The 72089-nt window shown below is 40.4% G+C and overlaps 2 protein-coding genes across 2 annotated transcripts in view; one reads left to right on the top strand and one right to left on the bottom strand.

Moving 5' to 3' along the window:
* The window catches only part of vat1 (vesicle amine transport 1), a 32431-nt gene extending 6576 nt beyond the window's left edge, over positions 1 to 25855 (bottom strand). The window contains exons 1-5 of the mRNA XM_003442141.4: positions 25202 to 25855; positions 18674 to 18881; positions 7202 to 7372; positions 5990 to 6079; positions 4035 to 4276 (exon numbers count right to left, since the gene is read on the bottom strand). Coding sequence (XP_003442189.1) covers positions 4035 to 4276; positions 5990 to 6079; positions 7202 to 7372; positions 18674 to 18881; positions 25202 to 25627 — 1137 coding nt within the window. The 5' untranslated portion in view covers positions 25628 to 25855. The remainder of the gene's footprint in view (positions 1 to 4034; positions 4277 to 5989; positions 6080 to 7201; positions 7373 to 18673; positions 18882 to 25201) is intronic.
* Positions 25856 to 36598: 10743 nt separating this feature from the next.
* Positions 36599 to 67704, top strand: rnd2 (Rho family GTPase 2). Its single transcript, XM_003442017.5, has 5 exons — positions 36599 to 36959; positions 37439 to 37526; positions 61001 to 61110; positions 64266 to 64400; positions 66580 to 67704. Exons 1-5 carry the CDS (start codon positions 36858 to 36860, stop codon positions 66847 to 66849), a joined length of 705 nt encoding a protein of 234 aa, XP_003442065.1. The 5' UTR covers positions 36599 to 36857; the 3' UTR covers positions 66850 to 67704.
* The last annotated feature ends 4385 nt before the right edge of the window (positions 67705 to 72089 follow it).

The raw sequence follows: 72089 nt of genomic DNA, 5'->3' as shown, positions 1-72089 counted from the left end.
TAAACATTCATTAGCTTCATAATAACTGACGGCTCTACTACAGCTCAGCTTGGAAATATAGTGCAAGGAAACTTTCCACTAAAAATACATTTTGCAGTAAAACTTCCAAAGTATTGTGTAATTCAGATTGCTGAAGCTTTAAGCCTAAACTTAAGAACTGATTTTCTTTCCTAAGACCAAGGATTGAGGATTTTATGCTCCATCACTTTAAGTAAAATTGCTTTTAAGAAGAGATTTCTTTGCTGGCTAGAATGAACAGGATTATAGTGACCAAAACATGTGGTACTGTAGAATTTGGCATCTCATTCTTATTGTAAGATAGGCCTGGAAAAATGTTACACCATCCTATCGAGGTGCTTATTGGGTTAAAATGATTAGAAAAAAGAAGAAGTATGAAGTGGCGAATCTGATATTTATGAGATTTTCTTTCCAAAAACTAAACATTTCACGTTGAGGACAGATGAGATTACAACCCCCAGGCTCCCTCCTCATATTGATGGATGGGCGATGTTGGTCCTACTGCTCCTTCATCATAATGATGAGTGGAGAATCCCAGCCAGACCGGCCCCACCCTCCTCTTGACCACTGGGCTCTGTCCACTGTCTGTTCCCGTCTCCATCACATCTCCCTCCCTCCTTCCTGCAATCCCGCTATTTGCGCGAGGCAGGCAGACCACCTAACGACCAATGCCACGGCAACAGAGCCATCTCCTAGCAACGTAAAGCCTGGCTGAAACGTGGCCCTGACGACTCAGACACATGGGAAAGGGAGAGGAGGAGGCGGAGGGAGCAACTGGTATCCCACAAATGAAGAACAGGCAATGAAAGAAAGGGAGGGGCGAGTCCAGGAATTATAAGAATCATCTTAGATGTGAATGAAAGTCACAGACTGCCTCCTTTTAACGACTGCACCGACTTCACTCTCCAAGATCTGCCAGCCTCTCTCGCTCCCAGGCATCTTGATAAGGGTGTGCTATTTGTGGCTACTTACATGACCATTATCTTCTTGGAAATCGGTGCAGACGTAGATAATGAATCCTGAGGAACTACAGGAAGGGAAGGAACAGTCTAATTTACAAAAAACATGGTCCTAGCATGTTCATTGATTACTGGAGGAAAAACAAAGAGTGACAGTGGGGGGATGGGATGTGATGAATGGGGTCAAGATGTGGCATTTCAACCGAGGTCATAAAAATCGATCAACTATCTGTCACGGTCTGCTGTGTCATTAGTTTTTCCAGGTCTCTTTTTTTTTCAGTCAACTCCTCTTATTTGTAAGTTACAGTTGTGTATGTGTCCATTTTATTTTGTGCCTTTATTATTTTTTCCAATATTTTTATGGTTTGCTTTGCCTTTTTCCCCTCACCTGTTGATTGCCATCCTGTTCTACTTTTTGTACTTTTAGTCCTGTTTTACTTAGTCTTTGTAACTTTTCCCTCCCCATTTCTGTCCGCGACTCCCCTTTTTTTCTCCTCCTGTTAGGAATTTTTTTTTTTTTTTATCCAATAAGACAAAGTTTTCTCAGTTCAATTATTTATTTATTTTTTGCTGCAAAATGAGACTGTGAAGCACATAAGTGTTGCACATAACTGTGCTACACCTCCAAGCTCTGGACAATTTTAACTTGTATGACTGAGCCATTAGTTTGCTGAGCTGATTCAATGTAAATTTACTCGGGTTACATGATTACAGGATGGTGGCGCATGAGATGAGCCCTCTTGTTCATCGTTTTCCCAGAGTATTTTTATTTATCTAATAAAATAAATGGACTCCCCGTATCTCCACGTAATTGCCACATAAAATATCAGGATACTAAGCTGTATCGATTTCTTTGCCCCAAACCTTAACTTTAGTGGTCTTCTTCCTCCATCTGTAAATTAATTAACTTAATTATATACTCTGCAATGCATCTTCTGCCTTGGTGCCTGCATTTGAAAAGTACACTAAAACATAACCCTATTACCCCAGCTTTTACTTCTACAAGCAGAAGTGTGACTGGCTATGGTTACATCTTCTGACTGAAGATTTCGGGTCAGCTGTTTACATGGAATGTGATTTAATATGGTCTGAGTTTTACATGCACGGATGCACATACACTAAACTGGGACAGTGTAACATGCATAAGAGTAATAAACAGAGTCATTTTCACTCAAACTGCAGCCCTGAATTTTTACAGGCATTACCCAAGAAAGAACATTGGACAGTTGGATTGGGCATTAATCGGTATTTGACCTGCCAGCTCCCTGGTCCTGTGATATTCCACTGTGTCATTGTAAGACAGCATAGCCAAAAGTAGAGTAAATGTACAGCAAGCGAGTGGTTGTCAAATTTCCTGCAGGCATATTACCAGAAGCAGGAAGGTGTCCGAAGCAGACCATAATCTGCTGCATGCCGAGTACGAGTAATGATCCAACTGGTTTGTCCCAGCATTAAGTTCTTGTGAAAGTTCTTATCTCTTTGATGGGTGTTGGAGCAGCTCTCTGATCTGAAGCAGTTTCCATTATTATCGTCTTTAAAATCAAACTCCACGTAGAGCCAATTCAGCTCAAACCACCATTTTTTCAAAAGTGTAAAAAGTGTTTACCACCTTTGTTAAAAAAAAAGAAAAAAAAAAAAGGAGTCATTTATGTGGTATAATTTTTTCTAATTCTGATCAGTTTCTGAAAAGGTCCCACCCTATGCATCCATTTTAAATTTCAGTCAGTTTCAGCTCTTTCATATTTCTTTGTATGGAGCTTTTAAACCTTTCAGAATCATTAGGCTCCATGTAAATCTAACCCATGTTTGCAGACATCGTCCAAAAACTTGCTCCAAGCCAGACAGAGATTATACCTTCTCTTCTGTGTATTTCCACTCTCCTTCCATGTCTCTTTCTCATACATCAGGGCCCCTCCCTAAGACAGAGGCACACGCTGACTAAAGGATGTCACCATAGCAACAAGAGAGAAAGAGCAAAAAAGATACACTGTGAGGAGGGAGAAGGAGAGAATACAGCGAGACAGAGAGAGACAGAGAGGGAGTCAATAACCTAAAGACAGAGAAAAAGAATCTGATAGAAAGAGCAGACAGATGGAGAGGCAGAGAAAGAGCGTCAGATGGCGGAGAAAGGCAGCGGGTGTTTCTCTCCGGTCCCAGTCACACAGCCAAAATACTGACCAGCTCTGACTTTGACAACAGAAGATGTCAGCCTCTGACTCTCTCTCTCTCCGTCTATCTGTGTTTTTCACACCATCTCTATTCATATCTGTTAGCAGCATTAATTTTGTCAGCAACAATCTGAGTCTGTCTGTCTGACTGAGACAGAGCGCTTCTTCTGCACAAACTTTGGCTGTTGAATGGGAGGCTTATTGAATCAGGGCCACACCCAGCTTCTGCAGATCCTACCACCAAATGCATGAACAGACGCAGGCCCACCTGGCATTCACATCCATTTTAAGAAAGAGGGGGGGTTGTAAATGTGAGTCAATAAGCATGTAATAGAGGTGTAAATGCACCCGTGTTGTGATAAATCATCTGGTCTTACAAAAAAAAAAAAAAGATAGACATAAAGGACATGAAATGGAAACTGTTTAGTGTCAAATTTAGCTAAAAAGGAAAACTACTGTACAGGTCTTGTAAAATACAGAAAATCTTCTACTCATAATGTAAGTTTTGAAAAAAATTAGATGAATTTCTGCTAAATTGTAAAAATTAGCGGAAATTCATCTAAAATATAATTTAGATTAACAAATGAACTAAATAAATACAAGCCATTACATTTATACTAAATTAATGTAATGTCAAAAATTCTAAGGCTACACTGTAATAGTCCCTGCAATGACCTATTCTAATCAACTATACTGACCAATCTTAGCAAAATTTCAAAAAACAAACAAACAAAAAAACAACGATATAATCTCATAGTATTTAACCCATCATAGCCTCTACTTATAAATTTATTTTATGTGAGAATAAAGAACGTAATCCACCCAGACATAATCCACATGAGACTAATAGTAATTACTGACATAAATAGGCAAGCACAGAGACACAAACCTGCTCAAGATGCCAAGTAGAGTCAATGCGGGGTTTGATTTTGCCCTCCTTGTAGAAATCCAGAATGGTATTCATTGCCTCGGTGATGAGCTCTGTCTCCCCATCTAGGTAGCCAAGGTGGAAACCACACACCGACTTGTTTCCCTGGATCAGGCTGAGTGTGTGGATGGAGAACTGGTGATACCAGTTCTTTGCCACAGCAAGCAGGTTCTTCTTTTGTCCTGCCAGCATGTTAGCCGCTCCTGGCAGAAAAAGTAAGAGCTTAAATCGCTTATCACTGGAATAAAAAGCTTAAGAAAGACTTAACTAGAAACTAACTTAGAGTGAGCCAGCTACACACCTGCAGTCAAAGGTTTTGTGACTACCTTGAAATGATGAAACACAGACTACTCAAAACTATGTGTGTTGGCTCCTACCATTGAACTGTTATTGAGGCTGGCAAATTTATGTCTATAGACATTAAGATATATCATATGCAGAGTTATAAATAGATGGGGAAGGAACTAGGAACCTTTATACTGTACTCTTTTGTTAGACCGCACCCATTTTCAAACTACACCTCAGTTTTGATCTCAACTACTCATCCTCAGTGGTGAGGATTAATATTCATTTTTCCACAGACAGAAACATGCATGCACACCTGCCAAAATATTCTAAATCTTCTTTGTGGTAGTAATAATACAGTAAGTTTCTCCAGGACAAAATTTTGCCATGAGATTCAATTATGACATTACCCAATCCCCCACCAACTTTCTCAGTTTTTCTCATTTGCAACAGCTTTACCCACTTTATTCTCACCTGATAACCTATTTTCGTCTTAGTGGTGAAATACCCACTGTATTAATGTATTAAAAAATGAGCAGAAATTTGGACGACAGATAATTTTTTCAAGTAATTTACACAAAAAGATGACAAATGTTTCTTTTTAACTGGTCCTTTAATGTTGAAATTTGCCGTTTTGGCTGTTTTGGCACTGTAAATTGAATATTTCTGTCAAGCGTCAAGTGCTGCACCTTGTTAGATTGAGTTTGTTGTTTCCCTTCTGTCTCCCCTCAGTCCTCAAACTCTCACCTACACCTTCCACCCTAAAAAAACTCTTTAGCACTTCAGCTGTCACTGTCAACACATCCCTATTCCCCCTCATCCTGCGTTCATGTAGCCTATGGATTCACTGTGTGTGCTTCTCTCAAGGGAAACAGGGGACACAAAGCATGCTCTGACAGAAAGAGGGACCCAGTCTGCTACATTCAGACACATTCCAGGTTTCTTGTGCATAAAACACTCATTGTTCGGCTATGCATACTTCTGATAAGCTGGAAAAGAAGCTGAGGGACCAGGATGGTGGGGTGGAGCTGGAGGGTTTTGTGGGGGTGACATGGATGAATGGGCGAGGGTGGAGGGCACCATGCTGGGTAGTAGGTTTCTGAGCAACATGCAAAGGGAGCACCCTGTTCTCCATGGATGCCGACCCCACCCACTGTATGTATACTGGTTCGAGTTTGGCATCTCAACACAGCTAGTGTCAAGGGCTTCCCACGAATGATACGCAGCATGCTGATGACATGGGCCTCTATTCTGCCCACCACTCTACTAGTCTGCTACAAATTAAAGGTTTGACATCATCGGTCTTATATTGGGTATATTGTCTTTTGTTGATGTGCTTTATTTCAAGCTGTAGAGTTGTAGTTAAAAAAATGATGTAGTAATTTGAAGCCTTAGCATTTCCTACTAATGCTAAATGACACTATAATAAGGTCACCAACAATTATAATTGTCAACATACTGGTTTAGACCTTAAGTTTTAGAAAAAAAAAAAAAAAGGTGGTCACTTAATCGTATAGTTAAAAAATTACAGGCCAAATTATTGACCTGTTCTTCCAAAGCAATGTTGTGGATGGTTGTCTCATGAAAATTACCAACTGACTCTCAAGCATTGGCATTGTTTTTCTACTTACCATAGGTAATAAGTTTGCCCATAGGCTTCAGCAGGTTGTAGGCCTTATGGGTATCTGATCCTCCAAGAGGGTCCAGTATTATGTCCAGCCCTAGGGCAGAAGAGAGAAGAAAGGGACAGTCATCACTGGTGTGAATTCAGCGAGAACAGCCTGCCAAGTCTCCTCAGCAGCCACCTCTGCATGGCAGAGTTCACTGGGAGTAGCAAGTGTGGCCAAGTTGCACCATGTTTACACAAAGACGAGCCCATATATTCCAAGAGACGTAAGGAGAAGAGTCGAGTAAGGGCCTGCTTGTTTGATGTTCTTTCATTCTTGCCACTGATCAGACCAGAGGGATAAAATGACTTTCTGTTGCTGTCCATTCCTTGGAGGATAGAATAATAACCTACCCTCTGAACAGATGGTAAAGGATGGCAATCTAACTATGAAGGTTTCTTTGTGGCTTATTAATGGTGAACTATATAAGCTCAGGCCTAATGATGCTCCTTTCCGCCAGAGGGGACTCCTCAAATTGGGCTACCCCTCCTTGCTCTATTAAACCCCGCTTTTATTGATTGTGGGAGGCTCACAGCAGGACTCCGCCTTGACCACAGCACACATAAATTGACAGGCAGCCAAAGACACAGAGGGAAAGGTAGAGAGCAGGACTGCACATTGATTCAGGCTTCTAATTAGATACATTGTGTCCAAAGTGTCAGTTCTTGCTATCTGTCTCTGTAATGCCTGTCTGTCTTACTCTATGTTACAAAGAACAGAGACGGCCTGAAGAGGGGACTATGAAATGAGCCACCAGCATAATAACAGTCTCCATCCTGCTAGGATCACAGCAGTAGTTGGAAGGAGAAACAGGAACTGAACATTGTTTCATTTTACTGAAAAGCTGAATTCTTTTGTGCTCATCTTGGCGAGTCCATCTACATAAAACTGTTTGGATACATTGTTGGTGGCAGTGAGAATCCAAACAGTCACTGTTTAGTGAAATGAGTTTGCTGGGTAGGGAAAATGACTCCCTGCATGCTATCCGTCTAGTGCACATTGCAGGCAGCTCTGTTGAGAAAGACAATGTGGTTTAAAATGTATCATCTCAGTGTTTGTAGTCACACAGTATTGGTTCTTGCCAGGGGAAAATATCAATCTGAACTATTTGAAATATGAAACAGTCTCAATATGAATTTAGGCAGCTCTAACAGTGCAGATGGCTAATTTTCTTACCTTTTGGACTGATCTTGCGGACTTCCTCCACATAGTCCTTGGTGCGATAGTCAATGGCATGCGTAACTCCACCCTGGGTGATGGTCTCATGTTTACTGGCTGAAGCAGTGCCAAACACAGTCACGTCCTTCACCGTCTTGCACAGCTGAGTAGCTGCAATCCCCACACCACCTGAAGGAAGACAAGAGTTAATTTGATATGTGAAATCATGAACTGCAAAAAACACGATTTGTAATGAATTCTAGTGCAAACTCTATTTGGCATGGATTTATACCCAACGTAATCTTTCAAGGCGACACCCTGAACAAAACATACCTCAACACAAGCATCTAGGAATTTCCATTCTACACATACTTTTGGCAGGTAAATGTGATTTTAATTATTAATTCTCCCAAACAAGCAAGTCAATATCAGTGTGAATGTGTTTTGCTCAGGGGTATGTAAGGAGCGCATTAAACACAATCACATTAACCCAACTGGCCTGGGGTGAATAGACACCCACACACATCCAAGTCTGGAGAAAGTAGCCACTGTAGCTCAAATGACATCTAATTTCTGGTTCTCTTATTTGAAACAACCAGCCAAAAATTCCATACTCAAAAAAAAAAAAAAAAAAAGTAGCTCAAGTCTTCTTTTTTTCCCCCCATTTGGAAAATGACAGTTGAATAACACTGCATTACAAATAACATAGTTCCTTATGATCATGTCAGCTGCAAACAAAAAGGGCTCCACTGTCCAAGACTTTAAAGACAGATTGGATGTTTTGGATGTCTGTGTTTTTGTCTGCTGTATTCGAAAGTGTGTACATAGTTGTGGCAAAAGCCTCTGCCAGTGTTTGCAAAGGCAGCCAGCGCAAGAAGTAATAGGTTACTGATAAGCAGTGGGTTGTTTGAAATAGGGCCTGACTTGAGGACTTGAACTGAAAGGCATCCATAAAGGTCATTCATGCCTGACCAAGTAAAGAGTACATCTTATCTGAATCAGAGAGTAAAGCAAAACATGTATTTAAATAACATAAACTTTTAATTGCATAGTTGGGCTGCCTGCCTGCTAGAAAAGTTTGGAGTAGATGAATAATTTGCATGTTTACATAGACACCTACACTTAAATATTTAGTTGACTATGCAAGATCAAGAGCAAGATCATCTTAAAGACAGGAAGACAGAGACATGTGTGAGAAGGCCAGTTCACATTTGATTGCCCTTGTGCAAAAGATTAGACTTGCGGAATTGATTGTTGTCAATAAGTTATTATCTTTACATACAATGATAAAACGCGCAGTAGCAAAGTGTTTTTGAGCATGCTGTGAGATGTGTTGTTTTCTATGCTTTTGGTAATGTTGGAATTTTTGTTTCTTTTGTGATGCACAGAGCAAATATTGTGCATCAGATGACACTGATGCACCTCTGGTCCCTTCATATAAACGTAAAAATTATTCTGAGCCAGTGAACCAGTCTTTTCAGAGCAACGTCTCAGCAGTTCCTCTCTGCGGATGCACTATTGCATAAAAACAGCAATAAATAAATAAATAAATAAATAAACTGAACCAAGATCTAATGATAGGATTAGGCCCCATTCTCTTACCAGCATGAAAAATAAAATGGTTTGTTTTTACTCCCGTGTTAAAAATAAATGAAAGTTTTGTAACAAAAATGGTTTATAGAGGAGAAAGAACTAGAAAATAAAAGCCTAATTTTTTAAAATTCAACTGCTTCACAAGCCTTATTTTCAATGTGACGACAAGAAATTCTTTTTATTTTGTGATTTTAATTTGACAGCCTTAGACCAGGAGAGGTGAATCAATCACTCTGCATTGCTGTTAACAAGCCTACTGACACCAGCATTATTGGAGGGTATGAAAATCGAAGCTTTTGCTGCTGGACATGAAACAAAAATGAAAGTGAACAATAAACTGGCTTTTTGATATACTGTCATCAAAGTCATTCAAGGAGCGTCTTTTAAAGAAAAAAAAAGGTAGTTACAGCGAACGGCATATTTAAATTCACAATAATTCCTTTAGTCAGTTCAAAAGACTTAAAACAAACACTGCATGGCTCACAGCAATGATTCTGATCTCATTTTGTGTTAGATTTGAATCTTTCACAGGATTCAAAAAGGGTCACAAAACTTGTAAAGACAAATCCAAATCATTTTAATTTGACTCCTTCACAAACCTTCATTTCAGTGTAAAGAAAGAAATGTATTCTGTGTTGTTTTGCTGATGTAAGAGCCTGAGTCCAGGAGAGATGAATCAACCGCTCTTCGTTACTATAATCACACCTGCTGACACCGAGGGTACAACTGATGAGAAAACAAAATCAAGGCTGTTGCTGTTGGATGCGAGTGCCGTCACGGCTGCGTTATAACAGCACCGTCTCTCCTTGTCCTCAGTGAGAAACCAAGTTTGCGTTGCCAAGGAAACCTCGGCCAAATTGCCGACAATGACTGAGCAGAGGGAGCCATTTTGTTTCAATGACTGCTCTTGCTTTGGGCAAGTTTGTCATTAGTTCATACCGGCTCATACCTTATGTTATAATTAATATGTGATAACAAACAGTTCATCACAAAGCTGCATGCATGTTTTCACACATTCAAACAGCACAAACATGCCTGCGTGACTTGAGTTTTTGCACTAGTGCACACGCGATAGTTTGTGTGAGGTAGAGGGGAAGGCAGACAAAGTGAGAAATGGTTGAATATGCATTGTCTGTCATGTGGGAGGTTTAAGAGCTGTTTTTAGTCAATGGCTTTGTCACATAGTAGCAACCCACAAGTGTTAAAAAGTGTCTAACATGATGATGCATCCATTTTCCCTGCATACTTGCAGCCATGCACTCGCATTAATGTTTAACCAATGCTACTGTCGTAAACATAGTAATTTCCCCTTCTGTTGCAGTATTACATAGTGAGGGAAAAAATGTAACAATAAGTGTCTGTTCTAATCTTATTGTATACCCATATTTTGATAATGAGAGACGAAAAAATTAGTTCATACTGGCTGGTTTTCAGTCAAAGAAACATTGTGGCCAATGAGGAGAACGGTACCTGTTTCTGAATCCCATGAGAACAAACTCCTGATCCTCCATCACAAGACTCCTGAGCTGTGCCAAGAACCCCTTACTGCACCCCATCTCGATTCGCAAATACACACACACACAGACACACACATCGATACATGCACAGATCACAAAGGAGAGAGGAGCGGGCCATAGCTTTGAACGGCTCTTAAAGGCTGCTGGTATCTGCTAATCTTCACAAATATGCCAAGATTAAAATATTAACCTCTTATTAACCTAGTGCTTTTCCTTGTGTTCCTGAATTATAAGTCCTCCCTTTATATCTATTTCTTTTAACCATAATAATGTCTCTTGGGAGGAGCAGAGTGTGAATTCATGTTAATTTAGAACCAGCCACAAACACTTATCCATTTGCTCAGGGAAGCAAAAAGCAGCTTAAGTACATTTTTGTTGCTAATTACATTTCTTCTCCTGAAGATTCAATTGAATTGTTTACACTCTGCGATTAGGAAATGTCAAAAAGCATCCACCTATCTGTTGTGTTCTTCCTTCTCGCCCTCTCGCTCTCTCCTTCTCCGGAGAAGCTGGATACACAGTGGGGTTTTTGTCTTTCCCTGAATCCGTACATTCTAACATTCTGGCACAAATTGCACTTGGCTTCCACAATATGAGTTAGGAGTGAAGAGGAATTTTCCCCAAAACACAGTGGAATCCAAACTGACACTGAGGCCACTATTATTGCTCCACACCCGGAGTTCACCAGCAGGGGAGGGTGGGGACATGAGAAATATTTTTCAGATTTATAAAAATAAATAAAATGTCCGCGTCGAGCGTCAGTCAACTTTAAAGCCATATCCTTCTCAGCGTTTTGTGTTACTTGCCCAAGTGAAGATGATCTTACACGTCACGGTGTTACTCAATTGTATGAGTCAGTCTGTGATTTCAGGTGTTAGTATGGGGACGGATGGAGGCCGTACGGTTACTGTCAACACCAGAAGATGACTAGTCCCTGGTCCTCGTTTCTTTTTCTGGGATTTCTTCACAGAAGGACTCATGTCCTCCTTAACCTATCATTAGTGGCTAACAAAGAATGAAATACAGGCATCTCTTGTTACCCAGACTCACCATGGCAGGGTTACAATCTCAACAAGTTGAACCAAATAAACTTATTGAGATTCTTGCTATTCTTTTCAGCTCTATAACGGACTTCAGATACGAATCCTGTAATGACAAAAGGAGCTGTGGCTGGCTGTTGTTAATGTGTACTTTTGAGGTATTATACTACATTATGCAACCTCTGTGTTTTTCTGGAATGACTGTTCTAGTGTGTGTACATGCACTGTGGACTTGAAGAGCAGTTTAATGTGCTCTCTCTAATGTTGAAATTCTGTGTTTCATACAGGAAATCCACTTTTAGTTACTGTGAGTGACAAAAACCCCCAAAAACATCCCTTGCACATATGTGATGGTGGCCCCTGTAATTTCCTGAGTAATGATTCTCACATAGCACTAACATAAAAACAGTCACAGCACAGACTGAATAATAATATGCATGTAAAGGTATTGACATAACCTTCTTTTCTTGTCGCAAAATGAAACACAAGCTGGTGCGCACTTATTCTGTTTTGCCGCACAGATACAGATACAATCACACAAACAGGTGTCCTGAAAAAGGTTTCACATACACCTGTGACTGTATGTGGTGGTTGGGATGAGGGTAGATGGGGTCATTTGTCAACGGCTACAGCAATGAGAGCACGAACAAGCGATGTGATTGGCGGGTAAGGTTGGAGGTTGCCCTGGTTTCTCTTTCCTATCTGTGCAGCTGATCTGCCTGCCGGCAATGCCAGGCCCAGGGAACGCAGAGACGGTTCAACCACGCAGCCCAGATTCCCGCTTAGTGGTCAGAGTGAATTAGCATTTGCTAAACTAGGGTACGACCTCCTGTGCACACAGACTGGAAAGAAGAGAAAGGGAAATCGTTTATAAAGACAGACTTTTATAATCACTCCAAGGAGCAACAAATCTATGAGAGCCAGAGATGTAAGTACGCATGAGCTAATGCTTAAACAGCAAGGGACTTTGTTAGCTGGTAAATAATTAATCTGAACAATAATCTGTGAGGGAGTCCTGGGAGGAAAAACAAAATTACACTGAAATAAGAATCTGTCTTGGAATCATCCAACCTCCCAAAAAAAACAAACATATTTTGCCAGTCCCATCTGCAGTCAACTGTGCACTGGTGGCTTACACATATGCCTTAGGCATTGCCTGAAGGTTTGACAGCAGTCATGAAGATCTATACCAGGATATGGTTCTCATTTACCAAACCCGAGAGATCCAGCCACCTGTTTCACTCACTAAGCATTCAGAGATCACTGACAGTACACTTGCAATACTGAGGTGCATATAGACCCCCCCCCCCCCCGCCCAAAAAAAAGGAAAAGTCGTAATTATTTCAGATACTCAAGTTCCCCAAGTCCTTTCAATGTGCTATGTAGAGAACTGTCCGACAGCTGCTTCTAAAGCAGGACAAGTATGAAAGCAATTAAAAATAACATACCTTCACATTAGTTGTTTGCAGAGGCATGAGGAATTCAAGGGTAAAAAAATGGTCTAAGAAACTTTCAGTTGTTTCATTATTGCTTTCACAATTCACACGGAGCAATGGAGATTAAAAGAATGCTTTCAAGCTGAAATTTACATGAGTAGAAATTACTTCCAGGACCATCAGCTCTACAGATTACCGTTAACAAGGATTTAACTCCTCAGCTGTGACTGCTGTCCCCCATCACAGTCAAGACTGTATTTCACCAACACGCAACAGCTGGAAGCCTCTCACTTCAACTCTTGCCAGCTAATCCTCTGTGTAACCCTGGCGTAAGGCTATCCTATACACTCCAGGAAGATGCAGCTGCAGCAGCCACCATAATTGGTCGCTGAGAAAAATAAAATCCAAAACACGAACCTCAAACTTTATGAGACGAGATAATTGATAACATATGATGGAGACCAAAGCACCTTACAGTGCTATTAGTGTGCAGAGTATTTTTTTTAAGCAGTGAAAGATTGAGCTGGAAATCCAGGCATTCATGGGGGACATGGCTGAAGCACAGAAGCAAGATCCTCCCCTACAGCACCACCTAACTGTTATTATGCATTCCACATCTCCAACACAATGCGTGACACCTAATGCTGGACCGCAGTCAGTCATAAATAAAACAGAGGTAGACGTCATATTTGGAAGCAGTGGAGCCCCATATGTATGCAGGAATGTGTAATGTGGGTGTGGTGGGGGGGCGACGACTGGCCAGGGTTCATAAACATTAGGGCCAGTTCAGGGAGAGGTCAGAGGAAAGGCAGTTGGCTGGGTACAGTGAAAAACCCACGAGATACATCCTAATGCCGCTAAACTTCGTCCCCACCCAAGCCCTCTGGGGAAAACAAAAGGGGAAACGTGCATACGTTCCCCGATGACGAAGACTAGAGCACGGATATGGAGAGGTCAAGCAGAGGGAGCAGAGGTTACGGAGTGGCGGAGGGGGGTGGTGGTGGGGGAGGAGGACAACGGAGGATGCAGATGTGAAACGCAGTGGAGTAGAGAGGCACGATGGGAGGAAATACAAAAAGCCATTGTTTGGAGAGAAAGGACAGGAGCGGACCCACGAGAGAAGCAGCTGAGGACTATTCACTAGAGTTTACTTACATGCACATAAAGGCCTGACTGACAGACAGAATCACCAGGCAGGCATTCCTATCTGGTCACCTGATCCTGATGGGTTAAGGTCACCATACATTTGAGGAAATGTTGCTCTTCATGTTGATGTGACATTACCCGAAAACATGGAGACACAAAAGCATCCATCCCTGAAGACGCTCACAACAGAGTTCAGCAGGTTATTCCCATGAACATCTGTCACTGCTTTCCATTAGCAAGAGTGTTAAAAATTTATCACCACCATTAATGCAGCTTTTCTCAAACTGAGGTTGAAAATGACCTGGGAAAAATTGGAGTAAAACTAATGAATAAATTTTTTTTATAGGGAAAATAGAGTCCAAAATATAATAAAATAAGTGAAAGCCTTCATTCCACTGAAATACTTGTTGAATCCTTTTTTATTTCTACAGAATGATAAAACTTTTTGGCGTGTATGGTGTGAACTTTTTTCCAGTGAGACCTGGCAAAATTTTTTTAGGAGCCACTGATTTGAAGCAACCAGCTGCGAAAGGTTATGTTATTATTTCTGACATTAACCTTTACTTCAGTTTCATATGATCTTAAAATCTTGAAATTTGGCAGCATGGTGGCACGGTGGTTAGCACAGCAAGAAGGTCCTGAGTTCAGTTCCACCATCATCCTGGGGTCTTTCTGTGTGGAGTTAGCATGTTCTCCCCATGTTCACGTGGGTTCTCTCTGGTTACTCCAGCTTCCTCCCACAGTCCAAAGACATGCAATTAGTGGGGATAAGTTAATTGGAAACTCTAAATTGACCATAGATGTGAATGTGAGTGCAAATGGTTGTCTTTCTCTGCGTGTCAGCCCTGCGACAGACTGGCGACCTGTCCAGGGTGTGCCCTGCCTCTCGTCCCAAGATAGCTGGGATAGGCTCCAGCCCCCCGCGACCCTGAAAAGGATAAGCGGCTGAGAATGGATGGATTCTGTGAAATTTCACATGCACAGTTTAACAATTAGACTGACCCTCATGTCATTATAATAAACATATAGTGATTTAGAATAGTATAAAAAATTCCTCCATCCAAAAGTATACAAACTTACCGACCAGTATTTCTTCAGCTTATTCATTAAGTCTTAAAATAAAGTTGAACAATTACAAGTTAACCATTTAAGAGCCAGATTATTTCTTGAAAGGAACCAATACTTTTTTAAAAATGACTTAATTTTCTCTATATTGTAAATCCATTCTAGAAGAGGAGATCTCTCTTCTGTTGGTCTTCCAGGATTCTGCTACTTGTCCCCTGACCTAAAGATTTTTTTTGCATTTTATTCTTCTTATCCAAACTATGATATACATCAATGTTAGTAACCTTTATTAAAGAAAAACTCCAAAATCTGTCAAAAATGATATGATTAGATGTTCATTATTAGGAATTATTGTTTAACTAAAAGTTTTAGGACCTTCAGGGACGTTTTAAATATAATTTAATTCATCATTTTCCAAAGCAATTAAATTAGTGGATTAGATTCTTATAAGAAAAAAAGAAAAAACAGTCAGAGGATGAACCCTCAAGGATTTACTAGAAAGACATGAAGGTGAGGAATGAAGAAAATTACTCAAACAGAGAGTCTATGTGGTAAAAAGCTGTCGATCTTGGCCTTCAATAAAAAGAAAAAATAACCAGTTTATATGGTAGTTACCACTGTACTTTTTCACTGGGGTTGAAAAACCAATCACTGCCTGTGCTACTCCTGGGTTATGTGGCCCAGTTAATCTCATCTTAAAGCTCACTATATTATCTTTGCTCAACATAAACAAATGTTGCAAGAATGTGGTGTTGTGCAGACATGTCTTACACACAAGATCACTGTTGTTTGTTTGGGTGCACTTCCACATGCGCCCAGCAATTGCAAAATTTTGAGACAGTCTAATGAGTCTAATGTAAATCCCTTTGCCTATTTATGCTAGTCAAATGGGTGAAGCTGTGAGAAAGGTTTAGCTGTAACTCACTATTGTGTCATAACTTCATAGGATAAAAGATGCTTGTAACTTGGAAGATCAAGTAATTGACTCTTGCAGATCAAGTAATTATACCTGTGGAAATAGGTGATAACAAACACCAACACTAACAAATGATGTTAAAAAAGATAAATCTTCTCAAAGTTACTACAAATAATAAGAATGCCTTGCTGAGTATGAACAACATGGAAAGTCCAACTAAGAGTCATAACCCCTGCCCCCTCCATGTCAAAGTGAAACCAGAGATATTTGAGTTGTGATGTGCTCAGAACTCAGTCATGTGATGTGCTTAATCATGGACTGCAAAAAGGGGTCACAGGTAAACATAGCTTCAGTGTTAGCCAAAAAGGGGAAGAATCGCCTCAGATCACTTTACTATAAAGCTAAAAGCAATGCCTGTGTTAGCAGTTAAGTTGTTTATTATCTAAAAATAAAGTGTTAATTGTTTTGTCTATAAACATGTTAGAAAGTACTGAAAATTTCCCATGATCACCAAATCACTTTCTTTTTCCTGTCAGAAATTATAGAAATTTCATTTACAATAACATGAATGACATAAAAGCAACAAGTCTTTACATGCGAATTAAACTTTCACTTAGTAAATGGCTTTAGACTAATATGTACTGGCACTGGTTTATGAAATATTTTTTTGGTTGGTTATTTTTTTTTTATTTTACTTTTCATACCGCTGTTTATTTTTTATATATTTATTAAAAATAGTTCATAAAGCTTGTCTCTCTTACTCTGGGCCAGAAATTTCAGCTTCTGCAACACTTACATACAGCAAATTGTTCAGTTTCATTGCTGTTTGAGTGGAAGAGCACAGTGGTGCAGTGGTTTGCACGGTTACCTCACATCAAGAAGGTCCTGTGTTTGAATCCATAAGCCTGCTGGCTTGTGGCCTTTTGCATGGAGTTTGTGCGTTCTCCCTGTGTCTGCGCGAGTTCTCTTGGTTACTCCGGTTTCCGTCGGCGGTCCAAAGACAAGCATGTTAGGTCTCAGTTTGAAATAACCAGTTGCATTGGAATGGTGGAATACATTTTGCAAGGAACATAAGCACCCCTGGCTTCAATCTCCTTCATGTTATTGAAAAACAGACTTGAAAGAACGGCACAGATAGGCCTGTAGACAGTCACAGCCTTACCCCACCCCCATCTCTCTTTGACCCTGTCACAGCAGATACCTTTGATCACACTAATCAGAGAACATCAGGAACAATTTTGACAGACTCAGGGTGGGACCCACACACACACACACACACACACACACACACACACACACACACACACACAGGCCGATGATGATGGGTGATGATGTTGCACGCAGGATGCACGCAGCTGTCACGCTCTAACACCTTATTCAGTAAAGGCACTACTAATATACACACTGCTAGCTTTTAGAGTGGTGCTAAAGGATGTACAGTATTTGCAATGATTATTTACACATGCAAGGAATGACAGAGCGCTGGCAAGACTGTTCAGCAAATGTTTTTGTCATAGCCTCAGTAATGTGCTTTTACAATCCTGATGTCCGGACAGCTGGTGAGCCAAGATTGGCAGCCTGCCCTGAGAAACCAGAGATGCCGCATCAACCAAACCAGCAGGGAAATGTGTCTTACACCACACCACACAGCATTCCTCTCATCGACAACACACTCTGCACAGGAACCCTTGGGCTATACAGTTTTTGTATTCACAGGGATGAAGTGCATCAACTAGATGATATGATTAATGCAAACATTTGGGATTCCTCTGTAGACCACCAGTTCCACAACTATGAGCATGTTAGCTGTCATTCATCTCGGGGCATATCGCAGTTTAGCTTACAAATTCATTCTTTTTTCAGTGTTAATGTCAAGGGATGCATTCACCTGGCAGTCAGCATCCCAAAAGTTTCAGGTTTCTTAGCAATCCTCACCCACAAACTGCTCCCAAAGCTGAGGGATCCCTTTCTTGCTCCCGCTACACAATTAAAAGTGGGAATAAGACAAAAAGTGAGAAATGTGCAGTGGTAGACGGCAGAAAAGGCGAAGGGAGAATGAGAGAGCGTCTTATTTTGGCTAATGTTCTTCAATTCTCTCCAGCTGGCCTGATTGTGTAAACAGAGCAGAATGAAATGCTCTCAAGCTTTGTGGATCACACCCCAAAACAGGTGCTTTTACTCCCTCAATCCCCATCTCTCTCCCTCCCACCCACTTGCTCTGAACGTTGACCGTTTACACTCCAGGTGGCAGGTGCTCTTGTATTAGTGGAGTCCTAGAGAGAGTAAAACACTGAGCCATATCTCATACAGATGAAGTCTGGGACCTTTTCCATTGGCTATAATTCATAAAGAAAAAAAAATGCATAAACAGGGCACGCAGAGAAGGAGAAAGTCAAGAAGTGAAAACGCCAAAGGGTGTTTTCTTTAGTCTGTAATACCAGCTTTGTATCTTTGATTTGTGTTCTTCTGATGAACTGTAAAATGGTCTCTTTAACGCTATTAAAGAGGTTGATATAAACACAGTTCAGTACACAATCACAGAGATGGTGCAAACTAAGATGAAACTGACAAATAGCTGTAGGATTACATTTATTTACATATGACCTTTTCGGAATGCAGGCAATTATTCAAAGCTGCAAGCACAGTGGTTGAAGTAACAAGCCCTTTTATCAATGTATCTCAACCTATGCCTGGCAGAAAACAAGGAGTCTGTGTGTTCCACATGTGCATAAAAATTTCTCTATATTTTTGAAAACTGGTTTCTGCTTAGTTTTTACCTGCAGCCGCATGGACGAGGACATTCTGGTTGGGTCGCAGGTTGCCAAAGTCAAACAGCATCATGTAGGCGGTGATGTAGTTGACAGGCAGGGCTGCTGCCTCCTCAAAACTCATCCCCTCTGGGATTAGGAAGGTGTGGTTTGCTGGCACCACTGCTACCTCCTGCCACAGCCCAAAGCGGTTCAGCACCATAACCTTATCACCAACCTGAAACAAAGAGCACAGCAAGACATGGGTGGAAAGAAACTGTAAATTCAGTTCTTGTAACCCAGGGGCCAGAGCTTGTTAGGGGGTAAATGAATAGTGATAATAGATGGTTTGATTACATTACATGCACGTATTACGTTAGTTAACTCTAACACGTGAACAATTTATGTTCTGAACGAATCTGCATTAAAAATAATTAGGGATTATGGATGCAGAGAAAACAAGTGAGTGAATTAGCATCATGGACAATACTTTAAACAGCAAACTAAAGGTATAGATGAATGGAATGAAGGCTAAAATGAATGGATACATCACTGAAATGGTTACAAGTTTTCCAGTGCAACTTGCAGCTCTACAAATGACTGGAACATGCAGAATTAAAATAAGAGCCCATTTAAAATTCATTTAATTGAACACATTTGCATTATTGATGAGGTGGTGTCGATGAGGGGATTTTTGAGTTCATCCCTCCTGACAGAAAAGATTGACACCAAAGTCCTAAAGCACTGGAAAATCAGTGAGATATCCGTTTCCCACTAAAACATATCAGAATCCCGTGGACCACCTTGCAATGATGTACCTCTCCTTTCTGTCTCTGGGTCAATATTGTATCCACTGCACAATGACAACATTACAGTAATGTATGTATAACAGATTTTTAAAACAGTTTTCTTAAATAAGGTCTAAATTCTGCAATACTTTAACCGACTGAGTTCTTGAGATGAACCCGTTTCACTGCTGAAGGCGCTGGTCTGTTCATCTCCTGCTATCTTTATCTCATAGTCCTTGTGCAGTGTGAATGATGCAATCCATGGAACAGAAATAGTTAGACTAAGGTTTATTTTTATTTTATAGCAGCACACACGCAAACATGCAGCCACCTCGGTCACCAAACTCAAACACTTTTAAAGTGTGGAAGCAAAGAAGGAAAGCGATAAACTAGAGCAGAATAAGAAGAGTAGAACTGCGCCGAGTTTATAAAGGAAGAAAAACAGTGATGCAGTTAAAAAAAAAAAGAAGAAAAAACATTTGAAGTGGTTAACTGCTTGCACGAAAAGATTTTGTTAGCTTTAAAAGCCAACATGCATCGTATTAAAACATGAGAAAGAATTAAAGTATTAAACCCGATCAGGAAATAACACTCAAGAAGGGGAAAAAAACAAAACAATCATTACATCATAAGTGCCCTCTTGGCTCTTAATATGAGAAAACATGTGAGAAGCATTTAATAATTTTGCCAGTGTACTGGTTTAGAACAACTATGGTCCCAGGTGCAATGTGTGTTTCATATCCCAATCACCATCTTGTCCTTTCACTGCTCTCAGACTATCCTTATCAAAGCAGGATTCTCCAATTCGCAAAAGTCTCTTTCCACAAGAATTAGCCATGATATTAACCCCCTCCCCCAGCGGGCTAACTAACCAATCAGGAGAACTCAGTCAAGGAACACAGGAAACAGAGACAACTGTAGCATTATAAATCTCTTCCTGTTTTCTTCCTCCCCCCTATCCACAGCTCCTGACATAGCTCTCCCTCCCACCTCGTTTCCACTCTCCCCACTTTTTCTCTTCCCTTCTTTCTCTTTCACTTCCTGTCTCCTTTTCCTCTTACAACTATAGAATGTCTTCCTTCCCCTTCTCCAGTCCCGCATCTCATCCTGTCTGTGTCTCTGACTTCTTTGACATCCCCTCTTTCATCACCAGTTCTTCATCCTCTGCCGTCTCTTTCTGTCTTAACCATCCTTTTTCTTCTTTCCCTTGTGAGGAGTGTCCCGTATCACCTCTTCCTCATCAGTGAGACAGGACAATGGGGCCCATCTTCTCCCCTGGCTTCTCTCCACCCATCACAGTCCCTGCCAGATTCTTCCCCATGGCTGAGCATAAGACAAGCTCTCGCCTCCTGGGAACAAACCCTCTCCACCCGGGCTTCTCTAATGGTCTGGAGGGAGCCATGCGCCTCGCTGTCTATCCATTCCAATTAGAGAGATCTCCCTCTCTCTCTCTTTTCATACCCTCATCTTTCTGTCTAAAGGCTGAGTCATTTGGTATATTTCAGAGTATACTATCACTTTTTTTTTTACCACGGGCTACTTCCCTTGGCTTGCTGACAGCTCTCTCACATTTCCATCTCCTTGTCTTTTCTTACCGCTGGGCTCTTCAAATTCATCAACCTCTGTGATTTAATTGGGGGTACAGTGTGGTATAAATCGATACGCGGGGGAGTTCAGGCGTTTGCAGGAAACAAACATGACTCACAAATGCATTTGCAGCCATTCTTCCATGCCCATGTAAAGCATGTGAGTTACTGTCAGTCACACAGAAGCTGCGTAGGAACATTCAAGGCCAAATAAATCAGCCTTGTGACACTTCTGTTACAACATCTTCACAGTGTGACAAACGCATAGCCTCTTCTTGCACTTCCTTTCTCGGCCTTCATGCTGCATCAGATGTAGTTAGGGTGAGGAGTGCGGGCACCCTGAACAAAGACATTGTATATGAATGGACTTAATCAGATGGTGATTCAATTTTGGGGTATGCAAGCCTCCAAGTCAGCTGCTTTGTGGCTTGGAGCTTTGATGATCTAGGCAAAAAATGATCAAGTTTAAAAAAAAAAGAAAGGTGGAACAAAGTCAGGTTCAGGCGAAAGATAAAGGCTAAACATAACACCCACACAGCTCTTGTGACTCCTGTGAATAAAATTAAGGCATACATATTTCTGCTGCATCAGTAGGCGTTAGTTTTAACATGGAGTTTGTATGGTGTTAAGGCCACACCCAGCTCCCATCCAGCAAACTACGTGATGGTCTACAAGCTGTTTTTTGCTTTTTGCACTCACTTGATGCATCTCTGGTTATGCAAATAAAGCCAACAAAGCGCTTCTATATTTTATCTATCATCTTTTTCCCCCCAGCTGAATTAATAAAGTCTAGTTGTTCACCTTTAGAAATTTCCAGAAGAGAAAGGAAAGCACGCGTCACAAACTCAAGAAGAAAATAGAGAAAGCTGTTCTTTAGAAAGCCAGCAACTGTTACAAGGCCAGAATAAGTGAAGGCAGCACGACAGAGCAAGTCGCCGATAGCCCAGCGGTCAAAGAAAGAATTAAGAGATTATATGAAAGGGGAAAAAAAAAGCTATAGATAAAGGCAGGGGAGGATTGATGGAGGAAATACCAGACTGACAATGTGGGCCAGGGAGGTAATTGAGAACATATGGGCGAGATCCTCACCGAGGGAGAACATTTTTAAAGCTGGCCTGATGCAAAAACAAAAAAAACAAAAAAAAAAGAAAACTGCTGATGTTTAGTGTCACGGGAGCTTCGGGGTGATTCATGATTTTTCTGATCTTACTCAGTGTTTTACTTTTCCCCACATTTGCCTGCTAGGGTTATTTCGGGTGACTTAACTCCTGTAATACTTCAGTCAACTTATAGTTCTTTGAAGGGAAAAAGTTACTGATAGACAATGGAGGAGAAAAAAAAATTCAATAAAAGGAGGTCAAGAGAGAGGAAAAAACAGTGTGCGGTACTGTTTGATCCATTTACTGATTTGAGTTTCAAAACAAATATTGTTTAATCTTTGAACATAATCTAAAAATGTTTAATAGCCTTTATCTATACTTCAACAATTTTAGTAGACTACAATAAAGAGCTGAGAGCTCTAAACTATAACTTTACAGTTTATTACTTTAATGAATAATTACGTCCTCGCTGCATATCCTTACTTAAGTTTCTTATAACAGGACATCAGTGTTCTTGCAATTCCCCTACTTCTTGCACCACATGTGTATGTGAGTACTGTCTTCTTCAGCATTTTAACAAACTTCCTGAAGATGAATCCTGACCAGATGTCATTAATTGCTATGGGCGTCTTAGTCAGGGTGGCCCATAGCTAGGTAAACCGTAACACTCTCCTTGGCCAGACAAACACCAAAAACCCATTCACACACCCGCAACAGAGTCTAAATACAAAACCACCTGTTTAAACACCACAACACTTTTAAAGTCCTGCTTTGAAGTGAGAAATTTAGAATCCCACGAGTCTTTGCACTCGCCAAAGGGGGGAGAAAGTGTAGAAGCATTAAAAAGACTCACAAACACTACTGTACACAGTTTTCTGTATTTTTAAAGCAGTTCTCATGCATTTTTAGAAATTAACCTAAAGCACTGCATATCTAATATCGCATATCAATGTTTTGGAAATATGAAATTAAATGGATTGCACTCTACTTAACCACTGTTTATTTTACTTCATTTAATTAAGAAGCAATATACGTTCATTATTCCCTTTATGTACTAGATATGGGAAGAAAACACTCAGACACTCCCACTACTGACTGCCTTTGTGTGCATATGTCTGAGAGAGATACAGGGCAGACAAATAATGCAGTAGTGGGTGATGAGCCTCCCAAAAATTCTGTGCCATCAGGGGTCAGCACATTCCATGTGAGTCAGCTGCCAAAAGATCGCAGTGATCTCTATCCATTAGGAAGATTGTCTCCTAATTCTATAAGCTAAAGGCCGCAAGGGGATGTACGAGTGTGTCGATAGGCTGTGTGTTTCTATGTGTGCTTTGTGACCTTTGAATCAAATCAACATCCCTGACAATGTGGAAAGAAGCAATAAAGTATTCTCGAAACACAGGGGTCTTCGCTTTCTATGATGTCTGGCTGCTGTAAGTTCACCCATCACCAATCATTTAATTAACCCTATTACTGTTATCCTGCAATAGATTAGCCATCCATCTAGAGATCCACACCTTACAGACATATGTGCCACTCCCTGTCAGATGGACTGATTCTACACTTGCATCACATGGTGTTATCCACAGATATTAACTGGACGATGTGAGAAAATCTGGTACTAGTACAACAAGCAGCGTGAGTCATCATTGGCTGCTTTGTAACGTTTGGGTTCTTTTTTTGTAGTTTAACAACCTTTAAAAGGCGTTACCGTGGTGATGCCATGCTGCTAGGAGACAAGACATAGATTCATATGGCTCATCGTGTAATTTAAGACAGACACCAATAACCCTGCTGCCATCAACGCATAGTTCTTTGTGGATGACCATCAAGGTGGAAGGGGCTTCAATATTCTGTTTAATTTACTTAATTGTCTGAAAGCGCACTGGTTTGAACTTTTGATCTTGAAATCCTGAGTTAAAGAGAACCCTGAGCACAGGGCATATGATTCGCTATCTGCTGGAACATAGTGCGACTGATTCAGTTTCTCACACCATGCTGTCTGTTGCGTCGCGCCTCGCCCTTTCCATTCGTGTGTGCGCCATCGTCGCTCCCGGTAACAAAAGGCGTCGGTGACTTCGGTCTCCGCCACCGGTGTCAAGTCATAATATTTACCGTGACAGCGTTCCATATTCTCCAAAATAAAATGCCTATTAATTAGCCTAACATTTTGCAAGTAGAGCCATGTTTGTATCCCATTAGCCACTCTTTTAAATTATTTTCCATCAAAAGTGGTCGTTTTCTTAAAGCTAATTGCTCCCTTCTTTTTCTTAACAAAATATGATAGGCTAATAAACACGCGAACGCGTTAGTAGCTTTAATTCTGAAGGCAGAACACACTCATTTCCGGTCTTGTCCACGGTGTCTCCAGCTAACTTGACGCAACACGCCACACCATGGCGCACATCAAAGCGCAGCATAGCGTAGGTGCAGCAAGGATGGAAGGCATCCCACAGATTACATGTGTTTATATAGATTTAGACTTTCAACATGAATGTTTGGTGTGAACAGAGAATGCTTCTCAATCTCAGCAACTAGTTTGCACTTGAAGTTGCTCAATCTAAGTGCGCACTGGTAGCGCAATTCGAAAACCGGGGAGACAAGAGGGGCGACGCCTCTGTTGGCCGCATTGTGCTCAACTTGCCTCATTAACACACTTTTGGCTTCTTCTACAGAGATGAAAAATCAACATGAGCACACTGACATGCTTTATTGCTTTTCACGTTAAGACAACAAGTGCCGTCTGCTTTCTACGCAGAAGTGAATGAATGGATGTGAAACCACATTAGCTCAATATTAAACCAAAAGGTCGATTTATATTATCACCGTATTTTGTATGAATTGCCCTGCAATCGACTGATGACGTTAAATTAATTTAATCGTGGAAATGGAAACCCGACCGCCACTTTTTTCCAGAGAAGCGAGAAAAGCCTGACACGCCCATGCCCAGATGTAACAGTTCAGCCCCAAACTGAATGAAATACACATCACCAAAACATTAAAACAAACTCAGCAAGTTTTTTTTTTTTTTTAAATATATGACACAGTAAAAGAAAGAAAAGGCGACGGCTCTTTTGTGCTTACTTTTCTGTCTGTTACTTCCTCCCCTACAGCCTCCACCACCCCGGAGCACTCCATTCCCGGGGTAACCGGCGGGGACGGCAGCCGGTCGTACAGCCCCTGTCTGGCCATCAAGTCGGCGAAGTTCAGCCCGCATGCCTTGACCCGAACCAGGACCTCACCAGCCTTGAGTGTCGGCTTGCCTTTCTTCACCTGCAGCTTGACTTTATCATACCCTCCGTAGCCGGTGAGCACCAGAGCGCGGTAGGTGAAGGTCTCCTCTTCGGGGACCTTCTCGGTGGTCGCCGCCGGGGTGGCCGCTGCCTCTGCGGCGGCGGCGGGTGGGGACTCCGTCTTGGGTGGCTCGGTTTTGGGCTCCTCGGTAGGTTTGGTTTCCTGTTTTTGGTCCACGGCGTTTTGCTGCTGAGCAGGTGCGTCTTCTCCAGACATTGTGCAGACAGTGATGAGCCTAGAAAATCACTTGGAGGCTTTTTTGACTTCTTGTGCTTTTGTTGCCGTGGACGGGCTTGCTGCTTTCAGTCAGATGCTTGACTTGCAAGTAAAAGAAAATGTGAGGGACAGAGCTCCTTTTTCAGCAGTCTTGCATGGAGACGCGACCCGTGCAAAGTGGGCTGATCAGTGGCCAGTGGTTGTCAACGCCGCGCTCTGACAGAGAGTGTGAGTGGGACGAGACATAGGCAGTCTGGAAAACACGGAGTGCTGATGAAGCTTGGGGATTGGCTTGTATGACTGGATGGATTTCGCTGTCTGGCTTAGACTATAGAATGAGCCTATATTGCATTAAGCAGAGGGATAATTTACAGAAAATGTCAATTAACACTGAAAGGCAAGTAAAGCAATCCTTGGAAAAACGTTCAAAACTGCTATTCCTGCAAATCCTCTTAAGAATATTAAGGTGCTGTGGTTAAAGGAAGTAGTAGCTTTAAAAATAGAAAAGCACTTCAAAGAAAGCTGCAGTTAAAGATTAATACAAGATTAACTACCCCGTGTGACACAAAAATACCATCATAGACTCAGTAGGTTTTTCATTTTAGGCACTGAATTATATAAACATGTTTTTGTTTTTTTAATATTTCTTTTAGCAGGAATGTGTTGGCTGTTTACTGCAGCCTGTTTAACAGTGAGGTTTGTGGAACACCAGGAGCCACAGGAAACGTCTGTTTATGCTGCCTATTCTGCAGTAGGATTTGCAGGAACTTTGGACCTGCTTACTGCTCATTGTTGTAACTTCCCTGCACAGACAGCTCAGAAAAAAATATGAGCTTGTGTTGAGGTCAAGCCAGTGTTTGATGGAACGATATAACCTGCTTTGTATTATCCTTCCTCAGCAAGGAGAATCCAGAGCCATGGGGCAGAGTGATTTTTCCAAAAGTGGAACACTGGCACTCATAACATTCCCAGCTTTACTGTGAATATCATTCGCTGTATAATTTTAGAAATCTTTAGAAGCTTGTTGCGAACAAAAACATACAGCAAGTAGCACATGTAGCTGCTTATATTTTGTCCCAAACAGAAACAAGAGGACATTTCCACTCATCAGCTCAATGCCTTTAGAGCTGAGGGCCTAGCTCAGTGTTCAGAGAGCTGTGACCACAAGAGGAGTGGTGAGACACCTTGTGGCTGTAAAGTGCCACTCAGCACAAACTCAGCAATCAATATCCCACAGCAGTTTAATGATGTAGGATGCAGGCATTATTGATCTGTCACTTTGACACAATATTATAAGGCAGATGTCTATTCTTTCCCAACAGCATCAAGCCACTCTGTACATTGCTATGTTCAGGTTTCTCACATCTGAGAGGCCTTTCTTCACTTTAACTCTGACAAATCAGGAAAATGGCTTCATGTACCAGCGATAAAGGGGCTTCGAAAACATGTCCATCACAGAATAGGCTTGCAATTAAAGGAAAGTAGGACCAAAGATGTACTGGACAGCTGGTGTAGTGTGGAGACTTTCTCTATTGTCTAAGTAGGTTACTGAATGCATTATGTTGCTCGGTGGTGTAATTCAGCCTGGATAAAGTACTGTGTCACCACACTGCCAGGAAAATAATAGACCGAGTCTGCAGGGAGTCTGGCTAGTCTCTGAGGATGTGTGTGTGTGAACTACAAACACACACATATTTTCATTTCCATTAAAACTGGGCAAATTGTGGGACTAACAACAAATCTATGAGAAAAAAAAAATCAATGAGAGCTCACTTAAACCCTCCATGTGGCTGTCAGCGTGAATTATTACTGCAAATGTATGAAATGAATACCGTTGTGTGGCTATGGTGACTGATCAGCTTATTGGTGAAAGCATAAAGGTGCATAAATGTTTTACCTTGTTAATACACAGAGGTAGTTTTTTCCTGTATGGTTTGGTGACATTATCCTTGAGGAGGAGTACAAATCATTTTCAGAACTGGCTTCTTGCTTAATCTGCGGTTTCAGCCCTCTTTGCTTATGAATCCTATCATTAAGAAATGTCTTTCAACTATTTTTGACTGTGGATTGTGAAAAGTTAAACAGTTACTTTGAATTTATCCTACTCTGGCTGTATCATAACAATTCTCTTCAGGGACTTGAGGAGTAAAATTCTTTTCACTATTTAAGATTTTATCTTGACCAGTTCAAACCCCAAGAATCAGAATCTCCGTGATAGACCTATGATCTGTGCAATTTCTGTGACGGGAGGAGGTAAAGAAGCTGATTGTGCTAAAAAGTGTATGTGTGTGCCTTAATCCATTAGATCCACCCAACACTTTTTGATCTTAGCATTACAGGTACAACTGCCACAAAGGCTGACCTGGAGGGACGTTCAAAATGTGAGTGTTTCAAAGTGAAAAGGCAATACGGTTCAGTTTTTATGTTGGGTTTGAAATAAAATGCAGACTGTAATAATTTCCCTGTAAAGCCTTCAGCCTCAATCAGTTGTACTTGGCATGTTTACAGAAACTGAAAGCTTGGAAATAAGATGATCACCCACTGGGCATTTATAAATTGGTTATAGTTTGGTGTTGAATGAACCACTGCCATCTCTGCACTATTAATCCATGGGTGTAATGAATTTGCTGGCTGAGTAGGCTGTCAAGCATCTCTTAGCATTTAGCAGTATTCAGCACAGTCATAATGATAAACTGGCAATGGCAGAACACTACACCCATCTGCTGACAGGTAAAGCAGACCGAACAGTCAACATTAGGGTGAATGCAAATCTCCCACTTTTTACTGTAAACACTGATGCATTTAGGAAAATAAATGCAACGTGGGTAATGTGAGTGGTTATTGCAGTCTGCAGAGTAAGTAAGGCTGTCTCTTTTTCTTGTGTGAGGTATTGTTTCCCTCGTGTTCAGCTATTTTAACAATCCAGGTCTCCAGTTCCCTTAACAGAGGTATGCTATTTAAGTAAAATTAAACTCCACGAAGGCTTTAGATATAGTTATTAAAATGTACACAAGTTTTCTTAAACTGATAATGATCTTGAAAACATCCTAAATTTCTGCATGCTACAGGTCTTTGGTCCCCGAGTAAAACAAACCAAAAGCCTGCTTTAATAATGAATGAATACTGCCACCTGCTGCTCTTATGACTCCAACATGGAGTATTTACTTTTTTAAAGACTCATTTCACTCAAATTCATTGAAATAAATATACATAGTACACAAGGCAAAAACAAATTGTACAATTCTAACAAGTTTGAAAGTCAATATTTGGTATGAGCATCTTTATTCTTCAGCACAGCCTGAATGCTCTTTCTCGTCATTTAAGAGTTTTCAGAAATAGTTCTCCAGGCCTCTTGAAGGACATTCAAAGCTGTTCTTTGGATGTTGGATGTCTTTTGTTCTGTTCTCTTTCAAGATGAAGTCCAAGCTCTCGGAAAGCCAATCCATTGCTTTTTGATTCAGGTATGCTTTTAACAGCACTGCTGAATTATAGCCCCAAACCATGACAGAGAACCATGTTTTACAGATAATTGTAGACAATCACTGTTTTACCTCTCTCCTGACTTCTTTCGTACATATTGATGATAATTTGAAAGAAAATGTTCAAATATGGATTGATGAGACCGTAAAGCCTGATTTCACTGATTTTCAATCCAGTTCTTGTGTATGTTGGCATATTTCAGCCTTTTCCTCCTGTTTCTTTTCCTTAAGAATGACTTCTTGACAGCCACTCATCTACTGACACCATTTCTAATGAGACTTCTGAAAACACGACTGAAGAGCCAGATGCATCTCTCAGGTCCTATGTTTGGTCTTTGCTGAATTCTTTCCTGTTTCTTTAGGACAGATACTTTTGAAATGCTGTAGATAGTTTTTTAGGCCTGCCACTTCTTCTTTTATTCTTTATTTGTCCAGTTTCCTCAGTTTCTTAAGGACGATTTGCACACCATGCAGAGATGTTCTAAGTTTTCAGCTAATAGCTCCTAGGGAATTGCCTTGGTGGTGCAAAACTGTCAAACTGTATTATCTTTCTCTTTTTTTATAGATTCAACTAAAAGAAAGGCATCAAATTGTAATTTTGCAAAAAACAGCTTGTAACAAATTGCCTAAAGAGACAATTTGAAACGGATCCTTTATTGTCTGTTATGTTTAGACAAAACACTGATTCATCCCATGACATCCCAAAGAAAAGCAAAAACACACACAAAAAAACGCATTCCTATTAAACTGGTCAGGTATAAAGACTGCACTAAAAATAAGTGAAAAAGCAGCCAATATCCAAAGAATAATTTGACAAAACCTGGAGAACTATTGCTCAGGCACACTTTTAAAAATTGACACAAATGTCTGGCTACTTGGTAGCAAAATGTAAAGAAATAAGGGGTCGTCCATTGTAACATCTATGTGGGCATTAATATTCTTTATCGCTTTACTATTACAATGAATGTGAATAGAATTCTGTTCATGTAAATTTAAGCTCTTGAAATGTTAGACTGGTAAAGTTAGAGCAAACAGTTACAGAAGGCCTGTAACCAAAATCACATATAAACCCTGGCAAAATACTTTCAACATATTGTTGTGGTATGATACATAGTGATGAAACCTGGTAACATGAATGTTAATATTTAGCTCAGGTGTGCATGAGCGAGTTATCCAATATAGAATGCAGAGGAAGGCAAAATGAACAAAAATGATGGTAAAGCAAGACAGGAAATGAAAATATTGCACAAAAAGCAATATCAACAAAAGCAAAGATACTCTGAATTTACCCAGATTACATTTTTTGAGCTTTTCATGTTTTGTAGGGCCTTGTTTTTTTCAGCCCTTACTTCCACCTTTATAATATATCAGTATTATCTCTATATTACCGTATTCTATATTCTAATCTTCCCCAGATGTATTTCTTATTAAGACTTATGTCTTTGATTTTTAATCTCTTTAATTAATTTATATAATTGCTTATTACGGCAAATCATGGTAATTTTATTAATTTTTTTAATGCAGTTTTAATTATTGGCCTATTAGTCATCTGTGAAGCACTGAACAGCACTAAGATCCATCAATTGTGCTATAGAAAATAAGATTTGATTGAGTGATGGGTGCTGATGTTTTCTGTCTCAGAACTCACGCAAATCTTCAATGCCCAGAAAAATCATCACTCATCAATTTATCCTGTACTGGTATATATGTAAATGATATTGTTGAACACTGAGTGGTAGCTGCAAAGCCCTCATAATCAAGACCACAAATAGTTAAATAATAATTTAAACACGATTTTAAGTATTTCCTTGATCCCCCCCCCCATGATTTACAGGCTGAGACTAGAATAGAATCTACCGAGCTACCACACTAGGTTTACTGATGTAGACCCAGTGTAAAAATACTTTTATGATGCTTTTATCAAAATTATAGATAAACATGTGCCCTCTCACAAATTTAGAGAAAAAAGCTGAGACAATCCTTATTTTTTTCTGTTCCATCTCCTCACAGAGAGAGATGCCGGCTGGGCCAGAAAAGCTAACTCTGAGGCACACTGGCTAATTTTTAGACAGCTCGGAAATCGTTCAACCTCTTTAATTAAAAAAGGCCTAATCAGAATTCTACCTCAAAAACCACTGAACACCAAACCTCCCCAATCAGACCAGGAGTGACATGTTTAGCCGCATGTTCTCCTTAAATTGCTGGCTGTCTGAGTGGTGTCCCAGAAACGATGTGGGCTTCATAGATAATTGGCAAACCTTCTGGAGGAAACCTGGTCTTGTTAGGAGAGACGGCATCCATCCCACTTTGGATGGAGCAGCTCTCATTTCTAGAAATATGGACAAATTTATTAAACCCCCCAAAATATGACTATCCAGAGTTGGGACCAGGAAGCAGAGTTGCAGTCTTACACGCCTCTCTGCAGCTTCTCTCCTCCTGCTACCCCCCCAAAAACCCATCTCCATTGAGACTGTGTCAGCTCCCAAAAAGACAAAAAACAAACCAAAAACCAGCAATAAACAACTTAAACATAAAAAATCACAAAGAAAGAACAATACAGTATCCACATCTGAACCAAAGAGTAAAACAGTGAAATGTGGATTATTAAATATTAGGTCTCTCTCCTCCAAGTCTCTGTTAGTACATGATTTAATAATTGATCAACAAATCGATTTACTCTGCCTTACAGAAACCTGGTTGCAGCAGGATGAGTATGTTAGTTTAAATGAATCAACACCCCCGAGTCATTCTAACTACCAGAAATCCCGAAGCACAGGCCGAGGGGGCGGTGTGGCAGCAATTTTTCACACCAGCCTATTAATTAACGAAAGACCAAGACAGACTTTTAATTCATTTGAAAGCCTGATGCTTAGCCTCGTCCACCCCAGCTGTAAAACTCAGAAACCAGTCTTACTTGTTATCATCTATCGTCCACCTGGGCCTTACACAGAGTTTCTCTCTGATTTCTCAGACTTTTTATCTGATTTAGTGCTCAGCTCAGATAAAATAATTATTGTGGGTGATTTTAACATCCATGTAGATGCTAAAAATGACAGCCTCAACATCGCATTTAATCTGTTATTAGACTCAATTGGCTTCTCTCAAAATGTAAAAGAACCCACCCACCACTTTAATCACACTCTAGATCTTGTTTTAACATATGGCATAGAAACTGAACATGTAACAGTGTTTCCTGAAAACCCTCTGCTGTCTGATCATTTCCTGATAACATTTACATTTACAATAATTGATTACACAGCAGTGGAGAGTAGACTTTATCAAAGTAGATGTCTTTCCGAAAGTGCTGTAACTAAGTTTAAGAATATAATCCACCCACTGTTATCATCTTCAATGCCCTGTACCAACATAGAGCAGAGCAGCTATCTGAACGCTACTCCAACAGAGGTCGATTATCTTGTTAATAATTTTACCTCCTCACTACGTACGACTCTGGATACTGTAGCTCCTGTGAAAACTAAGGCCTCAAATCCAAAGTCCCTGACTCCGTGGTATAATTCTCAAACACGTAGCCTAAAGCAGATAACTCGTAAGCTGGAGAGGAAATGGCGTGTCACAAATTTAGAGGATCATCATTTAGCCTGGAGAAATAGTTTGCTGCTTTATAAGAAAGCCCTCCGCAAAGCCAGAACATCTTACTATTCGTCACTGATTGAAGAAAATAAGAACAACCCCAGGTTTCTCTTCAGCACTGTAGCCAGGCTGACAAAAAGTCAGAGCTCTACTGAGCCAACAATCCCTTTAACGTTAACTAGTAATGACTTCATGAACTTCTTCACAAATAAAATTTTTATCATTAGAGAAAAAATTACCAATAATCATCCCACAGATGTAACATTATCTACAGCTACTTTTAGTACCATCAATGTTAAGTTAGACTCTTTTTCTCCAATTGATCTTTCTGAGTTAACTTCAATAATTAATTCCTCCAAACCATCAACGTGTCTTTTAGACCCCATTCCTACAAAACTGCTCAAAGAAGTCCTGCCATTAATTAATGCTTCAATCTTAAATATGATCAACCTATCTCTAATAATCGGCTATGTACCACAGGCCTTCAAGCTGGCTGTAGTTAAACCTTTACTTAAAAAGCCATCTCTAGACCCAGCTGTCTTAGCTAATTATAGGCCAATCTCCAACCTTCCTTTCATATCAAAAATCCTTGAAAGAGTAGTTGTCAAACAGCTAACTGATCATCTGCAGAGGAATGGCTTATTTGAAGAGTTTCAGTCAGGTTTCAGAGCTCAGCACAGCACAGAAACAGCTTTAGTGAAGGTTACAAATGATCTTCTTATGGCCTCTGACAGTGGACTCATCTCTGTGCTTGTCCTGCTAGACCTCAGTGCTGCGTTTGATACTGTTGACCATAATATCCTATTAGAGCGATTAGAACATGCTGTAGGTATTACAGGTACTGCACTGCAGTGGTTTGTATCATATCTATCTAATAGACTCCAATTTGTACATGTAAATGGAGAGTCCTCTTCACACACTAAGGTCAATTATGGAGTTCCACAGGGTTCAGTGCTAGGACCAATTCTATTTACATTATACATGCTTCCCTTAGGCAGCATCATTAGAAGACATAGCATAAATTTTCACTGCTATGCAGATGACACGCAGCTCTATCTATCCATGAAGCCAGGTATCACAGACCAATTAGTTAAACTGCAGGAATGTCTTAAAGACATAAAGACCTGGATGGCCGCTAACTTTCTGCTTCTTAATTCAGATAAAACTGAGGTTATTGTACTCGGCCCTGAAAATCTTAGAAATATGGTATCTAAGCAGATTCTTACTCTGGATGGCATTACCTTGGCCTCCAGTAATTCTGTGAGGAACCTTGGAGTCATTTTTGACCAGGACATGTCCTTCAACGCACATATTAAACAAATATGTAAGACTGCTTTCTTCCATTTGCGCAACATTTCTAAAATTAGAAATATCCTGTCTCAGAGTGATGCTGAAAAACTAGTTCATGCATTTATTACTTCCAGGCTGGACTACTGTAATTCTTTATTATCAGGATGTCCTAAAAACTCGCTGAAAAGCCTTCAGCTAATCCAAAATGCTGCAGCAAGGGTACTGACAGGGACTAGAAAGAGAGAGCATATTTCTCCTGTTTTGGCTTCCCTTCATTGGCTTCCTGTTAAATCCAGAATTGAATTCAAAATCCTGCTCCTCACATACAAGGTCTTAAATAATCAGGCCCCATCTTATCTTAATGACCTTGTAGTACCATATCACCCTATTAGAGCACTTCGCTCTTGCACTGCAGGCCTACTTGTTGTTCCTAGAGTATTTAAAAGTAGAATGGGAGGCAGAGCCTTCAGTTTTCAGGCCCCTCTTCTGTGGAACCAACTTCCAGTTTGGATTCGGGAGACAGACACTATCTCTACTTTCAAGATTAGGCTTAAAACTTTCCTTTTTGCTAAAGCATATAGTTAGGGCTGGACCAGGTGACCCTGAATCCTCCCTTAGTTATGCTGCAATAGACGTAGGCTGCCGGGGATTCCCATGATGCATTGAGTTTTTCCCTTCCAGTCACCTTTCTCACTCACTATGTGCTAATAGACCTCTCTGCATCGAATCATATCTGTTATTAATCTCTGTCTCTCTTCCACAGCATGTCTTTATCCTGTTTTCCTTCTTTCACCCCAACCGGTCGCAGCAGATGGCCGCCCCTCCCTGAGCCTGGTTCTGCCGGAGGTTTCTTCCTGTTAAAAGGGAGTTTTTCCTTCCCACTGTCGCCAAAGTGCTTGCTCATAGGGGGTCATATGATTGTTGGGTTTTTCTCTGTATTTATTATTGTGCTATCTACTGTACAATATAAAGCGCCTTGAGGCGACTTTTGTTGTGATTTGGCGCTATATAAATAAAATTGAATTGAATTGAATTGATCCCAACTCCTTTTGGAAAATAATAAAACGTTGTACAGGGATGTAACCACAGACGAGATGTCAGCTCTTACTGTAAAAGATTCAGGTAATTTAGGTGAAAAATGTGACATTCTCAAGTGCTTCAATGAACTTTAAAAAAAAAAAAAATCTTTACATCCAGGATTAGAACAACTTATTGAACAGAGGCATCTCTCTGCTCATAGCCCTATTCAGATTTATTTCTTTCATTAATACAAACAAACTTTTTGAGTAGTTTAAAGTTGCTTATTGCTGCATATTTTTGTTTTCTTAATTCTTGATATGTCTATTCTCTTATTGGCTTGTCCTTAATCTATGAAGCATTTTGAACTGCACTAACCTATATTTTAGATGCTAAACAAATAAAGTGTGATTGATTGACTGATAAAGTTATGACTTGGGGTCACTGCCGTTGTATAGCCCATATTTATATGAGCTGATAGTTTTTTCGTCCACAAGGAGGCGGTGTCGGTCTTCAAACAACCAGCGCTAAGTCAAGCGCTGTGTCTTGGCACGTGGTACCGCGTCATTTCATTATCTCATTCACAAAAACATTAACTCCCCTGCGGGGCACGCACTTCTAAGGAATATCAACTAATTGAAGGGCTGCAAGAGCCATAAAACAGCCCATTCACCTCTAACTACTTAATTTGATGGACTATTTTATCATGGTATGCTGCATTTATTGTATCACCATTAAAAGGTCATGTTGGCATTAAATCGAGGGGGCACAATGTCCTGAGCATTTATGCAGCTTTGCCAACAGTGAAATAAGGTTTTACATTTGGTAATTATCATAAGACAAACAGCTATCCCTCCTAAAAATACCTAAAAAGCATTTAAAAAATAACACATAACAAACATTTAATAATGTATATTCTCAAAGACACATTAGGGCTAATAAGACCATGTAAATCTGAATGGCAAATTAGAATTTACCTCTTTAACGTCTCCATACTATAGTTATAGCTCTGTGTTTAAAATGATGATAAACACATCCATAAATGTAAGCCTATTTACAGCAGTTTATCAGCAAAAAGTATAATTCCTCCCCTGTATCTGGTCTGTAAGTAAATCAAAATCCATCACAAAACGTTACTGAGCAGGCTTTGAATTTTTTCTTATTACGTATTTATTCATTTTATATTAAATAGGCCTTTTTTAAAAGGGAAAAGGCAGATTTAAGAAGATGCTCCAATTTTATGTAAAACGTGTTTCATCATGAAATATCACACAGCTAAGTTAATAAGGACATAATACTGAGTCCTTATTAACTTTGAGATAATTAGCTGTAGTCTATAGCGTTAGTCATAACCTAGTGATATCATTCTTGTGGACTTAATTAGGTTTCTGATGCAACAGAATACAATCACTGCAGGGATAAAATAGCACTGATTCGTTTCCATGAACACTGGGTCGCTATTTCAGTAAAATCATACAAGAGAAAAACAAACCCTCTGAACCATTTGTACAGTTGGACCTTAATTTCTAATAATAATAAGAGGAGCATACAACATGTGAGCGATGTGGCTCAGACGTGAAAATGAGGAAGGCGTGGCCAGTAATCAAAGTAGCGGAGTTTCCAGGGTGGGCTGTGCGCGTCCTGCTCGTAGTTACCGAAGCGGACGAGTCAGACGGAGTGTGTCAGTGGGACCGGGGCACTGCGCGTCGGACAGCAGAAGCTGGATAAAGCGCACCGGCTCTGCGCATGTATTTGCTAATTTTTCTTCAAAGTGTTGAATTCCGCTGCGCCTCTTATCGGATGCTGGATGCAACACCTTCCCGTGTCAAGAATACACGTCTGACGGACAAACCATGGACAGTCTAGGGAGCCGTTGCAAGATTGTGGTGGTCGGGGATACGCAATGTGGGAAAACTGCGCTCCTGCACGTTTTTGCCAAGGACTGCTACCCAGAGGTAGGTCCAGCTATAAAAAAAAGTCTAAACTTGGGTCTTTCTGTAGAGGAGGGAACCGCGGAGTTTATGAATAACTACAGCACCGGCATTTAAATGTAACATTCTACTCGGCAGCTCAGTTTCAGCACTAATCCGGCAGGTTACATCCACCTGTCTAAACACACTAATGCTCAAAGAAAAGAGAGGAAAAGAACTGTAGAGCAGACATGAAATAAAGGACTGTAAAATGACTAAATGAACTGTAGTGTCTCCAATACAGGCTACAAAACTTTAAGGCTTTGTCTTTGCTGTGTTTCTATACATAATATCCCCGAAAGCATTTGTGGCAGCCCAGCTGTGAAATGTGTCTGCCTTTATTTTATTTGTCAGCTGCATCGTTTCAAATGTCATACTCTCAGCAGTCTAATCACAGTCACTATAAACAGAGGCTTATTATGCCCCTTTTCATCTGGTAACTAAAATAAATCTTTTATTTTCAGAACTATGTGCCCACAGTGTTTGAAAACTACACAGCCAGTTTTGAAATAGAGAAGCACCGGATTGAACTGAATATGTGGGACACCTCAGGTAAGACTATTTCACGTCTCTGTCTGTGCTGTGTCTTAGAGGCTGACATCAAATCAATCGTCTCCTAGCCCTGCCGTGGTGCCTGTCCCTGGGTGCGACAGGGTGGCACTGCCTCCAACTCCCTCTCCAACTTTTTCAGCAGTCATCTCTTTGACAAATTGCTTTGACCTAGCCAACTCGAGATGTCTTTTGTTTTTAGACTTTTTTTTTTCAACTCAGGACATCTGCTAGTGCTGGAAACTTTGGTGCCAGCCATGTCTCTCTGTGTCTTGTGTTTGCATTCTTTCATGAGTTGTCCACTGTGTGTGGCTGCCTCTTCTCATGATCTGGCTCAGGGTCAGGCAACTGTGGGGAGGAGAAAGGGGTTATGGCGTGGATAATTCAGACAGGATGGGCCTGAAGGGACCAGTAACTGCTATACCCATTTAAGAGCTTTCCTCAGATTTAGATGGATGCAGCAGTTGGCTGACATACTGGCTAGTACTGGGCTAATCTTTGTCTGCTCGTTTGATTAAGTTTCCCCATTTTACACATTTTCAGACATCCGATCAAGATTTATATAAAGTTTTGTTTCCTTTGGATATTTTATTAAGTAATTTGCTGACAAATCATTCATGAATGGACTTCATTCCTCAACCCTGTGAGAAATTAATTAATTACGTTTATTTTCAACTCCATACACATTCATTACTTTCAGGGGCTTTCTAACTTGAATTGTGCAGTCATTAAAAATGTCTAATTTGAACATGCTGATATGCTCTGAAAACAAATCATCTTTATTTTGGTGGTGTATGACCAGGCTGTAGGACTCCTGCATAGGAAGCCAGGATCTATCCCTGTCTTGTCAGTATGGTTAGATTTAAAGCTATGTGCATCTGAGATGCTGCATGTCACAGTCATCTCATGCCAGAGGCTCCTGCCAGTTATCTGACCGGTGACATGGCTCAGTAGTTGTAGCAGTGTGTATGGGATCCTTCCAGAGGGAATTCTTTTATGTTACTATAAACATTCCCAAACCTAAAACTGTCTTGGGAAAGACTATGAGAGCATTTTTATGTTACAAGACCAGTCAGCCAAAGAATGTTGTTTTTTCTTGAACCTCATGTCAGCCCCAAAGAGTAAATCTGCTTGAGCCTGTCAGTCAGGGGTTCCAGGTCCTCTCAGGCCCTGGGCTACAACTTAGAAGAGTTCCTTATCTCTCAGCTGTAAGAGTCTAATGTGGGAATGTTGTGCTTCTGTCCATCTTTAAAAGCCTAAAGCACCTTTGGCAGTTTTAGACGTTAATCTTCAATCAGGAGCCGCCCACCCTACAACAAACATGACGTCACCCAGCCCACAGGGCAAATGTGTGTGTGTGTGTGTGTTTGCCTATGTGCTTCTGTGTGTGTGCACATTCAGAGGTCCTTGTGTGGTCTGCCATTATTCACTGATTCACGGCAAACACAGATGTTCATATTTTCTCTCAACAAGAAAAATAATTGGCTCACACTTAGATGGAAAAGGCTTTCATCTGAAGAAAATAGCATGTCTCCCATCGTTCCTTTATTTGAGTCTGATTTTTTTATTGCTTCACCCTCTGTCCTCCTACGGCTCCCATTCTCATGCTCTGCTTTAATTTTCTTTCATGCACCATAAGCACCGTCGCCAGCAGTTCAGTGCAGAGACTCTTGGGACTCTCTTGGGTCACACAGTCATTTATCATTGGTCAAGTATTTCAGACTTTATCAGTTAATTTAAGTAAAATCACAGTGATCGGTGCTATAAAATGTCTTGACATGCCTGGCATACAGTCATCTTTGGTGAACTTTGACCTGTGAATTTACTCTGTGAGGCTCTTGCAAGTGTTCTTGACAAAGCTGACCTTAAAGGGAACAGACAATGAAAGACCAATAGCGGGTAAACACATGCTGTTATCTGTACAGGTGCAACTACAATCCACTGGACATTTTCATTTTGACCTAATGTTTGCATCAATCAATTTTCCCGTTGCTCTCCAATTTTTTCCACTCCATTTATACACGCATTATTGTCTCACTTTCAGCCTCTTCTCATAAACTTTTGTCTCCCTTTTAATTGCTGCTGTAGTCTGCCTGCTGTGGCCGGGCTCAGTTCACAAAACATTATTGATTGCCGTTTGAGGCGAGGCTATTTAAACAACTTGCTTCTCGCCTGTTTCACATTTCTCCAGTAAGGTTAAATGGATATAACCATTTAGAAATGCTCCCAGCGTTCACTCTTGCATGGAAGCCAACCACTGATTCACTTGGTCACCATAATTTCAGTTCTTCCACAAGGTCTCATCTTTGCAGGATGGGTGAGAACAAAGGTAAGCTGTTTATCTAATTGAGGTCATCACTTCCTGTAAATCTGTATGTTTGTGCATGTGCAGTTTTTATAGAACTCCCTAAACATATGGGTATTTTAAGACGTATTAAGCAGAAACAGGGAGGTCAGACAGCTTATGGGAATCAGAGGGCAACCTTCAGCTGTACTTTGTATTCTTCCCTGCATTTGGCTCTAGACCATCTGGAGAATTAAATCAATTAGACGGTGATTGAATGGAATTCAAAAGAGAAAATAAAAAGAGAAAGTAAACACGCTATATTTGGATAAATGTGTGTCCGTGTTACATGACATGGTGATAGATGGTGTAGTCGGTTTCAGCAGTGCATGTATCTGTTTTTTAATTTACTTTAAAAGCAACATAAGCTGTCAAGTGGTCAAAATATCAGCGTGGGTCGGTGATAACTTATCAGAGATCATTAGTGATAACTGTTGATGCTCGTGGGCCTCTTTGGTAGTCAGCGAGTCAGGAGTTTTTACTGAGCCTGAGGCAATGAGGCACTCATCCTCTCTTCCCATTATGGTAAAGATGCCTGAGAAAGATTTCCTGTAGCTTTGGCCTGAGAGTAATACTTCAGTGAGAGGTGTGCATGCTGTTTCTTAAAAGTCCAATTCATGACAGGTCGAGTTTTCCCAAAGTTCCCACAGCAGTACCTTCACGTCTGTTTGTGTTTCTCTTCACAGCTGTCTCTGTAATGCCTGACCTGATTCTCACGTGAAGCCCAACACTTTTAAGTAGCAATCCACAGGCATCTTGTTTTCCTTTCTTCTTTTGCTGACATGGTTGGTACTAATCGCTCATGCTGTGCTGTTATTTTGCAACTTACTTCCTCGAGCTCACTTGTCATTCAGATCCTATCTTCATCACTTTTAACCTGAGGAGTTCAGTAGATGAAATTTCTGAGCTTCTGTTGATTTTTCTGTGTCGGATCAACAATGTTGTCTATAGTTTCCGATTCCGAGCACATTGTTCTTTCTCTGTTTATTTCCAAACAAAGTTCTGTTGCTGCTGGGAACATGAAGCACATCACTTGCTGTGCTGTGGAGGATTTTTTTTCCTGCAACAGACCTGCCTGACTCTGGGTGTTCGCAACAAAATCTATAAAAGCTTTGTTGAACTGGTTTCAATTTGGAGCAGTGCTCTGCAGAGAAGACAGGAAGCAGGAACTTATCTGTATGAAAATGTCACAGATTGTTAATCTACACCTGGATAACAGACTCTTAAATTAAATTACCACTCTTATGAGCTTCCGAGCCCCTAACCTCTAATGAGTATTCCACAGTTGAAGTTGTGCGCGTTCTCATTAAAAAACTTCCGTGTGTTTTCACAGTCAGAGGTGTGATTGTTTTTGACTTGAGAGACACTAACAAGTGTGTAACACCACTCCCAGTGCCAGCGCTACCTTAGTCACAGTCTGGCTGTCTCCCTCCTCTCACACCAACTTTCCAACATTCCTGGTGTCTTTATGCTCTTTAAACTCCACATACTCAGTGCAGTGGACTGGTAGGACATCCAGCGGCCTGTGAAAACATTCCGAGTTCAGTGGGTTTTGCATTCCTCAACACTTTCTGCTTGATTAATATTTAATGGACAATGAATGAACTACAATCACAACGCAGAGCAGATATAAAATCAACGGAGTCTCCTCTGCACCCAAACCTACGGCTCACTGGAGGTGGAGGATGCTCAGAATGTTCTATCAGACCTGATATTATCTGAGTAGGGACTATGTTGATCACTAGAGATAACTTTGTCTGCTCTTGGCTTGTATAGCCTTTCAGCTCATCCTCTCTGAATTACTACTGCAGGACTCAACATTAAATAATTAAATACATACATTCTTAGATTTCTTCACTTTCCTCTGAACAAGTTCCAATTTTAGCTGCTCTATAGGTCATTGGACTTGTTGGAAAGTAGCTGCATATTTAACCGCAGACTGTAAATACACCTTTTGTTTATTTTTGTCAACACCCTGTCGGGAGGATGACGACATCATTTCAAACGCTGTTCACAAGCCTGAATGTATGCGCAGAGCTCAAACCGTAAAGTTGTTCATACTCTTTGCCGAACCAGCCCAGGGCAATAGCTGCCTAAACGAAAACAGGTTTTGATGATGCACAGAAAGCTGGAAGGCACTCACCTGCACTGGGAACCTGTTCCAGCTTGACAGTTTCAGGTAATGAGTAAACAGAAGAAGTGCAAGGCTGGTGAAATACTGTAACCTAAAATAACTGTTTTTGTCTCTAATTAAACAAACAATTGTTGAAGAAGTTTAAAAAGTCTGGTTTCACACACACGTTTTTGCTCACAAACAGCATACAATGCGACAATTATTTTTTATATTATTTCAATTTTTAAAGAAGTTATTGAAATGGTTACAAAATAGTTAACTCCTATGATCAGATATTTCCTTAATGTAGAATCTAGAGTAAAAGACGAGATTATTTTTTCCATTAATAGCCAGTCTTTATTCCATGTTCTGGTGACCCACCAAGCTTTAAAACTACCATTCACTGTTTTGTTAGTTGTTTTAAATTTATTTGCATTTGTGAAAAACTGATTTAAAAAGAGGCTGTAACCTGCATGTTCACTGGCTATGCCAGAAGTGCCCAAGAACTAGCTGTTGCTGGTCCACCAGCCACGTGGCTAGTAGAAAAGACTATTTGCTTTTTCTCAGATATTCAGTTTACTCTCATGTGAGACAAGAAAAGTAACAAATTGTTACTTTTTAGGGAGTGATAAGTCATCAGCTGGCATTTTGGTAAGTATTCTACTTTCATCCAGGTGACTAATTTTGGATTAATTCAGTGAAGGCATGCACCGACCCTGGTGGATGAATCCCTAGGATCCACTGATGATCCCTTGATTTATACTGAATCAAGTTAACATGACTTTCAGTTTCATATCTCAAACTGATGGTTGCAGAGTGTAGTGGTTAACACGATCAACTTGCATGCAACAGATCCCCACTTTGGCACAAGGAGGAGGCACAAATCCAGCATCAGAGGCCTGCAAGCAAGTGGTTGTGTCTAGAAGGGCATCCAATTTAAATCCTGCATCAACTCCATGTGCTGTGTTGACCACTTGGGAAATAAGGGATCAGATGAAAGCACTTAGTTTAATATCTCAAACTCATGCCCTTAGTTAGAGAGATTAGTTTGAGACTAATACTTTTTTGTCTCAGTTAGTAGGATGAACAAGATAAACAGTGTTTAAGCTTACTACAAAGACATTCATTTTGACTTTGTAAGCATTATAGTGTTTGGCAGAGCACCTCAGAGCCTAAGTATGACATCAAAGAGCTACCCGGCAAACATTTAAACTCTGAACAACCATCTCCTGATGTTTTTTGTTGTTTTCTATGTTTAAAATGTTCCAAAATTAAAGTTTAACTGATGTTGTGCACCTTACCTCAATGATGGTTCGAGGTAGTCCTTGAACGCACTGAAGCACTGGCATCAATGGGTTTATCATGCTGACATCAGGGACAGAGAGGCAATGGTTGTAACAGTCCAACCGTGTAATGGATGAGACAGAACTCTGATGTACATAAATGTAAATGGATTAAAACTGCTTTTTATTTGTAATTATTTATGCATGTTAAAATGGTCTATAAACAATGCCAACATCTGTCTATGTTTTTTCAGGATGATGATGTTGGCTGCAGACTCTAGATAAAGCATAACAATCCATCTCAGGTGTAACTGGATATTTTGTTTGTAGAAAGGAATCCACATTTCAAGTTTACTGGCTATTTTCATTTTCATGGAAGCACAGCTGGCACAGTTTGGAAAAAAATACTAGATTTGTGACTGTTGGAATTTTGCAAAGCTTGTAAATAGATTTTGGTCTTTGTACCTCCAAGTCAATTCTATTTAATTGAGTTTTATTTATAGAATGCCATTTCACAACAACAGCTGCCTCAAGACACTTTCTGGTGTAAGGTAAAGACCCTTGACAGTCTCCATACACAGATACTGAAATGCCTGTGAGGGTATTTTTGGAGGAGGGTCTATCACTCAGTCCTTAAGGGCTTCCAGAGCTTGATAACAGAATGTATCTTGTGGCCCCTTTATGTCAACCGCATGATTTTAGTTTTGGAATGAGCCTGCAGTCTCTTTGGTTATAAAGTTAGCAGACAAACCTGCAAAACAAAAAACAAAAATACCCTGTTAATTATAATCCTATATCTTAGAGTAGAGAGGTAGGTGTACCTCATGTTGTAAATAACTGAGAGAAATTTAGACGAATCTTTGCTTCCTTTTTCTTCTTCGTCTTTTTGAACAAACTCTACCCCTAAACTTTTTGAAAAATGATGGCCTCGTGCATAGTGCTTCACTCCATTGCACCGTGACTTTGTGAGGGGGTTTGTAGACAATCGTTTCGAGACAGCTGGCACTCCTGGCTTCTGGGCTGGATGCCTTTATTCTGAAGCAGTCAAGCAGAACTTTGTGAGTCATAGTTAGATTGTATCAAGGAATCAATAATCGATGGCTCTCTTTACATTAAAGGAGGTGTGGGAGAAGATTAAGGAAGCTAAAATAGAACAAGTGAGGGTAATTTTTTTAGAGTTGAATTCATGCATCTTTATCTTTGTGCTATCTGTTTATCCCCCCTCTTTCTATTCAGCTGTTGATGTTCTCCATCTCTGATTGCCCATTAGTCAAGACATCACTGCGTTGGGGTCACTAGCAGTTAGGAACGTGTTAAGCAAGAGGTGTGCAGAAATGCTGCATGAAGGCAGCCAGGCACACTGATGGAACAAACAGGCTGTAATTACCACACAAAATGTCTGCTCTCTCAGTGAAACTTTGATACACACACAAACACAAACACACACACAATGCAGGCTGATGTTCTGTACTACATGTGCTTACATATTCCTACCCATTTTTACATGCATACAAAAACACCTCGAGTAGTCCAAATGCCCATCTGCCCAGCACTTCTGGCAGGTCCCAGAGGATATAGCTTCCCAGTCCTTATGACCTTCTTCAGTGAGAGGAACCTGTAAATGTGCCCATGGATACAACTATAAGCTAAGACTCATCAGCACACGTTCCTTCACCGCATCTCAGCCTCCGTGAACTGTCAGCTTAATGCGGAGCACCAGGCAAAAGCGTATAATCTGCTTAAATAGTATGTCCACTGCTGAACAGTACTGCACACTGCTGATAGGCTGCATATGGCTTTTACTTAGTTAATATGTCATTGTAAAAAAAGTACAGTGATAAGTTATTAGGCACTGAACATTCACTGGATAGAATTAAAAGAAGTCTTTTAGAGTCTTAAAGCTTTTGATGAGTTCATACCGGCTCTTAAGTCTTGCCACGCTGTGCTACTGACAGAAAAGGCTTAAGCTATTATAATGACAGATGCACAAAAAAGTGATCAAATTTTGATTGCAGCTGTTTTTACTAAAAATGACAAAGAATTAAAGGGACCTCCCTTTAATTCAGTGCAACATGAGAATATATTAATATTAATAGTGTTGATGCATATTATTTTCATTGGTTGATAGAACTGGTAATGTTAGACAATACTTATAAATGATAAGACCTATAAATAAGCCTTGAAAAAAAGATTATATCGAGTACAAAAAATATCACATAGCATATTTATAGTAAACAATATTGCCTAAACCATATGACAAAGCACATAACTAATATTACAGGTTATATTAATATTATTATTATTATTACAGGTAATATTAATAATATTAATATTACAGGTGTTTAAATGTATATGTACAGGTAGTTTTGCAGGGTACATATTATGTTGCAAATTGAAATCCACATAAACATGACTTATAAATAGGCCTGTTCTTTGTAGTTTTTCACAACTAGTGGTAAGATGTTTTATTTCTTATGTCTAATTATTGTCTTATCGGTCTTCTGTGAAGCACTTTAAACTGTAATAACCTGGATAAAAGGTAATATACAAACAGGTGATTGATAATATGAAGAAATGCTTAAATGTGTTAGCTGTCCTTCTTTCCTATTGTGTATGCATAAGAGGACACAGGCAAAACACATTTCCTATTACCGGTTATTGCTATTCTGTCGATTGAAAGTTGAAGCCAGTGAGGGCAGTAAAGAAGACAATGAGCAGGTACAAATATTTTATTTAGAAAGAAAATGCATTTGACACTTTTGCTAGATGCGGCAAATGAAATGTTTTTGTAAGAAACAATTTAATTTTGTTTCCCAGGTCAACCTAGATGTGCATCCTGTGACTTTATTTAACTTGAAACCTCAATATCCAATTAACTGAACCACACTTGGGCAGCACAAACAAATCGTGCTGCCTAATGCATCATGATTGCAAACTGCAACGGCAGTAGTCTTTGTTCAGAGTTATCTATTAGCTCTCAATGAAATACAATTCAGTGGTAAAGACCGAGCAAAGATAAAGGGAAATCCACATCAATCAGACGACTCTGTATGAGGAAGCACTTGGCAACAGTGGGAAGGAAAAACTCCCTTTTAACAGGAAGAAACCAGGCTGAGGGAGAGACCATGCCTGGTTGGGGATGAGGGGTGGAAGACAGGACAAAACACAGACTGTGGAAGAGAGTCAGAGTTTTTACTAATAACTCATGATTAAATGCAGATTGCTGTATAAGCATATAGTGAGTGAAAACAGGTGAAACAAGGTCCGTTATGTGAAGCCCCCTGCCTAGCCCCAAGCCTGTTGTGATGTAGTGTGGGAGGGTTCAGGGTTACCTGATCCAGCTTTAACCATAAACTTATTCAAAAAGAGAGGTATGCTCTTCCTCCCATTCTACTTTTAAATATCATAGGCCTGCAGTCTGAGAGCAAAGTCCTTTAATGGGGAGATATGGTAATACGAAGTCTTTAAGATACGATGGGGCCTGATTATTCAAGACTTTGTGTGTTAGGAGAAGGATTTTAAATTCAATTCTGGACTTAACAGAGAGCCAATGATGAGAAGCCAATAAAGGAGAAATGTACTCTCTCTTTCTAGTCCCTGTCAGTACTCTTGCTGCAGCGTTTTTGATCAACTGAAGGCTTTTTAGGGAGTTTTTAGGACAACCTGATTATAATAATCCAGCCTAGAAGTAATAAATGCATGAACTAGTTTTTCAGCATCACTCTGAGACAGGATATTTCTAAATTTTGAGGTACTGTGTAAATGCAAGAAAACAGTCCCACATAACTGTTTAATATACACTTTGGAGGAAATATCCTGGTTAGAAATGACTCCAAGATTCCTCACAGTGTTACTGCAGGCCAAGGTAGTGCCTTGCAGAAGTAAGTATCTGGTTAAACACAGTAAAAAAGATACAATAACCTCTGTTTTATCTGAATTTAGGAAATTAGAGGCCATCCAGGACTTTATGCCTTTAAGACATTTCTGCTGTTTAACTAATTGGTGTGTAACTTCTGGCTTCATGGATAGATAAAGCTGGGTATCATCTGCATAGCAATGAAAACGCTATGCCTTATAATGATACTGCCTGGGGGAAACATGTATAATGTAAACAGAATTCATCTTAGCACAGAACCCCATGGAAATCCACAGTTAACCTTAGTGTGTGAGACTACTGCCTCTCCATTTACAAGAACAAACTGGAGTCTCTAAAATAGATATGATACAAACCACTGCAGCGAAGTAACACTACTTAACATTACATGCTCGAAACTCTGTAAAAATATTATGGTGAATGGTACTGAATCCTGCACAGAGATGAGTCAGCTGTCACTAAAGCCGTTTCTGTGCTGTGATGAGCTCTGAAATCTGATGGAAACTCTTCAAATAAGTCATTCCTCTGCAAATGATCAGTTGACTGTTTTACAACTACCCTTTCAAGAGTTTTTGAGATTAAAGAAAGGTTGGAGATTGGCCTATAATTAGCTGAGACAGCTGGGTCAAGTGATGGCTTTTTAAGTAATGGTTTAATTACTGCCACCTTAACGGCCTGTGGTACGTAGCCCAGTTATAGAGATAGATTGATCATATTTAAGATTGAAGCATTAATTAATGGTAGGACTTCTTTGAGCCATCTTGCAGGATTGGAATCTGATTGATATGTTGATGGTTTGGAGGAAGTAATTGCCAACCTTAACTCAAAAAAATGAATTGGAGAGAGAATCTAAAAAAATATCAGTTGTATTGAAAATACCTGTATTTAATGATTTGTCTGGGATGGTTATGAGCATTCTTTCTCTAATGGTTAAAGTTTTATTTGTGAAGAAATTCCTTAAGTCATTACTAGTTAAGGTTAAATGAATGCTTGGCTAAACTGAGCTCAGACTTTTTGTCAGCCTGGATACAGTGCTTAAAGAAACCTAGGGTTGTTGTTGTTTTCAATCAGTGATGAATAGTAAGCTGTCCTAGCTTTATGGAAGGCTTTTTTTTATAGAGCAACAAATTCTTTTTCCAGGCTAAATGAAAATTTTCTTAATTAGTGAGATGCCATGTCCTTCCAACTTATGAGTTATCTGCTTTAAGGCGCACTGTTTCTGTCTCTATTTTTGATCTGTACTAGCTTCTAAGGGAAATATCTGTTATTTAGGCTATGTGGCTGTGTCTGGAGCTTTGCAGACAGACTGAAACTCTCATAAAGTCCATTGCTGTGTGTGGTGCCTATCATATTGTTCCATTATTTTTATACTTTAATTTGATAGCAGCAATAGCAGATTTAACTAAATTAAGATTAGTTTTCTGATACTCTTTTTGATATTTGTGTTTTTAAAAAGAAAGCACACAATATATAGAAAAAAAGAAATGAGTCATGGATATCGTGTGATCGAGTGACGATGGGAATAACTACAGCGTTGACACGTTAATCTTAATGTTTCTCAGCTGACCAGAGACATAATGGGTGCTGTCGAAGGGCGCACAGGCAGCAGCTGGGGCACAATGAGGCTGAAAAGTGCATCTGCTGCCTCAATCAGTAGTCAAAGAGGTTGGGGGAATGAGGGCTTGAAGTGACTAGAAAGAATAGTGGGCATGTTTACCATAAGAGCAGGTTGTGAGAGCAGGAAGTGATCACTAGATTGACAACTAGAGAAAGGAAACAGAAGGAGCAAAAAAAGGAAACGTATACATCTGTGCTTTTCCCACATTCAGCCATCAAACCAGTCACATGAGCTTTGTGTTTTAAGGCTTGTCTGTGGGACCCTGGGGACCTGCCCCAGTCCTTGGTCCTTGAGTAAACAGACACACAAATGCCACCTATTTTCAAACTACTGTAACCTCTCCAAACAGTCTCTATACATACATATGACAATATGAAAGAGTCATTATGAATTTATTCCAGTGCTTGTATCGGTTGATTCTGTTAACTCTGTAGTTCTCTCAATTCTGTAACCTTCATTGACCTGAATTAAAAGGATGCAAATGACACAGATATACTGTACCTCTTCCTTTAACCCCATTCCAACAATTCTATCTCTAAAAATCAACTTTCCAAACACACTTTCAAGGTGAAATGATGCCTATCAAGGCTTTATTGTATTACTTAAGGTAAAATTACATTCACATTATTAGGTGTACCTGTTCGACTCCTTTTTAACACAATTTTCTAATCAGCCAATGACATACCAGCAACCAATGCTTCTAGGTATGTAGACATTTTCAGAATGACCTGTTGAAGTTCAAACTGAGCATCAGAATGAGGAAGACAGGTGGTTTAAGTGACTTTGATTGTGGCATGGTTGACAGGCTGGTCTAAGGATTTCTGAAATCTGCTGGGATTTTCTCACACAGTCTTGAGGATTTACAGAGAACGGTTTGAAAAACAGAAACTATCCAGTGAGTGTTCTGAGTGAGAATGCCCTGTTCATGCCAGAGATCAGAGGAGAATGGCCAGAATACTTCCAGCTAATAGGAAGTCAACAATAACTCAAATAAACACTCATTATAACCAAAGTATGCAAAAGAGGGTCTTTGAACACAAACACATCAAACCTTGAACCAGATGGGCTACAAGAGCAGAAGATGACACCTGATGTCATTTCTGTCACCTAAGAACAGGCAACTGAAGGTGCAAGTTACACAAGGTCAGCAAAATTGGACAAGAGAAGACTGGAAAAACTTTGTTGTTGCTGACCATCTCTACCTTTTATGACACAGCGTACCCATGTTCTCATGTTCTCACAAATGATCTCAAACTGGTTTCTTAAACATGACAGCAAACTAACTGTACTAAACGGCTTCAACAGTCACCAGATCTCACTCCAATAGAGTAGCTTTTGGATGTGGTTGAATGGGAGAGTGACGTCAAGGATGAGAAATTTGCTTTAACTAAGACAATCAGGTCAACATGGACCAAATTCTCTGAGGAATGTTTCTGACAGCTTGTTGAATTTATGCCATAAAGAGGATCCAATGCTGTGTTATAAGTCATGTATAACTAATGAAGTGGCCAGTCAGCGTATAAAACAGCACCAATAATACAAATATTACTAGTATTACCCAATAATATTACCCAATCCACTTAGTAAAGTAGATTCAGTACTAGAGGTTGGTGCTTAAATATTTATACAATCATAAAACACCTTTATGTCATCATAATGCACTCTACCTACTCCCCTCATCAGCAGCACATACACATTGATGTCTTGTCTTATACTTCGCTGCACCCCCTCAGTCTGTGCACCTCAGTCTTTTCCAGAAGGTGATTGGCTGTGTCGGCATTATCCTTAAAGAGATGGTGAGTGAATACAAAAAGGGAAGTAAAAATGTCTTTTTAATGTCCTCCATCACTCGTTCTAAGTGTCTGCCCACACAAAAGAATCCAGTGACACACCAGGAAATTATTGATCATTTTTACTTCAAGGGCATATTGAGATGACCAGGTGAATCGGAGCTTTCTTAGTTGAAAATGTAAGCGTATGTATATGTAGCTACATTATTATTGATGCCCAAATATGCTTTGGCCATTAAGCTTGGTTAAAAGCATCATTTTGCCCATTACATATTCTCATAGAGGAAATTATGTTCTTCTTAATCATTAATTTAACAAATACACAACAGATGATAATTCTATTAAAACTTTTGTGGGCTGCTAATTTTGCTTGTTTAATCTTACCCGGTAACAGTAAAAATTAATTATGCTTAATACATATTTATGCAGGTTTTAATTAAATGTCTCACAAGAATGTAATATAAAACAAAGTAGGGGTGCATGTTTTATTTAAAAAACTGTAATGACTAAAAAAATCACTGTGTAACCTGGAGAAGTAATAGCATTACAGTAATATCTAATACCCCTCCAGCACTGTTCATGTGGGACACAAACTAATCCACCCTGACACTGAACCAGGCGCTTGCTCTTATTCAAGCTGCAGCAGCAGCAGGAGCAGCAGTGAATGCCTCCGTCATTCAGTCAGAGGGGAAATCCACCCAGAGAACCATGGCTCTGTGTGTTTTCACCCAGTCCACTCCCCTTTGCTGAGTGCAACTGTACCCAATTCCGCCCCAGCTTTGATCAATTCACTTCAAACAGCCACACTGACTCGTTCTGCTTCTCCTAAAGCTAACTCTCAGTCCCGATGGCCCTCCACCTCCAGAGGAGCAAAACCCTCTCAGCATCCGTCTGGAACCCATCCGAGCGAAAGGGGATACACAGAGAGAGGCCATATTTCACCTCCATCCTTCACCTCCCACCTGCACCTCACTCACGCACACTCGACAGATGCCATCATTTATGAATGACTTTATTTATAAACAAGATCCAGCCTGCTCTTTTTTTCTCGCTGCTGCAACTTTTGTGGATGTGAAATTGCACTTGAAGTAGTGTCGTGTCTATCTGTTGGCCTCCCGTGGGGGTTGCAGAGCGGGGAGCTGGGGTGGCGAGGGTGCATAGATAGCTGAATGATAGGGATGCGTTTGGATGGCTGTGCAGCAGAGGAAGTGGAGCAGAGGATCCCCCTTTTTCACTCAAGTTTTCCTTTCATATATGTGTGGTTGTAGCTGCTGACTGAATATTCTCACCTCTGCTTTCTTATCAGACTGACAGCTGTGGACAGAGAAGCCGCAGTCAGTGTTATTACAAGTTTTAATGAAAAGCTTCCAGACGGGGTACAAATTCCGAAAGGAGAGTATGAAACTCAAAGGTGTAGGGGAGTGGGAATAAAGGATGTGATCACTCCTTTTTTACAGGTGAAAAGGAATATAAAGACATGGATTTGAATACTGTGTATGTGTGTGCGTGTAGGAGAGAGAGAGGTGATATTTGAGCAGGGCTGAGAGCTTTTCAGAGCAGATTTCATTGTGGCATGGCAGTCCCCAGTGCTCAAAGAATTGGGTGTCAGTGGGTGATGCTGGCAGCGTTGGCAGATAACTTGAAATGAATTGGAGAGTTTTCACAGACTGTCAGAATTGGCGCTTTAAAACAAAACAAAACGCATTTTCCGTCCTCACCAGATGGAGGTGGTGTTAAGGTGGTACAGATTCGGAAAACTGCTGCCACTGGGGTTTAAGCCAACTTTTTTCAAACCATTTTTAACTGTGTAAAAAACAAAACAAAGATGGACATACCCACCATAATGTCACCCACTGGTTTTAGAAGCCTCAGCATTAGCATTTTAGCACCATCATGTTTGCATGGTCAGAAGTGAACGTGTCTGGATGATAGGGTAGACTTGGCTAACAAACATAAATACCTGCTAATTAGTGCTAAGTAATTTACAATCACTCACTACAACTGTACTGGGAACACAATCTTCCACACAGCAAGCCATAAAATTACATTAAATATGCTCCAAAAGGCTTTAACACCACAGTCCCAGTAGGCGGGTTGAGTTCTGTGACTGGAATTAAGGAGAGGTGAAGCCTGGTAGACAGCTGCTGCTCCACTGCCCGTGTCAGCATCCACCTGCTGGGTAGATCAGCCCTGGTGTTTGCCACTAAGTTTAAACTAGTGTGTATAATCTGTAAGGAGTGAATGCCTCTTTTATTTTATGTGCAGCATAGGGCTTGGTGTTGAGTTTCATTTCCTGGATGAATGGGTGGATTTGTGGTCGAGCTCTGTGTGTTGACAAACTTGATTAAATAAGCGGGTTATCTGTTAAGTATCGTGCTGAGCGACTGTGAAATTATCCTTTAAATTCCCAAATTTGCAGAAGATTTTTAACCATGTAGTTAAAATGTACACAGTATGGCAAAATTAACATTACATTGATTTTTTTCTCTCTTTTTATCAAATATTTTTCTATACTTTGGTCAGAAAATCACCGATTTGATTTTATAACTAATGTTTTATTTTGTTTTATCTCATTTTTAAGTCCTTTTTTAAAAAAAAATCAGGGTTTAAAAATTGCAATCCTACAAACTAATGATCCTTGTGACAAATTACTCCTCCTGTAAGATTCTTCTCTATCTGAATGTTCAAGTTGAGCCTACAAAAGCAAAACAAAAAGATGGAATTATGTTGGAGATATTAAAACCAGCTTTTTGTTTGAGCTACGAAATGACTGTGCATGGAAAAAAAAAGCAAAAACAAAAAACAGTTATGAAGATGGTATTTGTTGTCCTTTAATTCTTGTCTGTTTTTGTAACTGTGGGATTTGGTGGATCTGGACCCACCAGTCTGCTGCTTCTGTTGATTAGATGAACCTCGATGATTGGGGTAAGCTTGGAGACTGTGGAAAAAAGATGAAAATTGGGTGTGTGCGTGCCTCCTGTACATAACCAGAAGTCATTCACAGCTACTTGAGTTCCTCACACAAACAAACACTTGGGAGTTTATATATTATAACATCTAAACACACAAAGATCCCCAAAGGTTTAAGAGTAGCCCAATGTAGACTCCCACACCAGTCAGCTATTTCTAAAAGAGTTCGCAGGGGAAAACCAAACACACATCTGGTGTGTTGTTTTTTTTAAAGCTAGACAGGGAATATATCAAAAGATGAAGTGAGAGACAAAGAAGCATAGTGATCTTTAAAAGAAAAACACAAGTTGAACCGCAGACACAGGAGATGAAATGCATAGCTGTTACTCTGATGGAATGAAAGTGTGTCTGTGTGTGAAGCAAGGAGTAGGGGTGAGGAGAAGCTGAAAGGGCACACAGTATTGTATCTCTATACCCCTGGGGCAACCAGGAGACAGACAGTAATGCTGCTCTGTCTCCAGCCTGCGCTGTCAGTACTTTGGCTGGCCCTTCTTTTCAACCTTCGATTGGATGACAGACACAGGTATTAACTCCTTGGCAGCAGAGCTCAGAGCAGATCTGTGGAAGGTGCTTTATGCTCTTCAAAGGCTGCACTTCCTCCACAGGGAAAGTGTGGGGGCTTTGATCAATATCTTCTGCGTATAGGCTGCAGACATGGAAGGTTAATGGCCATTTAACCCAGTGTCACCTCCACTGTCCTGGCTGTGCACTAATGCTTTTGAAAACTTGACACAGCCATCTCTATTACAAATCGGCAGCTTTACCTGTGTGTGAGAAGTGTGTGTGTGTGTGTGTGTGTGTGTGTGTGTGTGTGTGTGTAATATATGTCAACCTGAAAGAGCAGCAAAAGATGTAAGCATAGATCAGAGTTCAGGCCAGCTGGGGTTTGGTAATTACAGGATTATTATTTTTCTTGTTTTTGGTGGCTGTGGCTCCAAAGATGGAGCAGGTCATCAGCCAAGCAGGAGGTCAGTGATTCGATCCTTAGCTTTTCCGGCTTGCACGACAAACTGTCAATATACTGAATGTCAAAACTCCCTAGGATGTGTGCGTGTGTGTGTGTGTGTGTGTTTGTGTGTGTCATAAGAAAGAGGTGTGTACAACGAATAAAAAATCGTGAATGTGATGGAGAGTGGTCAGTAAGACCAGAAAAGTGTTAAAATTCATGTAACAATAGCTCCAGTTCATTGGCTTACATATGTTCCATCCATCTTTTTCACTTCATTACATTTCGTTTTCATTTAGGAATTCAGTGCCTCAAGCTTCTCATATAAAGTGTATGTCAAGTATGTCTGAGCTGTAAATAGTCCTTTGTATTAAGATATTGCACAAAATCTGGCAAAGATTTCATGTCGTGGCGTAATATGAATGTTGCAATTGCAGTATTAGCTTTCAGGTCCAATATTTTTTAGACACTTTCAACATTTTGATGGGATACGCACAAGATCAAGTCTCTACAATATATAACTTCATTTAAAAGCTAAAAATAAACATAGCTAATTTCTCTTTGACTGTTAATGAATTACATATATACTTATGAATTAGTTGTAGGTGATTAGAAATGAATGGTTTTTCATGTATAAATGAGTATGAAATCATAGCATGAAACTCTGAACATGCAGATGAATTTACACTAGTCCACATGAAAAACAACTCTTAACTAGTTTCACGTTTCACTAGTCTATTTTTGAAACTGCAGGCACAGAAGCAAAAGTTATTTCACCTGGTGAAGAAATAGGCTGGCACAATAACACTGTGTTAAATCACAATGTGATATTTTTACACATTTTTGCATGGATTCATCAAACTAAAATTACAAAAAAATTTAAGCAAGAACAGTGAGGTGAGAAGCTTTCAAAAATAATGTTATGAATGTGTGTTAAACTTGTAATTAAAACTAAGAAAGGAAACAGATAAATGCTAAATCAAGCCGATAATTGGTGCGATCACATGTTTCCTTAGCAAATTGTGCCTGTTACAGCTGCAGCACTCTTGTTGCAGCAGTTTCTGTTCTTATCACTCAAAGATGGTCTTGATTGCTTTGGCTGTAATGTGCTGTGTGTTGTTGCAGATTTAGATTGGTAATAATCTGATGCCTCTCTGATGGGCGGATAAGATTGCAAATATAATCTCTTTGCTTTTTTTCCCAAAATGTTAGCTTTCTCTTTAAACAGCATTATCATGAAAAGACAATGTAGCACTGCACAAATCAGCGTAACCTTGTCAGTGATGAATTAAATAGCTGAAGCAGGGACATGTTAGCTTTTTTCAGTATGACATGGGAAACATATCATGTAGAAGTAAAAATTAGAAGTATTTATTGGCAGGTCGATATTATTGGACAATATCAGTTATTTACTGATTAATTAGTATTATCCTTTATAATTGCTGATAATTGCAGAAAATTAAAGACCAGAGAAACAGCCAATCGTGTTAGGAGTGTTGACATTGCATAGTTTGTTCACAAGAGGGCACTCTGCAGCTTCCCTCTCTGGTGATGTGTTTGGAATGCTACAAACACAATATCCATCTGGGAAAATAAATGACTAAATAAATACACATAAAAATTGTTCAGGAACCAGTTTGCTTTGTGTATCTGAAAGGGAATGAAAATACTGGCTGATATATCGGAATATTGGATTTTTGTATCACCAAATATCGGCACTGATATCGGTCTAAAAATCCTATACTTGTCGGGCTCTATCAAAAATGTAACATAAATTATCCAAACTTGCTGCACAGTACTTCTCAATATGTATTTATGAAAAACCAGATGAGATTAAAAGTAAAAAAAAAATCTTGAATTTGCAATATATGTCGTACTTTTATCTACTGGTTAGATTTTTTCGCATGACAGTTTAGATAAGGTCAGTGGCTTGATGTGCACCTGTATGGCTTCAAGATGTGGACTTCAAAAAGAACGCTTCATGCAGGCTTACATTCACATAAAACACACGCTGTCTTGTACAGTAGTAGGCTACATTAGGTCAGAGTAACTACTTCTTCTCAAAGGGTGTCTTGGCAGCAGTCTGTGTTTATTTCTGTTTGAGCTGAGCCTTAATTGAGAAGAAGTCACAACACAGCTTGGAGCTTCAGTGTTTGAAAGTCTTCTCAACCTCTTAAAGGCTGGAGCACCAACTCTCCTTTTAGTCACCTCTAATCAGCAATGCACTGGAGTGCCTTCAGTCTCCTGCTCTCTTCTTTCTTTCTTCCTTTCTAAGGCCTCGCAATGAAGCCATTTGCATCCCTCAGGTTGCTAAGATACTCTGCCACCGCGACTTAAAATGTTTTCCCTTCACACTGAAGGTGGATTTCAAGAGGAAAACAGCTGAAGGAGAAGAAAAAAGACCCCGTTTTCGCTAATTTGGTGATTTGGTGACATTTGGGAGGGTGTTCGTTACCCTGCCTTTGTCTGCATGGGTGTTTTTCAGGATTTCTATATGGCCTAATGAGGCTCTTAGTTGCTGTTAACTCCCTGCCATATGTGCATGAACACATCAGAGAGCTTCGAGGCAAAGACCCCCACCCACCCACCCACCCACACACACACACACACACACACACACACACACACACACACACACACACACACACACACTGGTTTGCTTTTTGGCTGCGCCTGAAACAAGCATGCAACAAAAACAGAAAGAAAGAGATCATTCCTGCTGTGATATTACAGATTAATGTATTGACAAATATAAGGTTTTTTGAAGTGTTGGATTCCCAAAGAATCTGCCCTGTTACATGTTCTGTTTGTGTGTTATTGTGATTTTTTTTTTCTTCTCAGCTCTATCAGAAAATGAGTTTTTCACAGAAGAGCCTTTGAATGAGCAGATAGAGAGCTGTCATGTCTCAGACAGATTGTCCCTACAGGAGAGTCAATGTGTCAAGGGACAGGAGGCATAAATGAAGTCATACCGCAAACCCTCAAGTCTTATTACTGTACATTAGCGCTCCACTAAGTTCCTGTCCGCCTCAGCATCCTCTGGGACGTTTCTGGCCTTTGATGAAGCTCAAGTGACGGCCGACAAGGACTGCTTTCCTCCTACCTCTGTCATTATGTTTAGGTGCAACCTCTTGTGTGGTTCTGCAGTGTGGCTTTGCACTAATTAGTCCTGTGGATATGAAGGCAGAAATCCACTTTCCACTGTGAGAGATCTTCTGTGCTAAATCAGGCTAATGCTAATGCTCAAGGAGGTTTTGTGAGGGGTGTTTTATGCCTGTCCTTGGCACGGCGTGGCAGGGCCCCACTCCTTGCCAGGCGTGATGATTTTTAGTGGTTCCTGCCAGGCTACGCTCCCCTCCCACACTCTTCTGGCCCATCCATCTCATGCTGCCTATGTCTGAAATTCAATTGACCTTTTGTTCCACCTCACAGTGAATGGGCACAGGCCAACTTCACCAATAGCCAACCCAGCCAGAGCTCTCATACCTCTTTATTTGATCTGTCCTGCCGAGTCCAGTGCTTTCATTACCTACCCAAACACCCACTCCAGCCCTACCGTCAGTGACATCTTCTTTTATCTCTGGTCATGTCTTTTTGTTGGAGAAATGGCAGGAGAAAATGCTTTCTCCCCTTTCTTCTTCTCTTTTTTTCCCTCGTGCTCTTGATTGTTATGTTGATTGGTTTTTATTTGTGCCTGCTCGGCTTCTTTTAAACACAGCACTTTTCTCCGCTCCCTCAGAGGACTTTTTTTCCCCGACTTTGCAAAAGTGCTGAGGTAGCTTTCCTGTCGTTCAGGGCAGAGGAGCTCGGAATTGCTGTGCTGTGACAAGCCCTGCCGTGACCATGACCTGTCAATCATTTTGATCTTTGGGACTGACAAATTGATCCCAATGGCCTCATTTCAGCTTCTAATTACATGTTGAGTCAAACTAGCACTGTTGTCTGAACTTTGCTTCATCTGACATCTTTTTCTCTTCATCTTGATTTTGCTTTAATCCCCTGGTTGCTACTCTCTCTCTGTTGCAAAAAGCCGCTACACGCCCTAGCTCCGGCATCAAACTCATTAAATCTTTTTTGTCCCTACTCCACCCCCACAGGGGTGTCTCATTTCTTCTTCATCTCTAACCTTAGTACAGGTCTGCTGCACTGCGATACATACTAAAGACCGACTTCAGCAGCTACAGCACCTCATGTGTGACCGCTACCCATCACAGCTTGCTGTCTTACAAAGTGAGCTTTGCTGAGTGTCAGACTTGGCATCCTTTTCTGGGGATGTGGTTGTGTGTGCTTGTGTTAGTCCTGCTCTCTCAGCAATACAGAACTGTAGCAATATTGTGTTAATAAGATGAAGAGGAGACTATGAATTCCTGATAATGCCCCGCAAGGTGTAGGCTAAAATTACTTTTTCTTTCCTGTATATTGCACTGAAATTATGATTACAACATAAATATTTTAAAGTTAGCAAAGGAAGGTTGTCAAATGTATTTTGCCCAGCATCCTTGAGGGTTTTGCAGAGTCCAGTTGTTGTGGAATTGCTGCTTGAGAGCATTCCTAATTTAAATTTAATGTATTATTTGTGTCTTCTGTTCTATGTCCAGGTGCATGTGGACGTGCAAAGCTGATCAAACATGCCAGTAGCTCAAAAGTGCAGTGCTGCAGCTAAACTTGGTTTCTATGCATCAAATTTAAAAACCAAAACAAAACACGTGTATTACTGGTTATTTAAGCTGCTGTAGTCTACTTGTGGTTACAATCCACTTGAAAGCTCACTTGCAACCCACCTCTATTTGTCTGTGCTGGGTTCCTACTGTTCCTCCTCCCACCTCCAACTATTCAGAAGGGCAGGGAGGTCCTAAACAGGGCCACATAAGAACTACAAATTACGGTAAATAGAAACAATAATCTTTTTTTGACAAGCATCATTCATGTGTTAAAGAGTCAGCCAGCAGATAAATGGTTGTGTGCATGTGGTGAGCAAGATTTTATAAAAATTAATTGAATGCCATTTTGAAACGCACTATCTAGTCATCACACTGTGAGAATGTGGTAATATGTATTATTGCCAGCTGCAGGGGGTAGTAATTTGTATAAACAATGATATCAAAGTCAGTAGTGTTAAATCGGGAGAAATCTGAAGCCACTGTAAACAAAGCATACTCGTTTTTTTTATGTTTTCTCTGATTTAATTGATATTTCAGGTATTTTTTTTAAGCGTTTGATGCTAATGTGGATTTTTAGTGACAAACAAATGTAAACAAAACCATTCTAGCTTGTGAGGATGTGACAGGCAGCCTGTTGCATTGTTCTCAAAGAGCAATGAGCAGGTCACTACAGGACAGCGAGCTGAATGATGGGGGCTGCGGGACGCGTGCAGCTATTGTCACATACTCATTCCATCATTAACAAAGAGAACATAGTGATGCGGGGTGTAGTGCTTTTGTGCAGAACACCAGACTAAAGCATGCAGCTCTAACAGTCTGTTTATTGTGTGACAGGTCAGGTCTGGTATGAAGCACGGGCACACCAAACAAACATAAACTTTGGTTTTGTATAAATATTAAAAATCATCAGCTTGTATGAACCTAAATCATATGTTTAATCTTCCAAAGCGTTTAATATTTATTTACGGTGTAATGTGATTCGCTAATTTTGGCAGATTTGATGCACAATGTGACAAACCTTTGAGTTTTGGTGGCTTGAAATTTATGCAGAACATAAGGTCTACAGCAGCTTCTGAAGGTAGGAGGGAGGGTGCCTGTGGCCGCAGCCACACATCCACGAGAGCCCAGATATTTTTACAAGCCTCCTAATGAGAGTTGCAAGAGAGCGGGAACTGTGTAAGTGAGCAACTTGTGGAAGTACAGAGGCGCCACTCTGCCTTCAAATTTGATCAAGGTACAAAATTGAAAAGCAAGAGTGGTGAGAAGCGTGTGAGCGCATGTGAATCTCATAGAGTCTAAAAGAAAATGGAAGATTTTAAATCAAGGACCATTTGCAAGTGAGACAGAAAGAGGGATGAGATGAGAGAATTAAGGGGTTCAACCTTTAGTTTGGCCTTTGTGCTGGCATTCGCTGTCGTTTCAAGATGATTATGGATCGTATGTACCAGTCCTCCAATTCTCAAGCCACTATAATTCACCTTTGTGTGTATGCGTGTGTGTGTGTGTGCTGCTATGACTAACTCCTCAACATTCCTCCTGAAGTACTGTGACAGAAGAGGCACAGCTGTGTGGAAGCCCAAGAGAAAAGGTGCACAAATATGTGCACATAACTGCTAAGATCAAGGTTCATTTACATCTGGAGAGTGTGTTCGAGCTGCAGCATGTCGATTTGTGTGCCACACTGCCTGCTTTAATGGGCTATTCATGTATTAATGACCTTTGGATCACTTTCCGGGGGTGTGCAGTATGTTTCTAATTGACAGAGTAGGCCATATGGTTGGGATGCAGAGTCTTGCAGGGTTAAATCAGGTTAAAAACAGTTAGGAATTTCCCCAAAGACACCATGACCTTACACCATATGTTATTGTGTGTTCACAGGTTCTTCTTATTACGATAATGTGAGGCCGTTGGCGTATCCTGATTCAGATGCAGTGCTTATCTGTTTCGACATCAGCCGTCCAGAGACTTTGGACAGTGTCATAAAGAAGGTCAGTATTTTTTTACTCCCGCTCTCAATACTTTGGATCAGCATTTAATATCGCAGTGAAAGTGGAGAACCAACGAAAAACCAATTCAATTCAGTTTTTCCTGATCAGCATCTTGTATTGACTTAGATTTCTGCGCCAGCAGCTTTTCACAGCTTAACAATGGAGCAAATCAGCACTGAGGTTAAAGCCTCGCTTTCCTTTATCTCATCAAAACGTCCATGGATGCTTGACCCGTGTCCCTGCAAGCAATAGAAGGTCAATGCGAAGAATGAAATAAGAGGGCTTGCAGCCGGGTGGGTTCAAGAGGAATATCAGATACGCATATTAGACACACCAGACATATCAGAGAAGACATTTCAGAGCATGTTGAGGAGTGTTAGAAACAGACTTTCTGTGAACATTTAAAATGTACAATCTGAGTTTTATGCTGAATACTTGTTGGTGTCTGTTAACATTTGCAAGGTGGCTAATGGCTGGGAACAGTGCCGTTGGAATGGGTGTAATAGCCGGGTGGCGTCATCAAATGTGGTTTTGGATGTGTTTTTACAGCCAGTGGCAGATTGTGTGCCCACATAGTATAGTGAAACACCCATGGTGTAATTATACCCAACTTAATGGGTCTGTTTGCATGCATGTGTATCATGGAAAGCAGACCTGTGCCTTTTAGTGGTGTCTCATCTTGAAGCCATGTGTGTGTGAGTTTGCCTTTGAACTGCACCCCTTGTGGGCTGAAGACAGTTCCCATGGCTGGTCTGTTGACGTGTTTAGTGGTCTGAAGGGAGCTGCTAAAATGCCCCTGCAGACTTTTGTAGATCTAACCCGGGACACCATTTCTTTAACCCACCAATATCTCTCCAGCCTCCGTGGAATCTGTCAACAGGGGAAGCAGCACTGCTCCTCAGCTTTAGCTTTTCCCATGCATCACTTGGCAGGGGGCTGCCATGACCCCTGCCCCCTAGTTGTCATCCCAGTAATCCCCGAAACTCAGGCGCACATGGAAAACCTGTTGCACAATCACCATCCTAAATTAGACTCTTGACCTCCAGGAGCTAGGGGGGGTCACCAATGTTTCTAGACGACAGCTGGGGGAGGAGAGAGGGTTAAACAATCAAAGGTTTTGATTGGATGTCATTGACAGAATGGGAATGTGCCTGAAAGGTCAGAGGTTGTTTTCAATACAAGGGATGAATGGACACCCTGACATTCTGCACATGGCATGTGGAATATTTCAGGGCTGTCATGTATTTGTGTTGCCAGGAGGAGACACTGTGTTGGTTCAGCTGAGTTTCAGAAGTGACATTTAATCTCAGGGTGATTTTAGAAGGAAGACTGCTCAACCTTTTCGGAACAGAACCTGAAATAGATTTTGTTGATGGAGACTGAGTAAGGAAAGTATAACACACCACACAGAAATCCAAACTAAGCTGGCACGAGTGAAAAAGTCACAGTACGTGACCCTATAGCTGTTGCAGTAAAATAGTGAACATTGCCTTGTATCATAAAAAAACAGGAAGTCTCTTTAATCTGATTAGAGGTAAAATAATTACCTGATTAATCCTGGATGGTTGACAGAACCACTTAATCTGTGGCTTTTTTGCTGATCACTTCATCTTTGAGCCATTTTTCATGATAATTTACAGATTTTATGCCACGATTTTTCTATTCCCATCCTTTTTGTTTTGTTTTATGAATTGTTTTAATTCATTAATTAAACAATTGAACATGTAAAATGTACCCACAATGAATGTAACTTTAAATAAATCTCTACATTTATCATCCCTTTCCATCACACTTAAGATTAATTAGTTGTCTGTTTTGTGTTGAAAATGCCAATAATGAGCTGCTTTCATAAAATTTCACAAATCTGCCCATTTAAAAAATAAAACAAAAAATGCAAAAAACCCAAACATACCCAATTTAAATTTGGCACATCGCTTCTGTTTGTAGACCTCTGAAACGTTTCCAGCACTGCTGCTGTTTTGCCCTTTTATGCATATGAGATTTTACCATGGAGCCCAAACTTGAGAGGAGATCAAACATCAAACTCAACTGACTTTCATGTGGAGGATATCCCCTGTTGATGAAATCTGCATATCTGCAGTGTCCAAGCCAAAAGGCAGCTCATAAAGGCCAGATGTACAAACTAAAAGAATGTGCGTTGTTTTATTTTTACTTTTTTAATTTTGAGATTTTCAGAATTGTGCACTGTAAATTAATTCCCCTGGATCAGACTCTCAATGTTCTCAGGTGTCTGAAGAAGAGCATATGAACTGTGGGGTTCGTCACTGTGTCATTGTGCACCAGCACACAGAACAGTGACAAGTTTTTTTGGCCACACCAACACAATAATCGCTCATGCACACTGCTTGCCAGATTTGGCTTCCCGCAACTTTGTCCTCTACTGCAAAAAGAAATGAAAGCTGACGAGTTGACATTTTGACACAGTGAGGGGACTCAGCGCACAAAAAGGGACTTAAAAGGAGCAATCTGAAAATAGCAGCCATGCTGGAAGTGGTGACGACAAATTCAAAGAAAGTAGGATCCTTGATGTTTACTGGCAGAATAGTTTATTCCACCTGGTACAATTACCAAGGGGATTGTCTTCAAAAATGTTTGTTTATCTCAAACAAAAGTAAAAAAAAATCATATTCATCATGCAGTGGTATCCAGCAGAAGCTTAACACAACCTCCGGCATTTGTGGTTGACAAATGACTGGAACAAAATTTTTAGTTTTGCTGACTGATGAATGGCTTTGTTGACAAAAAAATAAAGAGAACAGACATCAATGGATGAATGGATTATTCAAGTTTAAAAAGTCTTTACTGAATTACAGTGAGTAATTTGCTGAGAACAAAATGACATAAGAAAAGTGAGTGGAAACCAAAATCCCCAACCCTTTGAAGGCTGGACTTAAATTCACACCAAAAAGAAAGACCACACCAAAGTTATGCATTTGTTTTTGCTGTGTTTGCTAAGCTGAACAAATGTCTTTTAGCAAGAGAGCATTAATCTCCCTCAAACTCAGGTATCCAGTGTCAGAGTAGCCAAAAGGTCATCACTGTACTCCAGCACAGGCAGCTCAGCGCTCAGTGCTCATGTTTGACATAATCAAGAATGTATTTCAGTTTTTCTCTGTCGGCTCACGTTCCTGCAGTGGCAAGGAGAGACGCAAGAGTTTTGTCCAAATGCCAAGGTGGTGCTGGTGGGCTGTAAGCTGGACATGAGGACAGACGTCAACACCCTGAGGGAACTCTCCAAACAGCGCCTCATCCCTGTCACCCACGAGCAGGTGAGAACTAGCAGATGATGGATATCAGAGGAGAATGGAGTGAGATAAATAATAAGATTGAGACTTGCAAGGTGCCCTGGGAAGACAGACAGATTTGAAAACAGATGTGGAAAAGAAATTAGAAAGCAATAAAGCGATAAAATGAGATTTTTCTGTGTTGTATCAGCAGTGGCATTACCTCTCTTTTGAGGTCCCACAGGAAAGGAGTGTGAGAAAAGGCTCGTGCAACACAATAAAATACCACATGACTGCTATTAGAACAGCGTTAAACCCCTCGGGGACATGTTGCTGGGGTTGGCGTTTTGGCCAAAATTTGCTGACAGGGAATGTAATGTTGCTTATGGCAAGGGCTGCAGAAGAGGCACAAGTGGTTAGTCTAGTTTATGTCTAGAGAAACATTTTTTTCCCCCCTGAAATGAAATATTCATGCAGATTTACAGATTTTCAAAATTCAGGATGAATAGAAAATGGACATTGATAAATGAGTGAGTCCTTTTATCACATGCTGCTGTGACCTCTAAGCCAAGGGGATGGGGGAGAAGAGGGAGGGGATGATAAACTGCTCTGTAAATCTGTGAATTTTAATCAGCTTTCAGTGTGTTCAATTTGCGTGCTCTCCTGTGTTAGACATACAAAAAGTGGAGGGGCTTTTTTCACCACCATACAAAAGCCCTCAAAACAAAGGAGCCTTTTTTCCCCGCTACTGTCTGAGAGCTTACTGGAGGCTAAAAGCATGCTGTTTCTAAAAAAACTCTGCAACTGAAAAAAACAGACAGGTCATTTAAATAAGACACATAAACAAAAGAAGAGTGACAAACCACGGAGGTAGTGTAAAATAGCTGGGGACCATTTACTGGCTAGGACCATAGAAAACATTTGTCATGGTCCTTCTCAGTCTCTGTTTTGGTTTGAGACACCTACTGTTTGCCTCTCTAATATGCCCAGAAAATGTGTGTCACATGGCAGATGCCAAAGCTGTGCACAATAAACATTTTGGTGCTCTAATCTAATAGCCTGTGTTGCTATCCTGTTGCTGATCTTTAAATTGAATTCCAACAGAGCTGAGAAGTCGCCTTGTGAATGACCACTGGGTGAACTCCAGACATTTCCACACTAATCTGCCCGAGATTCGATCGAGCATTTCCACTTGTCACTACAATCTACCTCTTTCCCCTCCCACCGCCACCCTGGAATCTAAATCTGCTGTTTCACCTAATGAGGCCTTCATCGCTTCTTATACACGCCTCAGTGCAGCTGTGATGAAAATCAAACCACTTCCACTTGAGATGAAAAGCTTTCTCTGTGCTGGAGAACATGCAGTTGTAGGGGTCATGGGAAATGCAGTTCTGTCTCATCTGTTAGATCCTTGGCATGTGCTGATCCTGTGTGAAAACAGCTTTAACCTCTGATCATTAAACAACAGATGAGGATATGTGGTACTCTAGTGAAGACAGGGGCTTAGGGGTTTTCAAATTAAATTTGAGTCTGATTTGATCACGAGCAAACAATTTACAATTTCAAATAACTCAGTTATTGTAACATTACTCAGGGGTAAGCTCTGGTACCTAGTGTGAATGTCTTCCCTGTAAATAGCCACATAGACCATATCAAAACTGGCCCAGCGGATTCCCATCCTTTTGTTTTACTGCAGACTGAGGAGTCAGCATCTACATTATTCATGCTTCAGTTGGAGGAAATTCATTTATCTACAGACATGTTCAGATCGCTGGCTTTCAGTCATCAGTTTAGATCAACATCTATATCTCAGAATTGCTGCCTCTTTTTTGGGGGGACATTTCGTTTTCTGCTGTTGAGCTATAGTGTCTGCTTGTGCCAAGATACAATGAAGGATGGAGTGCATATGGGGATATTTAATTTTCTTTTTGAAACACTGAAAAATGACATGAAGGAAACTTATGTCTAACACGACCTCTTAAAGCCTGAGGAAACTAATGAAAAGCCACTGTTGAGAGATATTCAGGATTTTACACAGAAAAAAAAGAAGAATGCACAAGTACTCAAAATCACTGAAGAGAGGACAACGAATGTTAAGAGGATTTACACCATATGATTTCTGATTGTTGAAACGATGCATGTTTTCCCTGTCTTCTTCTTCTTGTACTTTCACATTTAGCTTTGCTTCCTTTTTCATTTCTTCTTTGCCGTCTCCATGTTCCAGGGAAGCACGATAGCTCGCCAGATGGGAGCGGTGGCGTATGTAGAGTGCACCTCCAAGGTTTCTGAAAACAGTGTTCGGGATGTGTTCCACATCACCACCTTGGCGTCAGTGCGACGGCCGCACAAGCCGCAGCTAAAACGCAGCAGTTCCCGCAGAGGCCTGAAACGAGTCTCGCAACTGCCCCTTCCACCTCTGCCAGGTCGGACTGAGCAAATGGACCAGGCCCCGGCCATGAGGAAGGACCGGGCCAAGAGCTGTGTGCTCATGTAGAGACCTATCATTACAAATATATATATATATGTATAAACACAGAAATATATATAAAAGAGAAAGTCTATTTATTATTTGATGCTTTTTTTTCTCGTATTTTCCTTTTTTGCACTGCAGGGGAGTGAGAAAAAAGAAACACTGCACTGTGGAAACAAATGCTTTGGATTTCTTTCCTTTTTGTTGCGTGTGTGCATACTTTATAAGCTGTTTACATATTTGTCTTGTTTTGAAATGATGGCAAATTGGACTAAGCCTCTGGACATGAGGAAGCTGTGATAGTGGAAGTGCTGTCTAGTCCCTGGAATTAAAGTGGAATTAATTTCCTGAAACGGCTCTAATAACAGGATGGCACGGCGGCGTATTGACGGAGAGTGTGCGAGTGCGCGGAACCATGTTGAAGCAGAATGTCTGGAGATGAAACAAAGGCAGTGTTGTCCAGCAGACATGCGGAGTCATTGTTTAACTTTTCTGCCTGACACTGCTTCCTGTTGCCATGGATGAGAAAAACCTGTATGTACGGTAATGCTGAAAACGAATTCTAGTGAATGATGGCAAATTAAGAGCTTGGAATTAGATTTTTTTAAGACTGAGTGAAGTACCATGAAGGTGTGTGCGAGCATAACTACCACAAGTGCATTTTAGAAACAAAGTATCTGATTTTATTTTGCTCATTTAACAGTATTTTCCTCGTCAGCTACATTCATGCCAATTGGATTCACTGTAATGAATGCTATTGTTGCTACTTTAAATATGTTTCTTTGTGGAAGATAAGTGGTAAAATGTTAGGGCTATTTTGTTGTACTTTGACTAAACTCTAAAATAAAGCAAGAGCCTGCCTGTATAGGGGAAAATATCGTTTTTGGCTGGAGTTTCTTTCCTGATCTTTGTTATTTAAATGCCATCGCAAATGTTAGACTGTATGCTCATCACAATGGAACAAATAAATCATTCAGAGTGCTAAATTTTTGCGTAGCTAAACACTTCCACGTGCTTTCCTCTTCCAGCCTTCAGAAATGACATTTGTGAGCTAACTGCCCATTTCTTGTGTTAATGCCGTCTCTGTGCTCTCATGTTGCCCTGCAAGATAAGCAACATTGCAGCCAGGGGAGTGAGTCAGTCCTTCAAGGTGTTGTTCACACTATGCAGACCTCTCAGCTGGTACAAATAAAATTGAACTGCACTGCAGCAGCACCAGAGCACTGATGTGCTGTTGTTTAAATGACTGACTCAATACTGTTTCAGAAGCTTTAGGTGAGATGATGCGTGAGTTCTTCAATCAACAGAGAGCATCCAGCTGATGCTGGGACTCCAAATACTTTAAAGTTGTTTTTTTTTTTATAGTTTGTTCCTATAAAAGTCAGCTGGTCAGTTCATTTCTGGCAGCAAGACCTGCAGTCTTGAGAAGCCATTGTATTATAACAATTCTTAGGTGGAGGTGAGAGTTGATAAGCCTGTCTACGGTAAGTCAAATCATTCAGGCAGCAAGTAAAAGCTTTGCCTTTATAACAGCTGCTGTATCCCTGTTAGACATTAAACAATTGACAAGATGAGCTCCACAGACGGAGTGAATGTCAGAGAAGCTGGATTAGATGATAAGAGAAACAAGCCAAGACATAAAAACAAAAAAAGTGTAAGGAGGTGTGTGGGGGAAGTGCTAAAGGATTGGGTTGCAAAAATATTTAAAATGAAGCCAAGTTACATGATTGAAAGAATTTCCATAAAAATATTTTGAGTTGCTTGTGTGCTACTCCAGCAGCTTTGATACATATGGTTAGTAAGCTCAGGGCCAACCAAGTGGCCATGTCTTGCCAGAGGACAGGCTATTAAAAAAAATACATTTCAGCTGCACACACACACACACACACACACACACACACACACACACACACACACACACAATACCTATTTTGAAATGAAACATTCCTCTTTGGTTAAATTGCCCTCAGATCATGACTTTTTTTTTTTTTTCAAAAACAGTAAAATTGAATGTACCATAACTGTAGTTTAGACGCACCAAATTCTGTAATCCCCGTATGTCAGTCAGTGACAGCTGGGCTCTGCCCCAGACTTTGCTGCTGGCTAAATTCATACCTCTCTGCAGATCCTATTGGCAGATCTCATTACTGTTAGTTGCTTTAGATGACCCAGAGCTGCTGCTCCATCTGCAAAACACTTTTCAACCCATCTTAACCCAATATCTGTGCTGTGTCTGATATGGCATGTCTGTTGTTGCTGATGTCTGCTCAACTCTGTGTAGGGGGAGGGGGGTCCCAGAAAACAGCAATACTACCAAATACTACCAATACCTGTAGATGAAAATGACACTCCTATAATCCTATTTTGACTAAAGTGGTCCTTACTGAATTACTGCTATTCTACATACTTTGCAGTTATTAGTATCTCTGTTGAGTCAAATTTGTGTTAAAGGCGAAGATTTTAGTAAAGCCACCATGATGCCCCACATAGGAGCTTGCTTAGAACCGCCCACATTTCAAGCCCCCAAGGGAGTAAATATCTCATTCTTAAATATTAGAAAAATAGAGCAGAAAAAATAGAAGTGGGGCATTGTTAGATGGACACAAGAGTCGGAGAATAGCTGCAGAAAGGTGTTGCCCAGGGCAGGAAATGAGCAATGGAAATAAGGCCAGCACACACAGTGGGGGCACAAGACCTGTTGTGCCCCTACAGTTCAGACTGACACTTAAGAGGATTAGTACTATGGTGCCAATGTGTGTCTATCTGTGTGTGGGTGTGTGTGTTTAATGGGGGAGGGGTTGTGGGTATGGTGGAGGCACTGGGCAGAATCATCTCAGTTGCACTGGCCCACATTTCCCAATCAACCTGCATATCCATCAAAAAAAGGCAGCCATCCATACATCAATACAGACCTGTACATGTCATCTGGATGAAGGCAAATCAACTGCTGCTTTGTTTGTGAAATTAGACTGCCATTGCAGTTTATCTTGACAATCTACTCCCACTCACACTCAGGTTTATTACTGCAGGATGTCTAGCCTCAATTTCAGCAATCTGATCAGCCATTTGCCCTTTACCGCTGAGACGCCAGGAGGATTAGAAGTACCTTTGTGGGTTCATGCTCTGATTCTGCATTCTTGAGTTTCTCTTCTCTTTTCCGATATTCCAAGCAGCTCCGACGAGCACAGAGAATCCAGTCATCTTATCCTCAAATGGCCAGAACTGACGTCATTCGCCCAGGAAACACACAATTGTAGATGTTCTTGGCTAATTACTACAATTTGCACTTTAGGTGCACAGAAATGTCAGCATGAGAAAGAGAGCGAGCGAGCGAGAGAGAAAGAAACAGAGTGATTGACAAATATGCACTGAGGAGGGATGATGGAGACCAAGGGAGACAGAGAGAGATGGTACTTGGCCTGCCTGCTGATAAAAGGCTACAGAGCAGAGGCACAAATTGCATACAGTCATGAGAGGATTTGTAATGAGAAGCAGTATGTGACCAAGCTGAACTCACACATAACCTGCACACACACACACACACACACACACGCTCATACACATATTCACACAAAACAGACACACACAGAAAGCCAGCAGAGATAGTTGGCATTCCACATTCATGACACGGGACTTGACCATCAGTGTACTGCATAAGCAAATACCTTTAACAGCATATTAATCTGATGGCCTTTCCCTTGTTGCCTTATAATATTTTCAGCTTTATTGTTTCCTGTTTCCCAGCAGATAAACTCCTTAACGTAGAGGCAAACCTGGACCCCTCCCTAAGGTGGTTTCGCAGTGAAAACACAGACTGTGGAGATTAATTAGCCTACGGTTTAGTGCTTTCTGCACTAAAGTGCTGCTAATTAAAATGTGTGAGTGTGCGCTTTCATATAGTTTGTCTGTGTGTTTGTGTGTGTGTGTGTATATATGTCTTTATCTGTATTTGTCTGAATTTACATCTGGGACCAGACTGATATTACAGAGAAAAAAAATTTAATGCCTTTTAACATCAAAAGTAAAACAGGGACAGATTGCCTGATAGGACTTATTGATATTTTGTGGGTAATGTTTTTCCATCACGGGTTCTCAGGTGGATGAGCACAAATTTCCCAGAGGGATTAGAGATTGTGTGTGTGTTGTTTGTGTGACTGAGCTGTGCAAGAGGAGGTCTGATAAGATGAAAAAGATGGGAAGGTTTGGCAATGATATTCAGTATCCACTGCTTGAGTTTTTAAATTGGAGTCCACAGACTGATAGACATCAAGGAGGGCATCAATGGAGAATAAACCAGCTTTTGTCCATGACTATGAAAAACAAATTTGGAGAGTTTATCAAGAAATTCATGGTTGTGGCCAGCTGATGTAGGGTGTGTTCTTCTCAATAGGTGGACTAAAAAGTTAGACATATATCTCTGTAACTATTTGATAAATTGCCAATAAATTCTCAACAGAATCCTCAAAGAGGATAGCCAGGAGGTCAAAACTTTCGATTATCCTGTGAAATATCCCAACATCTACTTAGTGTTACTCCAATTGCATCCAAATGTCTTCAGTAATCTTTTGATGTTTCATTTTGAAACACCTTAAGGGTGACTTTTGGTGAAATATTTTTTTAAAAAAATGTAATTAGTGCCCCTTAGAGCAAATTGTAGACCTTTGATACACCATTCAGAGGTTTCTGGCACAAATTCACCTAATTCCAGAGTGAAGAGCATAAAGTCTGAAGGGGTCAGAGCTCCAGCAGCAGTTTACAGAACAACTTTATTTTTGACCAAAACATTTCTCTCAGGGATTGCAATATCAGGACACAGATGCAAGACACAGAAGACAGACTTAATAAATAAAAAGCAAGCCATTTTATTAGGCTTTAGCAGAAAACACAAAGTCCAAAAACAAACCAAGTGAAATCCAAAGCAATCACAGGAGTACACAAGGTAAACACACTGGAAAGTACAACAGCTGAGTGACAAATATTAAAGGGACAGCAGGGCTATTTATACACAAAGGGGTAACGGGAGGGTGGAAACAGAAGCGTATCGAGACACAGCTAAATTAAATCTATACAATGAGACCAGGAGGGAAATATAGCTAAACGCAATGGACAAGAAGCAACTATTAAAGTAAAACAGGAAATAATCCAAAGATAACTCTGCAAAAAAGTCACATTAGAAAGCATCCATTCTTTTCTGCTTATCCGATCCAGGTTCACAGGGTGGAGGGTGGGGTATCAAACTTATAGATACTAACCAAGAGTTCAAG

Source organism: Oreochromis niloticus, linkage group LG4 (genome assembly GCF_001858045.2).
Source record: "Oreochromis niloticus isolate F11D_XX linkage group LG4, O_niloticus_UMD_NMBU, whole genome shotgun sequence".
In the NCBI taxonomy this organism is placed as follows: Eukaryota; Metazoa; Chordata; class Actinopteri; order Cichliformes; family Cichlidae; genus Oreochromis; species Oreochromis niloticus.
This window is presented reverse-complemented; position numbering and strand designations above follow the sequence as displayed.

Coding starts and splice junctions, on each gene's coding strand:
- rnd2 (XM_003442017.5), top strand. CDS start 36,858: ATGGACAGTCTAGGGAGCCGTTGCAAGATTGTGGTGGTCGGGGATACG. Junction 37,527..61,000: donor GAATATGTGGGACACCTCAG/GTAAGACTATTT, acceptor GTGTGTTCACAG/GTTCTTCTTATTACGATAAT. Junction 64,401..66,579: donor TCCCTGTCACCCACGAGCAG/GTGAGAACTAGC, acceptor TCCATGTTCCAG/GGAAGCACGATAGCTCGCCA.